The sequence below is a fragment of the Triticum urartu genome, chromosome 2 (assembly GCF_003073215.2).
Source record: "Triticum urartu cultivar G1812 chromosome 2, Tu2.1, whole genome shotgun sequence".
NCBI classification, from domain to species: domain Eukaryota; kingdom Viridiplantae; phylum Streptophyta; class Magnoliopsida; order Poales; family Poaceae; genus Triticum; species Triticum urartu.
In genome coordinates this window covers 305,643,131-305,715,219 of record NC_053023.1, presented here as the reverse complement: position 1 = coordinate 305,715,219, position 72,089 = coordinate 305,643,131, and positions in this window count along the sequence as shown.

The window sequence follows — 72,089 nt, the reverse complement described above, 5'->3', positions numbered from 1 at the left end:
ATATATGTATGTAGTGATAGAATTTACCTGTTCATTGCTCTACTGTGTTATATTGCCAGCATATTCCATGTGCTGACCCGTTTTCGGACTGCAACATGTCATGTTGCGGACTTTTCAGACGAAGAGTAAGGTGCGCTAGGTCGTTGTCGTGCACTCAGCTATGCCGTTGGAGTTGATGGACTCGCTTTATCTTCCATGCCTTCCACTGTTATCTTTCTAGATGGCCTTAAGCCATATTATTGTAATAAGTTCTCTTTTGAGTCATTTGATGTAATAAGTGTGTGATTGCACTCTGTTACAAATCCTTCAAGTACTGTGTGTGTCAGCATTACCGATCCAGGGATGAAACTTATGCACAGTGACTTGACCATCTGAGGTCGGGTCGCTACAAGATGGTATCAGAGCACACGCTGAATGTAGGACACGGCCACTAAAGATGAGCCATAGGTCACTCTTCTCTACTCATTTCTGACTTCTCTCCATTTTCTACTCTATAGGATGGTGGACACAAGGAATAAGTTTACATAGCCGGATGAAGACACTCCTTTTGGACGACACTTGAAGGAAGTCACTAGGTACCTGAACATTGGAATATCAAGCTTCACCGGGACCTACACCGCCACTTTAACAGAAGAGGAGTGATGGATGATTCGAGTTCAAGTTCCCGGAAGGACATTCACGCCAGTAACTGAGTCCATAGAGTTTTCCTTTGATGCACCAACCTGGAGCCTAGGAAAGAGCATGGAAGCCCACATCGCCATAGGACGCATCGGCGAAGTTTATCACAAGGATCTTAAGGATACTATCTACAAGATATGTGGGCGCCGAGATGAGCAATGGGAGATGATCAGCACCAGGAAGGACATGTCCATTGCAGCTTTCATCCAGGAGTTATAGCAACACATTTGTCGCTAGGAGAACCAAATGTGTGCAAGCATGATAGATTTGAAGAAGGCGATGACCAGGAACACGGAGCTAGAAGAGGAACTCAAGTCTACACGCGACGTATATGAGGAGGAAATCGCAATACTAGTGGAGATGAATGACGACCTGACAAGGAAGCTAGGAGTATTCATGGGAGACCCTGTGCCAGGAGGAGATGACGACCATCCCAAGGACTACATCATCATCGACGATGCCGACTCCGACCCCGGTGATGATGATTATGAAGACGAAGCTGGAGCAGATTTGATGAGTCTTCCACCGATTGAAATTTCTAGATGACCACCATATGATCAGTAGTATCCCCCCATGTAAATAGTATAGTCCGAGCACTGTAACGGTAGTTAGATCGATTGTATGCCCTTGTTTGAAATTGATTTGTTGTGATATGTTTGTGTTTGACTCATGTGCATATGGGTAGTGCTTTCTCACTAGACCTCTTTCTATTCTAATCTCTCCCCTCTAAACCCATCAGATGCCTCCGAGACGTGACCCTGGATTTGTCTTCCCACCGGAGCTCACTCAGTTGATCCAATAGCAGAATACACCGATGCAGTTGCTAGACCAGAACAACAACAACAACAACAACAACAACAACAACAACAACAACAACAACAACAACAACAAACAACAACAACAACAACAACAACAACAACAACAACAACAACAACAAAAACAACAACAACAACAACAAACAACAACAACAACAACAACAACCCACCGCCACCCCCTCTAGTTGACAACTTAGCCCGCTTTCTAAGGTTGCAGCCGCCGGTGTTTTCTAGTAGCACTGAGCTCATAGTTGCTGCTGATTGGCTACGCAGGATAGGAAGGGAGTTGACCACCGCAGGTTGCACAGATGCGGAGAAGGTGTGATTTGCCGCACACCAATTGGATGGACCTGCAGCCTCATGGTGGGAGAATTACACAGCCACTTTTCCTATAGCCAATGTCACATGGGAGCAGTTTTAGCAAGCATTTCGCACTGCTCATGTTTCAACTGGAGCTATGAGCATGAAGAAGCGTGAGTTTCACAACTTACGCCAGGGCAACCATACTGTGGGGCAGTACGTGGATGAGTTTAGCAAGTTAGCTCGTTATGCCCTAGATGACATGGTCACCGATGCCGCGAAACAGGAGAAGTTTATGGAAGGGCTGAATGATGAGATGAGTATGCAGTTAATGGTGGCAACATTTAACAACTACTAGGAGTTAGTAGATAAGGCTCTTATGATTGAAGGGAACCAGTAGTAGATTGAGAGCCACAAAAGGAAGAATGGACAAGGGAGGTACAATTCAGGAGCTCAGTAGAAACCTCGTTTCACCCCGAACTCGGGAGGATATACCCATAACCATGGAGGACATAACCACAATGGAGGAAGTTCGCATAACCACAGTGGCCCCAAGAATGGAAATGGGAATGGATCATGCAGTAATCAGAACTGCTCTAACCCAGCCACACCCGCCAAGAGGGATCTAAGTCATATTACTTGCTTCAAGTGAGGGAAGACTGGACATTACACCACCGAATGTCCTGAAGCAAAGAATGGAAATGGCAATGGAAGCTCTGGGAAGAAGCCCAACCCTTTCAACAAGGGACAAGTGAACCACGTGAACATGGAGGAGGTTGAAGAGCAGCCAGATGCAGTTATCGGTAAGTTTTTGGTTAAGTCATTTACCGCTCTCGTTCTTTTTGATACTGGTGCATCACATTCATACATTTCAAGGGGATTTGTGGACAAGTTTAAATTACCCACCTTAGCCCTTAGGACACCCTTGCTAGTAATCTCACCAGGAGTAGAGTATATGGCCAGCCGATGGTGTGAACGGTTACCCCTAAACATTGGCAGCCATGTTTACCCCTCGGACCTAATAATTCTGGAGTCACAAGGATTGGACGTAATACTAGGTATGGATTGGCTATCTAAGTATGGAGGAAACATTGATTGTGCTAGTAGATCAATTCTGCTCACCACCCCGGAGGGAAAAAGGATTAAGTATGTATCCAGGCATACACCAAAGAGGACTCACGTAAACTCCCTCACTGGCGTTGTTCAAGAGGAGGTACATGTAGTGAAGTATTACCAGGATGTATTTCCAGAGGAACTACCAGGCATGCCACTGGATCGAGACATTGAGTTTTTGATAGAGCTATTGCCAGGCACCGGACCAATATCGAAGAGACCATACCGGATGCCCGCAAATGATCTGGAGGATATTAAGAAACAGATTAAGGATTTATTGGAGAAAGGTTACATTCGACGAAGCTCGTCACCATGCGGAGCCCCAGTGCTCTTGGTTGAGACGAAGTATAAATCTCTGAGAATGGTGGTTGACTATCGTGCACTGAATGAAGTGACGATCAAGAACAAGTACCCACTGCCGATGATCAATGATTTGTTTGACCAGCTACAAGGAGCTAAAGTATTTTCCAAGATCGATCTACGATCAAGGTACCACCAGCTGAAGATCCGAGAACAGGATATACCTAGGACAGCTTTCACCACAAGGTACGGGATATATGAGTACACGGTTATGTCATTTGGATTAACTAACGCCCCTGCCTATTTCATGAGTATGATGAATAAGGTGTTCATGGAGTTTTTGGATAAGTTTGTCGTGGTGTTCATTGATGATATTCTGGTATACTCGAAGAATGAAGAGGAGCACAAGGAGCATTTGCATTTAGTTCTCGAGAAGCTCAGGGAACATCAGTTGTATGCCAAGTTTAGCAAATGTAGTTTTGGTTGAAGGAAGTTGGATTCCTTGGACATGTTATATTGGGAGAAGGTATAGCAGTAGACCCTACTAAGGTTCAGTCAGTCACTGAGTGGTTGGCACCCACTTCAGTTGGAGAGATCCGTAGTTTTCTGGGACTCGTAGGATATTATCGGAGATTCATTGAGAATTTCTCAAAGATTGCAAAGCCCATGACAGAGTTGTTGAAGAAGGACACCAAGTTCAAATGGACAAATGAATGTGAGGCAAGTTTTCAGGAGTTGAAGAAACGTTTGACTACAGCCCCAGTGTTGATTTTGCCAGATATACACAAGGATTTCCAAGTATTGCGACGCGGCTCGCTTAGGACTTGGAGGTGTACTTATGCAAGACGGAAGAGTTGTTTTTTATGCCTCACATCAGCTTCGACCGCATGATTTGAATTATGCCACGCATGATTTGGAGTTAGTAGCCTAGTACATGCACTCAAGACCTGGAGACATTTTCTTATTGGAAACCATTGTGATGTGTATACGGATCATGAGAGTTTGAAGTACATTTTTACGCAGAAGGAGCTGAATCTCACGCAAAGGAGATGGTTGGAGCTCATAAAGGATTACGATATGAAGTTGCACTATCATCTAGGCAAGGCCAATGTGATAGCAAACGCTTTGAGCCGAAAGAGTTATGTTAATACTCTCTTAACGGGAGGGTTACTAGAGGAGTTAGCCGAGGATCTCTGGGAACTTCGTTTGGAGATAGTTCCTAGAGGTTTTGTTGCGGGATTGGAGGTTCAGTCAACATTATTGGGAAAGATTTGAGAAGCTCGGAAGGATGACAAAGAAATTGCCGAAATAAAGGAGAAAATTAGCAAGGGAAAGGCCAAAGGTTTTCGTGAGATTGGGCACGACACCTTGTGATTTGAGAACCGTGTTTATGTACCCAATAATGTAGAGATCGGGAAGTTGATACTTCAGGAGGCACATGACTCGCCATACTCGATACACCCCTAAAACACCAAGATGTATTTGAATTTGAAGGAGCGTTTCTGGTGGACTGGTATGAAGAAGGATATTGCCGAGTAAGCAGCCGTATGTGATGTATGTCAGAGAGTGAAGGTAGAACATCAGAAGCCAGCAGGATTACTGCAGCCTATGCCGATACTCGAATGGAAGTGGGATAAGCTTGGCATGGATTTTATCACCGGATTACCCAGGACCCGATCGGGGTATGACTCTATCTGGGTAGTAGTTGATCGGTTGACCGAAGTGGCTCACTTTATCCCAGTGAAAACCACCTATACAAGTGCGAAGTTGGACAAGATATATATGACCAGGATCGTATGTCTGCATGGAGTTCCAAGGACTATCGTACCAGATAGAGGAACACAGTTTAGTTCAAAGTTTTGGCATCAGCTGCACCAGACCTTGGGGACTAGACTAGAGTTTAGTATGGCCTTTCATCCGCAGACAGATAGACAGACCGAGAGAGTCAATGAGATTCTGGAAGACATGTTGAGAGCTTGTGCGCTCGATTATGGATCTAGTTGGGATGACAATTTGCCTTACGCGGAGTTCTCATACAACAATAGCTACCAGGCCAGTTTAAAGATGGCACCTTTCGAAGCTTTGTATGGAAGGAGGTGCAGGACACCGTTGATGTGGGATGAAGTTGGAGACCGTCAGTTGTTTGGACCAGATTTAATTAAAGAGTCAGAAGAGAAGAGGAGGTACTTTACGAAATCGGAGGTAGAGCATATCTTCGTGTGTCACCTCTGCGAGGAGTTAAACGTTTTGGAGTTAAGGGAAAGTTAGCCCCGAGATTTGTAGGACCATACCAAGTTTTGGAATGTATGGGAGAAGTAGCCTACAAGTTGGAGTTACCCGAAGAACTGTCAGGAGTTCATGATGTATTTCACGTTTCCCAGTTGAAGAAGTATCATGTAGAGATGGTTGATATTCCTCTGAGAGATACAGTGCCCCTGGAAGCAATTCAGTTGGATAGTGATCTGACCTATGAGGAGAAACCTGTCAGGATTCTCGAGTTTTCCAGCCGAATCACACGCAGTAAGGTTATCAAGTTTTGCAAAGTTCAGTGGAGCCACCATACCGAGGATGGAGCCACCTGGGAACGAGAGGATGATCTACGGAAAGACCACCCACACCTATTTTCTAGCCAGCCTGAATCTCGAGGACGAGATTCATTTTAAGGGGGGTAGGTTTGTAACATCCCAAATTTTCAATTTGGAATGTTATACATAGGTCATTCAAGCATATCATATTTTATTGCATTTTTTTGTGATCCTCGAAAATTCTAAGCAACTCAAGGACCCACGGAGAGAGTTGGGGATTTCACCGTTTTCATATTTGAATTTTCTCAAATATCGAAACAAGGATCGTTTTGGTTTTATTATTTGTCTCTCCAAAAATATTTCATAATAAAATATATGAGAGGAGATAATATGACTTCTCCAAACTAAATGAAGTATTGGAGGAAAAATGTTAAAATCGAATACATAATTTTATTCGGATTTTATTGCTATTTTATTTGGTTTTGGTTTTATTATTTGTCTCTCCAAAAATATTTCATAATAAAATATATGAGAGGAGATAATATGACTTCTCCAAACTAAATGAAGTATTGGAGGAAAAATGTTAAAATCGAATACATAATTTTATTCGGATTTTATTGCTATTTTATTTGAATTAGAAAAATATGTATTTTTTCAAAATTGCATTCTTAGCCCAAATAAATGTTCACTTTGTCCGAAATATTATTAGAGGACCGTGAAAATTTATTTCAAGATTTTTTGGACTTCGTTTGGTATTTCTTTTATTTATTTTACTCTGTTCATTTAAAAAAACGCGCACCCACCAAACGGCACGTGTCCGACCCGGACACTGCCGCCAGGACTTTTTAAGGCGAGGCAGAGCCGCCACCACGCCAGAGCCGCCGCCGTTGACCGTGTTGACCGGTCGGTTTTTCTTTCGGTTGACCCCGTTTTTTAGGTTTCCGGTTTATTTTCTTAGATCGGTTTTTCGTCGGTTTATTTGCTTAGTGGACGTTCGTCCGATCGTTTGTTTTAAACGTTGTTCGTCGGTTAGGTTCAGACAGTGAACGTTCATTCATTAGTCTTTTATTTTTATTTTTTTCGGCCAGGGACCTATCCGCGATTATTTTTATCACAGATTAGCCCCTGATCTTCAGATCCTCGTAACTTTTTAACGTTTGTCCAAATCCAGTGAAACCAGTGCCAAAATCTTCGTCTCAAACCCCTCTTTCTGTTTAATCAACTTGAACAAGGTTTTTGACAAATTAAAATTTGGTTTCAAGCAGTTTTGTGTTCGACGTTCTTTTGACCGTAGTTTCTATTTCGTAGCTCTGATTCGATTGATTCTTTTTGCAGATCGAATCCCTTTCGTTGAGTTTTCAGATTCCATCTTCTTATTTGAATTTTACTCGTGCATCTTTGCTTAATTGCTTATGTATGTTATTGTTTGTTTGCGACAGAATTCTCGTAGTGCGCAGCGTGCTACTACGAGTCACTAGGTTTTGCGGATCATGAGCAAGGCAAGTAACACTTTGATCATACTCTTTTCTTACCCAGTTTTTATGCATTAGTTTCAACCCCCAAACATTGCATGAGTAGGATCTCTTAACATGTGGGTTTTGGGAAGTACATGATGAGGTAGAACCTAATGCCCTTTTATTATCAAACCCTTGGGAGTTACTTCTACGTTATGCTTATATCGCCATGCTATGCTCGTACACATGGATTGGGTTTGAGAGTATCCATGACAGATGTGAGATTGTTAATTAATGGTTAGCTTAAGGTGGCTACTTAAGCACACATCTGGGTGGATTGGTTGCGGGCACCTGGAGAATCCAGTGTTGTCCTAGGATATCCCGGAGTACCCGTGTGATCATCCTATGGTTCGCCACCCAGGCTCAACGGGATCATAAGATTATTCATGCTAGAAACTTCTGTGTGCATTCACAAGCTATTATGGGCTCTAGCATAGTGGAGTAAGTTGCATGACCTCTTCCAGTGGTAGGCTAGCATATGTAGGGGATGTAGGTTGGTACGGTCTACCCAGGGTTAGAGTTAATGCTTCTGAAAAACGGTGTCTTGGTCATCTGTTTCTCAAACATCATGTAGTGCAAGAAATCCAACGTGGAGTAAGTTGCATGACCTCTTCCAGTGGTAGGCTAGCATATGTAGGGGATGTAGGTTGGTACGGTCTACCCAGGGTTAGAGTTAATGCTTCTGAAAAACGGTGTCTTGGTCATCTGTTTCTCAAACATCATGTAGTGCAAGAAATCCAACGGAGGAGATTGAGTCTTGTGGACATCCTGAGTATCTGGATTAGTCGTGTCCCCGGTTATGGACATCTTGAGTATCCGGATCTTGGATTATCATATTGTTCTCATCGCACTATTACTTAATTTGTTGGGTTGTTAATTACTTTCTAATTGGGATTGAATTGGAGAACCTTCTCAATGTTCAACAACTACCATGATAGTTAAACAAAATATATTCCTTTTTTGTAGGGAAAAATTGGCCTTTCGCAAAAACATTATAACCATAGAGCCTCCACCAGCCATATATGCATGTAGTGATAGCATTTACCTGTTCATTGCTCTACTGTGTTATATTGCCAGCATATTCCATGTGCTGACCCATTTTCGGGATGCAACATGTCATGTTGCAGACTTTTCAGACGAAGAGTAAGGTGCGCTAGGTCATTGTCGTGCACTCAGCTATGTCGTTGGAGTTGATGGACTCACTTTATCTTCCAAGTCTTCCGCTGTTATCTTTTTAGATGGCCTTAAGCCATATTATTGTAATAAGTTCTCTTTTGAGACATTCGATGTAATAAGTGTGTGATTGCACTCTGTTATAAATCCTTCAAGTATTGTGTGTGTTAGCATTACCGATCAAGGGATGACACTCATGCACAGTGACTTGACCATCTGAGGTTGGGTCGCTACATGGTTCCTCCTCCATCTTTGCACTACCCTCGGATGGACGATGCGTGATTCTAGGAAAATTGCCCATGCGTTGCAACGGAATAAAATGAGAAAACAATGGGATACAAAGTCAGCTTCGCAGTAGGGTTTAGTGCTTTTATAGGAGACCACCATTGAGGTGGGCCGTTGGTAAGGAGGGACTTATCTTGGGCAAGCAGAGATTGCAATTGAGAAGGATGACCCGGGGGATGGCCAATGGCACGGTTGCAAGCAGTGGCAACGAAATTGTTAGCTAGTCATCAACCCAGGCAACAAGGTGCTAGAAATTTTCAAGACTATTATTTTTTTACTGAGTGAATTTATATGTATAGTAGTCATATGTATATGCACGTAATACTGACAAAGTAACAAACATATACAACATCCAAAAGATACATCGGTACCTGACGAAGTGACGATCTGATAATCAAAATGACAAACATATTGTTTCTCATACAGGTTACTGATCTATTAAGATCATCGTACAACAAAGAAAATTTGTGTACTAGATCATCTTGAGATGCAAAGAATAGATGCTAGCACCTGTTAGACCTAGAGACACCAGCATATCCATTTCCCAGTATCGCTACTTCATTTGTTTCTATTTGATGCCGATATTCACAAAACAGTTTCTTCCTGTGGTTAAGTGCTAAACAAAAAATTATCGTTCCATCTCATCAGTTGCAGCTTATTAACGACTCCTAGTATGAGAAACCAAATATCAAACTGGGCAGGAAAGCTGGTTAATATCATCAGTGGAATAGAGGTAACTCTACTACAGGCCCAAAAGACCAAATGGGCATTTGTTTTTTCTTTTGCAATCAATAGAAAAAATTATCACATGATATGTTAATCAAAGTGATATTATATTGAGGTCGACTGTTCAATCAAACATACAAAAAGGAGCAAAGGACAATCAGTTCTCACCGCTCTGTCCCTATCTACAACTCTGAATTACTGTGGGCAGTGAATAGTGTAATGAGACATGAACCGGTGCCCTAATTAGGTCTGGATTACTATAACATCGCAAGGATACCGTGGGTCAACCAAAAAGAATAGTCACATAATATTAATTGATGCTAATGCAAGCATGACTGCAGCCATATAACATAAATCAATTATCCTTGAGATATATGCACACGCAAGCTATCCAATATCATCTCGAGATCCAAGAATATATGCTAACATCTGTCAAAGATACTTGCCTATCTTGAGATGCAATAACATATGGTAACAACTTTTAGAGACCCCTATCTATCCATTTTCCCAGAAATGCTACTTCACTCGTTTTGATTCGATGCCGCTATTTACAAAGCAGTTCTTTGTATGGTCAAGTACTAAACAAACAAGAAAACAGGCGCTTATTCCTTATCATCAGTTGTCGCTGATTGACAGCTCCCTGTATCAGAAACAAAAATGTCAAACTGGGCAGGGAAGGTAGTTAATCCCATCAGTGACATATAGGTAATTGCTCCAGGGTCCAGAAGCTCAAATGCGGTTAGGTTTTCCTTTTACAATAAATATAGAAAATATCACAGGATGCATTTATGTACTGCTGAATACCGAAGCTTAAGCATTTCGTTTTGCCTTTTCCAAGCTAGTTGAAATCTACCAAATGCACTAAATTTTACCTTTATGCTGAAGCCAAGAAGATCGCTGATAATTGTAAAGCAGAAAAAACATATTTAGTAGATACTCATTTCATTTCTACTATATTGCTAGCAAGGCAATAGAACAAATTTATGTGTTAAAGCAAACTTAGAACATGTTCGCAAGAAAAGGAATGAATCAGGTGGGATCGAACGTGCCACAAATATCAAAGCCTTAACAGCTACTGTGCAATTGTTCTCTACCATATGAAAGGGCGAGTATTATTAGGTTGCGGTCATTACCAGTTTGGTTGATACCATCCAGTGCTTCATGATTTGTGTGCAGTTTTCTTAAAGAAATGCACAGAAAAAGCACTTTAAATAGAGGTACACAGTATTTATTTCAAAGCTCTTCATGGAAGTTCAAGCATTGTAGCAGTTAATGATTGAACAACTTGATGGCTTATTACACATCCAGGAAGATAACTTCATATGGCTCAATATAGGTGAATAACTAAGCAAGATAAACATGCATCTTGTATTTTGCTACAAATGTTCAAGCATGTAAATCTGTAAATGGATAGGCATTGGAGTAGTATCCTGAAATAGAGTAAAAATAACTTCTTATTTACAACTCTAGGATTTAATATATCACCCCTGTGAAGAACAACATCACCACGGTAACAAACAAACAAAGCGGATCTTATCAAACAGCTTTTGGAAATGTACACCGATGTTCGAGAAAAGCGTAGTTAAAACTTCAAAACTAAATATTGTGAGTTTTTTTTCAATAAAGAAACAACAATCTCGCTATAAGTTATCAGAACTCAGAACAATTGGACCAAGGAACTTCCAACAAATAATAAAACCAGCTACAATAGCAATCACGACCTTCACACCTAACTCTGCAATGTTGAGCAAGATTTTACCTCTGTGGTTTGCACCTCATCCTATATGTCCACAAGATCTCTCTTTATGCCGGTGACTTTAATGTCTGGAGACCCAGCAGTTGACATTGCACTCTCCAGGTGCTTCCGCTACTATGGTCCACGAGTGCGGCGTGGCACAGCTGATGTAGGAGAGGAGACGGGATGGAGGTGGGGAGCTGCTGCTTCTTTGATCCGGCGCTCGAGGGGAGAGGACAAGGGAGGACGGGGCTCTCCCTGCCGCACCCATCCTCACCTCCCTCTCTATTCACCGGAGCTCGACCCCGCCGCCCTCTTCCTCCACAGGAACGCCATGATCCGGGGCTTTGCAAGATAGCTTGTCCGCCAATATGGATGTACATTGAAATGACAAAAAATAGTAATTATGTTCTTACCTTGTGATTTATATTCCAAGTAGACTATAGATGACAAAAAAATCAAAGCTTCTATTCATACTCATTACTCAGTAAACTTGTCCTGTAACAAGTTACTATTGTGTCATTATAGAACTTGGTAGAGCTTAGTCACACTTGTATGGAAAATGATCAACCAGATGATCTGCAAGAGCAGACTACCTTATCAGTTCTAGTGCCTACATGACTCTCTTCCTTTGCTGCTGGTAACTTAATTATAACAGTAATTCAGCACACGAAACTCAACTCAATCAAGGTAATATGTATGCTCCCCTCCGAAATGCAACCTTAACTACTGGAACAAAAGAAAGAATAGCAGTTAGCTTGATGTATTAAATCCTGGTGAAAAAGAAGAAATAACAGTCAGCTCCATGTAAAACACAATTATTCTGCAGTAATAGAAATAGAAGTTACAGAAAGCTAACCAGTTATTCCTGCCCACTAAGCAAATCGGTAGCACTATCAACCATGAGCACTGCATTATTAGATACGGCTAAACTTAATGTATATATAGGGAAAAGCAAAGCTATTGTGTTTCCCTCTAGAGGTAGCAATCTGAGCCACATGCTCGTGTTGGGATATGGTCCACTTTCTTTCCCTCTAAACATTTTCATCATTTTGGTTGTGTGAAGTTTATTTCCTCTTTTAGATGAATCTGGACCACTTTCTCATGTGCATAGGCATTAGGCCCAGCCCGTAGCCTGGCATGCCTGCACTGTGTCAGTGTTCGGGCCGCCAAAGAGTTCCAGCCCACGAAAGGTTCTCAACATGCGATCGGTTCCTTGCGTAGGTAAGGTTCGTGCATTTTTTTATGGTTTATATTTTTGGCCGTGCTATGCTAAGTTTGTGGGCTGGGCTATTTCTGTCCCGTTTTCTCTCTCCCTCGCTCAGTCCTTCTCCACTCAAAACAAACCATCCCTCTCTCTGCCTCGTTCTCAATCTCGGATCTAGATGTTCTCAAAAAAAGAAATAAATCTTGATCTAGATCCCACCGCCCCAATCCTCTCCCTTCCATGGCCAGATGCCTTCCCTTCCCCGGCGAGCAGCTCCGCTCGACCCTCTTCCACCCCTTCTTCGGAGGTCGTGGGCATCACTGGTGGAGCTCATCCATCATGGGCCGTGCGACGACCACCGTCATCCTTCTCTGCCACCCCCCCCCACGCACACACACACACACACATCTTCTTAATTCGTTCAGATTCTACCATTATTTCTAATCTGCTTTCTTGATTATGCAGGTGCTAATATGTAATTCATGGATGTCCGAGGAATCACTCATTCGTCTCCCAGCCTTCTGTGCCATGTCGCCAAACTAAAGTGGATTTGCGAGAACAGTTCTTATTTCGTTTTCCCCGTCCTCTTCCACAAGGCCATATTTGTGGTTGAAGTTGATTTTATGGTTGCTCAAAGGTGAGATTGCTGTTACATTATTTTGATTTGTTGCGAGTTCTTCACCCTCCTACCCAACTTCCTCTTCTGCTCATGTGCATTGTTCGTGTTCTGGCAAGTGTGTTGTCCATCGTTTCATGTTTTTTAAATTTTGATGTTTACATCTCCATCGTTGTATGCAGTTCTGGAGCGAGCTGGATGGATTTTGAATTGGTTCCTTTCCATCATACATGGCTTGTGGTTCAAGTTTTAAGGTGTTATGTGCTACATGGATTAGCTGCCTCACCCTCTGAACTTTTCAGCTCGGGTGGCGGGGAAGACGCCCGCGCCAATGGCCGTGCGGAACTCACTGCCTGCGGCCACGCATCCACTTGCAACCGGGCTGTGGGCGAGCCTGCTGTCACAGTCCTCGGAGGTGCGTGAATTGGGGTGGCTGGCTTACTGGTTATCCATTCGCTTCAAGATTTTCTGTCATGTTTCCATATTTTTCATTTATGCTATTCTGACAATGATGAAACCTGCCAGATTTGTTAGCTTTACACTTCTCTGAAATTTTCAGAGTTACCCTTTCCCTGATGACAGATTTTCCAGTTTGTTTTAAATGACCATGAAGTGTCAATCTCTATATCTTTTAAACATGTGTTATCTGAATAAATGTTTGAGCACTGCATGTGCACTATGTTCTCTGAATAAATGAAATGTTCACCCTGCTCTTTGATTGTGTGGCTATTTAGTCATTGTCATGGTTTCAGATATATTGACTCGTCTTGTACCCTAATACAATGTTACCCTCCCCTGAATGTGGCAGTTTGTTGCCCAGCTTGTGCTGACCGAATGATAGTTATGTATCAAAATGAGATGAATAAGAATCCTTTTGTGTTTTCCCTGAGATATTGGTTCTGATTTCTAAAAAAACTGAAGTTACTAACTTGTGTTCAGGGTTCTGGCCACACTGGTCCCTACATGTGCACCCGCTGGGCGCGGCCTAGTCACCATCGTCCAAGCCCACCATCCCATACCGCATCATGTCAATAGGCAGGCTACAGAGGCAACATAATCGTCCTCCTGCAATGGCTTAGATACAAAAGCTCTAGAATCAATTTAACAATCACAAATATGTGATCAAGATTGTCCAAATCGCGATTTTGAATCAGATCGGAGCTCTGATGGTAGGATCGCAAATCATAGAATCTTCACTATCAGGATCGTAAAAACGTATATTGTATGAACTAAAATCGTAGAATCAGAGGGGTTAGTTTGGATCATAAAGTCGTAGAATCGTATAACAGAATCGCGATTCTGACAACCTTGTATGTGATTGTCTCCCAAGTCGACTGTTAAATTGATTCTAGAGGAGCACTATTAAATCACACATTTGTGGCGACGTCTTGCCTTGAGGAGCACTATTTAGCTGTCGGCTGGAGCTTCTGATGGTGAGTTCTTTGGCTATATGCACACTACTACCTGTACCAAAGTGAATACTTTTTGGAGTTGAGTTTCACCCACCCTTGGTTACTCTTGGCTATTATGTACTCCCTCTGTCCCATAATGTAAGACATTTTTTGACACTACAAAAAAAATTATTACATTATGGGACGGACGGAGTGCTTACGTTGTTTGAAACTTTTTTATACTATAAGAGCATGCAGCCGGATATAGCAAGTCTTGCGGACCATCAAAGGGACCTTCTATACCAGGGTGAGGCTCCGATGGGTACATTGCTCATGGTATAAAAGGTGCCCGATACAATAAAAAGAGTGCACACATACGATTGTGTAAGGTTTGGGCAATGGAAAATGAAGGTTCCCATGTCATTATGATAATACAGGGATACTAGACTAACGTGAGGGGTATAAGTTGCACGTTTCACTCATATTGTGTGGTCATAATTTGTGTTTCCTCCTATGCCAACTCTATAAATTTTTTATGAGTAAGTTTTACCACGTCAAGGGTTGGTGCCTAGATTGAATTATAGTTTGTCCATCCCTAGGACAAAAAATCATACACACATGCACAGAGAGAGAGGGGGGAAGGGGCAGGACGGGAATATACCAGTTTTTGGAGCAGCGACGGACTTTCAAAGGAGTGGCTCAAAAAGGATGGTGCCCCGATGGGCATAATGTTCATGATAAACGGTGTCTGGTCCAATGAAAAGAGTGCACACATACTATTGTGCAAAGTTCGTGCAGTGGAAAATGAAGGTTCCTGTGTCATTGTGACGATACAAGACCACCCTAAGGGCTGTAACTTGCATGTTTCAATTATGATTGTTCTTCATTGTTGTTGTTTCCTCTTAAGCGAGCTTAACTACATAAGTGTTGGCACCTTGACGCACACAAAGAACACACACACACACCGGTTGGGAGTATGGATTGTCCGGAGCACCGGCGGACCGTTAAAGGGGCCACCTATACCAGGGTGGTGCTCCGATAGGTACAACGCTCATGGTATAAAAGGTGCCCGATCCAATAAAAGGACTGCACACATACGATTGTGTAAGGTTTGGGCAATGGAAAATGAAGGTTCCCGTGTCATTATGACAATACGAGGATACTAGACTAATATGAGGGGTATAAGTTGCACGTTTTACTCATATTGTCTGGTGATAATTTGTGTTTCCTCCTATGCCAACTCTATAAACTTATGTTTTGAGCGAGTTTTACCACGTCAAGGGTTGGTGCCTAGATTGAATTATAGTTTGTCCATCCCTAGGACAAAACACAAACACAAACACACACACAGAGAGAGAGAGAGGGGGGGAGGGAGGGAGGACGGGAATATATGAATTGTTGGGAGCAATTGAGGACTTTCAAAGGAGCGACTAGAAAAGGATGATGCCCCAATGGGAAATGAAGGTTCATGTGTCATTATGATGATACAAGACCACCCCGAGGGGTGTAACTTGCATGTTTCAATTACGATTGTTGTTCATTGTTGTTGTTTCCTCTTAAGCGAGCTTAACTACGTAAGTGTTGGCACCTTGATGCACACAAAGAACACACACACACACACAGAGAGAGAGAGAGAGGTTGGGAGTATGGATTGTCCAGCGTGCCGACGGACCGTCAAAGGGACCTTCTATACCAGGGTGTTGCTCCGATGGGTACAACACTCATGGTATATAAGGTGCCTGATCCAATAAAAATAGTGCACACATACGTTTGTGTAAAGTTTGGGCAATGGAAAATGAAGGTTCCCATGTCATTGTGACAATACATGGATACTAGACTAACGTGAGGGGTATAAGTTGCATGTTTCACTCATACTGTCTGTCCATAATTTGTGTTTCCTCCTATGCAAACTCTATAAACTTATGTTTTGAGTGAGTTTTACCACGTCAAGGGTTGGTGCCTAGATTAAATTATAGTTTGTCCATCCCTAGGACAACACACACACACACGGGCGCGCACGCACACACAAAGAGAGAGAGAGAGAGAGAGAGAGAGGACATGAATATATGAATTGTCAGGAGCAATGGCAGACTTTCAAAGGAGCGATTCAAAAAGGGCGGTGGCCCAATAGGTATAAGGATCTTGGTGCCTACATTAAATTATAATCTGTACAACAAGAGACAGAGAGAGAGATACACGGAGAGAGAGGGGGAGGGAGGGAGGACGGGAGTATATGAATTGTCCGGAGCGCCGACGAAGAGCTAGATCTGACCATTATAGGAGCCGGGGGAGCACTGGAGAGGTTTGCTGCCTCTACCCGGAGCGCGTAGATAGCGGTGGCAAATAAGCATGCTCCGGCGGTGTGGTGCTCGTGATGTAATGAGAGTTGTATCGATGTTAGCAGTTTTAGTAATTTTTTACTACCTCAGTCCGAAAATACTTGTTGGAGAAATGGGTAAAAATGGAAGTATCTAGAACTAAAAGGCGTCTAGATACATCCATTTCTCCAACAAGTATTTCCGAATGGAGGGGGTATGCAATATTATATAAATCTCAAGTAAGCATCTATGTGAGATATTTTGAATCGGGTTTGGTGTACTAGTTTCAACCAAATATGCACCTAATGTTATGTTCATGTGCTAGTGAAATTAATGTTGAAAACTCCAAACTGGGAATAACATGAACATGACGCCTATCTTTTTTTGACAAACTTTCAACCTATTCATTTTTAAGCATGATAGTACAACGAACATGAAAAAGAAATACATCCAGATCCGTAGACCACCTAACGACGACTACAAGCACTGAAGTAAGCCAAATGCGCACCGCTATCATCGCCCTACCTCGCCGGAGCCGAGAAAAACTTGTTGTAGTAGACAATCAGGTAGTCATCATGCTAAGGCCCTATAGGACCAGGGCACTAGAACAACAACCTAGCATATATCAGAATGATCCAACCTGAAGACACATGAACGTAGACACACTACGACCAGATCTGAACAAACCCATCAGACACACCTCCACATGCCCACGGATGATGCTAGATGCACCACCGAGACGGGGGGAGGTGGGGAGAACCTTATTCTATCTTGAGGGAGCCACCGCCGTCTGGTCTTCCTGAGCAGGACACAAATCCTAACAAAACTAGAAGGAACATCTAAAAGCAGAGCCCTCGCACTGGCGAGGGCTCGGCTCCCCCGCGTCGCTATGGCTCTAAGACCACCGGAGACGAGGCAGACTGCCGGCGGTGTAGGCAGGAGGCAGAGAAACCCTAGGGTTTTTTGGGAGGGGGCGGGCGGAGGCGACTGTGTGCTGGTTCTCCTAACACGACGCCTATCAACGGGATCACCGTAATATATACATTTTCAATGTTGAAATTACTTTATACTTGCATTTTGGATGTGCACTATACTCACGCATATTTTTATTACAATTTTGATAAGAAAGAAGTACTTGATAAAAACAGAAAAATAAAAAAGTATTGGTCGCTCATCATATCTCCATCATTATTCTCTCTATATTCCTGTATCAGTTTCTATCTCGGTATATAGACACTCTGTAAATTATCTAGATATACTTAAACCATTAGGTCATGCGCTAGCTGGTAAGTTTATTTTGAACATCAAGTGGTCAAATCAATTTGACCAGCTTGCGAACAGAAAGGAATATGGCATACCCGTGACCACGGTCCAAACATTGGTAGGTCACGGCAGAGAAAAAGACACGCGATGTTGCAGTATGTCAACAATACCCGTGACCAAACCATCTTCTTACCGGAGCAGCCTGCACCAAAGAGAGAGACAGGCTTCTCCTTCACCAGAAGAATGACCACGGAGTGCACGACGAGGAATTCGTCAACCAGCAAATTGATCAGTTTTCATTCCGGTAGCCTTTTTTACTTATCTTCTTTGAATCTCTGGACTGACTTCAATCTTTGAATTTCTTACTATGGTGGATCGTCGTCGAGTCATGTCGATTCCACATAACTCCAATGAGACGTGCCTTAATCAAACAACCATCAGATATTTTATATTGCGGTATAATCTTAAAGCGTATGTGAATAATATATATTGTAGTTTTCTTACTGTACTGATTGGCATCCCATGGACGGATAGACCACCTCGTATTATATTGCAGGAACGAGCATTGAGACTTGTTTTACTGTCAGAGGAACATGGTTGTTGGGGTGGGGGGGAGCTGCTATGTATATCAAAAAATCAGCCGAGAAATTTAAGCAGTGCACTAAGCGCAGATGTTGCTTGAACTTTTCATAATAAATGAACAAAGAAACTAGTAGGAACCATGGTATGTAATGCAACTTGAAGCTGGCAGGTTTGCTTGTTGAAAATGCGGCAGATTTATTAGAGATATCATTTTTGGTTGCATTAGATGATTGCTTCCAGGCTCAAACTCAAACTCCTAGTTTTTCACGGGCAAGAATGCATTGATGTATTGCCCGTAATGTAAGGATGCATGTAGACTGTGGCAGAATTTATTGCCCGTAATGGAAGGATGCATTGTTGTATCCAGTTTGGTTGCAACATATGGCAATCTTCAGGCTCAAACAATAAAAAGTTCAGAACCGTAAGGAGTGGAGGGAGATGATGGACGGTCATTTTGCTAAAAAAGAAGGCCACGAATGGAACCTTTTGAAGATAGCAAAGCAACAAAACCTACTCCATAGCCTTGCTGAAACTGTTGCATGTGAGAGCCCCGATGTTGGAAAGTGGCTGCAAACGAACTCTGAATACACCTGACACTACAGGCCCTAGGTTGCTGTTTTTGTCCAAGCGCCAGTAAAGTAGAGGCACATGGCTTCCTCTTTGGACAGTGAGATCACCAATAATTCCAGAAATTGAAACCTTATCCATGACAAAGTTTGAATCTCCAGGAAATTGAAAGGTTCTGATAGCAATGTCTGTAGCTAGTGTTGATAGGAAAGCCGTGCTATATATATATATATATATATATATATATATATATATATATATATAGGGTCGCGCTATTCGTCATCCTGGGTGAGGAATAGTTATTCTTCACCCCCTCTATTTTACCATCAATGCACCGTAATTTTACGTTCCGTAAGTTTTGTCTTATTTTCGACGCAAAAAGGGACCGTAAAAAATATATAATCTCCGTAAAAAATATTTTATGTTACGTAAAATTACAAATGTAAAAACATAGTCTAAAATACACATAGACTGCAAATTTTCTTGTCTTATGACCTATATTTTTTTTCTTATGTCAAATTTTACATAGTGAATCAATAGGAATGTAACTATTTGAATTCGAAACGTAATTTAATTATGAAATGATCATAAGATTACCTTAGGTGAAGAATAACTTATTCGGCACCCTGGGTGATGAATAGTAACACTATATATATATAGGACAACACTATTCTAATCCCAGGATTAGAATAGTTATTTGGATCACGGCACGCTCTATAAGGCGCGCGGAGGTCTTCCTGAACTCACCCCGATATAATCCATCCAGCCCCGACCACACTAGCCTCAACCCACTCCCCGCGCGGCGGCACCAACCAAAGCCCCGCCGGCGCCGGCCTGCCCACATCTGCACCGCCGCCTGCATCCCGCCTAACGCCACCCCCAGCGAGCCACCACCCCTCCCTGTCCCGCACCCAAAAGCCCCAGCGACACGCGCCGCCGCGGCGCCGCCCACCACCAGTATCCCGCGCTGCCGTCGCCGACCACTAGGACCTCTCGCCGCCGCCCACCACCACCTGGATGTCCCCCTCTGCGCACGGATCCGGTCTTGCCCGAGCTCCCCCTGGGACGGATGAACACAGGGCAGAGGCACCTGTGCTGGGAGGAGCAGAATAGGGGCGCCGACACCAGGAATAGCAAGTCGTGCCTCACCCGGCCACCTCCTCGCTTCTCCCTCCGCCAGAGCGTGCCGACGCCCCGTATCCCACCGCCGGTGCCGCTCCTCAACTCTGGCGACGCCAAGAGCCTGCACCACCTTGGGTCTTTACCCACGCAGCCAGTGGCGGCTTCCTCTTCCTCCAGCCGCTCGCGCTCCTCCGTGGAGGACTCCCGTTGTCGCCTCTGCAACCCCTGCCTAAGCATCCATCGCACGTGACCTTCTCTGGCGTGTCTGATCGACCTTCCCATCGTCTCTTGCTTGAACGTCTGAATTGCTGCTGCTCCTCCATGTAAATCTGCTGCTAGATGAAGACCATGTAAATCTGAACGTTCTAAATCCGCTGCACTACTAGGGTTGCTCTATGTTGTGCCCTTTTGTTGGGTGAAGCTATTCTTATCTGCTAGCTTTGACATAGGCTGGTACATCATTTGGAGCTTGGAATCAATTTCATCATCAGGTGTGTACTTGGACTATCGACAGGTAGCTCTGATGTTTGTTTCTACAATATTGTTTGCAAGTCAGTAATGTTAGTATAAATGCTTCTCTGTTCTTCATCTTATAGTATGTTAAATAAACAAGTGGGTCTGCATCTGCATAAAAAAGAGAGTCCCTTTTTTATTTTGATTCGATAATTCATTTCATATGTTCTTAAAAAAGAATTATGCGTATCCAGTGATGTGAACAGTCACATCATTGCCAATAGAACGGTCACATCATCGCCAGCAGAGTAGTTAAAACATCCACTCATGGATACCACTATAGAATGAGTAGGTGAATTACTTCTTGTTAGTTAGAACTGATGTATTATGCTTCAGTCTATGTTCATCTTGAACTACTGCGCACTTGCATTCAGAGGAGTGAAACCAGATCATGTGGCTGTTTGATCAGCTGTTAATTCTTCATGGGCATATGCTCAATTACTAGCCAGTAGTAGTCCAGTTATGTCTGCACTTCATATACAACCGTTTATCTTATTTCCCTCGCCACTTTCAGGTTAAAAAAAGAGTTTTTGGTGGCTCAGTTCAACATATTCACTTGCACTGGAAATACAGGGGACTAGTGATTTTTGGAATTTGAGCTACAGAGAATTGAGATACTACTTTGTTTCTGGGATGATTGCGCACCTTTACTGAAAACTCGACCTGCATTACAAAAAGTAGGTACTAGAAAATGAATAAATTGATTTTGTCAGAGCAACTATGCAGAGCAAACTTTCATTTATTTTCCTAAATGACATGCTTTAATTTATCCTATCTTTCTTTACTAACATCATTACTTTTCCTTTCGTGGCAGCCCCCACACACCGCCACCCCATCCGCCGTCGCGACAAGCATCCCTGGGATTGCCACGACCTCGCACATGCCATGGGTGTGGCCCTAGATGAGATGCAGCTCCCCTTCGCCCGCCTCCATCTCCCCACCGTTGTCATGACACATGAGTTCAGATGTTAACTAGAATGCTAGAGACGGAATGCTAGAGACGGATTTCTTGGAGCAACAACAGGGGCACCGCTGGATGGCAGCAGCGTTCATGCAGCCACAGCAGAGTGCCAGGGAGTTGCAAAAATCCAGATCCTGGGTACTCCATGTGGCCCGTTGTAGTCCGGATTGGGGTGCAGGCGCCGTCCAAGTCCCAATTCCCTGATGATGACCCAACACCATCTCAGTCCAGCCCCATAGCACCAGGGAGGTCGAGGCCATCGCGAGCAGAAGTCCCCAGCAGAAGGTGAGGGTGACAAATTTTGTCTTATGTATTTGTTGTGTCTCTCCTTTTTCTACCAGTCAGTTCGGTGACATCTACCAGGAAGACTACTTCGTGAACCACATGAAGAGTGGTGTGCAGGGGAAACAAGAATTACGACCCCTCCATCCCATGCGAGCAGTATGAAAGACAGGGAAGTTCATCCTGGCAGACTATGTAGCTCAGTGTGTATGTTAAATGAAGGAAAAAGAAATAGCAGGTGTCCAGCAGGATCAGTGTGTGGCTCCCCTATAATTCTTCTCTCTGTGTGTGTGCACACGCGCTGCACATGAGGATAAGTACGAGGAAAAATAGAGGCGTCCGGGCCAGGACCTGGCGGAGTAGATTGGTCGGAGTAGTCGGGCATGGCCATGGCATCCGACCGCAGACAACGACGAATCCGCAACGTTGTAGCTTGCTGCCGCCAGGTGCGTGCATTCCGTTGGTGTGTCGCGTGAGTGGTCAGTGTGTGCGTTGTGCTAGTAGTATGTCCCATGAGTGGTGAGTGTGTGTGATGTGCTAGTAGTATGTGCTGATGTGCAGGGTGCATGCATGTATGAGTGCACATGCGTGTTGTCACACACGAACCCAAAAATGTTTCAGATTTTGTAGCCAACTCGTGTGCACCACAGCTGTTCGTTTTTATGACCCAAAAGGAGAATATTACATTTATACTAAGCAAGAAAAAATACAGAGACATTTTATCAGGTATTCTCCTGATTTAATGTTCATTTCTTTGTACTTATGCATGTATAGAACCAAGCCCATTTAATTTATATTTTTAAAAATTTCATTTATATCATAGAAAACATGAGGGTACATGAAAGAATACTACGGCATTCAATATGTTTTTAACGCAAAAACAATAAATTACAAAAAAGGATGAAGTTCAACCACTAAAAATAGGGGAGTCCAGGAATAAAAAAATGGGGTTAACAGAAACAAAAAGGGAATTTAACACAATCATGAGAAGTATGCGGTACAATATGTTTGGAAATTTAGAGATAGAATTGAGGGAAAAGTTTAATTTTTTAAAGTGGATTTTCCCTGTTTCGAAAAAAGCTAGAGGTTCAAATTTAAATAACGGAGAAGTTCAATATTTATTACAAAACCAAGAAGGTTAAAATAAAAGAACAGCGCAACTTAATGTTTATAAAAAACAGAGGTCAAAATTTTCAACAATCAGTTCAACAAAGTTTATAAAAAATGGGGTTTTTCGAGTATGTTTATAAAACCAGTGTTCAAATTTAAATAATTGAGCGCTTCGATGTATATTACATAACTGAGATTTTCCCTGTTACTAAAAGAATAGCCCAAAGAAGTTCGAATTAAAAATAGAGCAGTTAAAAAAATTAAATGCATTTTCCCTTTAAAAAACTAGAGGTTCAAATTTAAACAAGGGAGAAGATCAATATTTATTACAAAATCAAGAAGGTCAATTTAAAAAAAAGTGCAGTCCAACATGAAAACAACCGGAAGTTCTGCTACTACATAGTGTGTGTATCATATGAGAAAAAAGAGAAAAATGACAAAGTCTAAATTTTTTGTTGCTAGAAGTTCAGGTGCTCCGCCAGGAAAAGTTAAAAAAATTGTAGTGAGAAAGGTTCACCGTGTATGTACATGTTCAAAACCCAAAAAAATCAAGAAGTTCAAAAAAAATAACACAGAAGTTCAATGATTACAAAACATAGATTTTCCTCGTTATTAAAATAATAAAGTTGTTTCTTTTCCACAAATTTCATAAGCTACATGATTTGTGTAAATCAAACGAACAACTGATGAATTATGAATAAAAACACATGGTAGAAGTTTGATGTGAAAAAACAACCTGGGTTGCATTCCAGATGTGAATGGAAGAAAACAAAACTAAAATGCTAAAAAGTTTGCTGCAAGAAATTCACGTGCTCCTTCAATCTCAAATCAAAATTGCTTGCGCAAGAAGTTCATTATTCATTTACTTGCAAAAAGTCCAAAATATGAAAATAGAGCGGTTTGATATTTCAAAAATTACTTAAATTTTCCTTGCTATATAAAATCAAGAAGTTCAAATTAAATAATGGAGTAGTTCAATGTACACGAAAAACTCAAATTCTTTCTGTTTTTAGGAAAAATAAAAGCATGAAGTTCAATTTTAAGAAAATTGTTTGATGCTTATTTAGAAACCATATTTTTGTCTACGCATAAAACTAAAAAGTTCAAATTAAAATAGCAGAGAAGTTTGAAGTTTTGAAGACACTCATATTTTTTTCTTGTTACTAAAGAATAAAATGAAAAAATTCAAATTAAAATGAAAGGATATAACTAAAAAAGATGGAGAAGTTCGATGATTATAGAAAACACAGATTTTCCACATTCTTAAAGAATGGAAACAAGAAGTTCAAAAATAAAAAACAAGAAGTTCAACATTTAAAAGTAGAGCGCTTCAAAATTTCATAAAAAAGATTAAGAAATAAAATGAGGAAGTCCATATTAAAAAGATGGAGAAGTTCGATGATTATAGAAAACTCAGACTTTCCTCGTTAATAAAGAATGGAAACAAGAAGTTCAAAAATAAAAAAACAAGAAGTTCAACATTTAAAAATAGAGCGCTTCTTTCATAAAAAAAGATTAAGAAATAAAACCAGGAAGTCCGTATTAAAAAGATCGAGAAGTTCGATGATTATAGAAAACTCAGAATTTCCTCGTTATTAAAGAATGAAAACAAGAAGTTCAAAAAATAAAAAACAAGAAGTTCAACTTTTAAAAATAGAGCGCTTCAAAATTTCATAAAAAGGGATTAAGAAAATCAGATTAAAAATTCATAAAAAAATCTCAGATATTTTCACGTAACTGAGAGAAGTTCAGATTGATAACTGCCAGAAGTTCACATACTACATGGTGTGCATTTTGTATTAAAAAAAGAATAAAAAAGCAAAGTCTAAAAGTTTTGTTGTTATAAGTTCAAGTCCTCCATCGGATAAAGTTGAAAAAATTATTGTGAGAGAGGTTTGCACAAAAGATATATCATTTGTGTAACACGGACGAAATGAATGGGAAAATTTCAAATGAAAATATATCACAGAAGTTCAACGTGAAAACAGAAGGAAGTTCGACTACTATGTGAATGAATTTCAGATGAAAAAACTTTTAAAATCGTCGCGAGTATGAAAAAACGATCAACATGGGAAAGTTGCGTGTTTACATCAGCTTTCCACCAGTATATTCTTTGCTCAATTCAGATGAGTGTTCCGGTTGGTGGATGGAGAGCTACGGGCAAGAAAATCACGTGAAAAACAGAGTGAAGTTCAGGTACACGCACCGAGAAGTTCAGGTTCTTCACACGGTGCATTTTCGAATAATCTGTTTCGCGATAAAGGCAGAAAGAATGATCTCGCCATTTTCACAATTACTTGAAAACGGCTAGAAATTAGAGAAAACCATCAACATGAAAAAGTTTCGCATTTTTTATAGCTTTTCAACGGTATATTATTTGCCCCATTCCGATAAAGTTTGTGGAAATTACGGTAAAAATACGTTTTTAACCATTTTCAAAACTGACATAAAATCGTAATGAATTAGGAGAAACAATATATACAAAACAGTTTCGCATTTCTTCAAGCTTTGCAATGCCATATCATTTGCTGCATTTGGACGTACGGTTAAAAAATTAGCTCGAAAATACGAACTCGGTGGAACTTGTACCGTTTTCTAAATTACTTTTAAACCATTCAAAATTAGAAAAAACTTTTTACATAAAAAGGTAGCGCATTTTCATAAGCTTTCCAACGCCATATTATTTTCCTCAATTGGATTAGCCGTTTAGAAATGGCGTTGAAAATACGAACTGGGGTGTTCGGTTTGCGAAATTTTACGATTTTCCGAATTACTCTTTAACCGTAGGGAATTAGAGAAAACTTTCAAAATGTGGAAGGAGCGGTTTTGCAGCAGCTTTCCAACGCCATATTATTTGCGTCATTCCGATAAACGGTTTAAAAATGCGATCAAAAATACGATTCACATTTTTTATGTGAAGAAATAGCGGTTTTCAAAAGTGCTCTTAAACCGCTTACATTTTGCCAAAAATTTAACTTGGGTCATGATACTGATGTCCATAGCTATCCAACAGTATATCGCAAGCCCCATTTGGACACCTTTTAGCTGAAGTTCAACCTAGTACTCGGGGAAGGTCAGGCGCGTTACTCGGGAAGTTCATGTTGTGATCAAAATATATATATTCGCAACTACACGTGCGTGTTAGCAAGATCATTTGTGTGTCGCTTTGCGAGTTTTCATTCATTGTGAGAGAAACGGGAAAGAACTTCAAACAGTTCGGCCACAAGGTGCGGCCAGAGGCGTAGGCCTTGTTGGTATTTTAATTTCAAGAAATGCAAATAGAGTCCAAAAAATAATGAACATCATTGTGTCACTATCGCGTGCTCTCACGATCGCATGGAAGAAATTTGGTAAAGTTCGGCACAAGTTTTGGTGCTCGCACCTTCCATACCGAAGCATCTCACCAGAAGGATCATAGTTTCCAAAAGGAGATGCGGTACTTCAGACTACAAATCCTCAGTTACTAGCTACATTGTTCAGGCCCATTTCAGGTCGTTTGCTATGTTTAAGTCATTCTTTGCACTTACCTTGCATTGCATTTTAGTGCATATATGTAACGCCCACGATGCGGTTATATCTCCCACGTGTCGAAGCACGACTTAGAGGCATAACCGCATTGTAAGCAATGTCGCAAGAGGGGTAATCCTTACATCCCATGTACTGAATCGGAGAAGAGGTACATAGTTGGCTTACAATCACCACGTCACACAATAGCATAAATATATCATTACAATCATCCAGATACAATCATGGTCCGACTACAGAACCAAAATAAAGACAACCCCAAATGCATAATGTTCCCCGATCGCCCCAACTGGGCACCACTACTGATCGTCTGGAAAGGAAACGTAGTATCGGCCTGAGTCCTCAACGAACTCCCATTTGAGCTCAGTCGCATCTCCTGGAACGGTATCATCAGTCCCTGCATCTGGTTTTGGAGTAATCTGTGAGTCACGGGGACTCAGCAATCTCACACCCTCGCGATCAAGACTATTTAAGCTTATAGGTAGGGTAAAAGGGTCTGATGTGGAACTGCAGCAAGCACTAGCATATATGGTGGCTAACATACGCAAAAGAGAGCGAGAAGAGAAAGGCAAGGCACGGTCGAGAATCTATGATCAAGAAGTGATCCTAGAACAACCTACGTTCAAGCATAACACGAGACTGTGTTCTCTTCCCGGACTCCGCCGAAAAGAGACCATCATGGCCACACACTCTGTTGATTCATTTTAATTAAGTCAAGTTTCAGGTTTTCTACAACCGTACATTAACAAATTCCCATCTACCCATAACCGCAGGCACGGCTTTCGAAAGTTCAAATCCCTGCAGGGGTGTCCCAACTTAGCCCATCACAAGCTCTCACGGTCAACGAAGGATATTCCTTCTCCCAAGACAATCCAATCAGACTCGGAATCCCGGTTACAAGACATCTCGACAATGGTAAAACTAAACCAGCAAAGCCACTCGAATGTGCCAAAAAATCCCGATAGGAGCTGCACATATCTCGTTCTCAGGGCACACCGGATTGTCCAAGGTTCCGGTAGGCCAGCCCAGAGTTGCCCCTGGTGGCCACCAGCAGCTGACAGGTTGGACCAACACTCAGAGGAGCACTGGCCCGAGGGTTTAAAATAAAGATGACCCTTGAGTCCGTGAAACCCAAGGGAAAAGGCTAGGTGGCAAGTGGTAAAACTAATGTTGGGCCTTGGTAGAGGAGTTTTATTCAAGGTGAACAGTCAAGGGGTTCCCATTATAACCCAACCGTGTAAGGAACGCAAAATCAAGGAACATAACACCGGTATGACGGAAACTAAGGCGGAAAGAGTGGAACAAAACACCAGGCATAAGGCCGAGCCTTCCACCCTTTACCAAGTGTATAGATGCATTAGAGTAAACAAGATATAATAATGATATCCCAACAATAAACATGTTCCAACAAGGAACAAACTTCAATCTTCACCTGCACCTAGCAACGCTATAAGAGGGGTTGAGCAAGCGGTAACATAGCCAAACAACGGTTTGCTAGGACAAGGTGGGTTAGAGGTTTGACATGTTAATATGGTAGGCATGATAAGGCATGTTGTAGGCATAGCAAAAGAGCGAGCATCTAGCAAGCAAAGATAGAAGTGATTTCGAGGGTATGGTCATCTTGCCTGCAAAGTTCTCCGAGTTGATGTTAGCTTGATCCTCGTAAGCGTACTCAATGGGCTCATCGATCACGTACTCATCTCTCGGCTCTACCCAAAGCAAGAACACAAACAAAGGGAACCGCAATCAACCACGGCAATGCGCAAGCAACATGATGCAAAACATGGCATGATATGCGGGATGTAATATGCAATGCATAAGTAAGGTTCTGTGACGCCCCCGATTCAATCGTACACTAATCATACACGCAAACGTGTACGATCAAGATCAGGGACTCACGAGAAGATATCACAACACAACTCTACAAATAAAATAAGTCATACAAGCATCATATTACAAGCCAGGGGCCTCGAGGGCTCGAATACAAGAGCTCAATCATAGACGAGTCAGCGGAAGCAACAATATCTGAGTACAGACATAAGTTAAACAAGTTGCCTTAAGAAGGCTAGCACAAACTGGGATACAGATCGAAAGAGGTGCAGGCCTCCTGCCTGGGATCCTCCTAACTACTCCTGGTCCTCGTCAGCGGGCATCACGTAGTAGTAGGCACCTCCGGTGTAGTAGGAGTCGTCGTCGACGGTGGCGTCTGGATCCTGGGCTCCAACATCTGGTTGCGACAACCAGGAAGAAGGAAAAGGGGGAAAGGAGGGAGAAAGCAACCGTGAGTACTCATCCAAAGTACTCGCAAGCAAGGAGCTACACTACATATGTATGCATTGGTATTAACTGGAATAAGGCTATCATAGGTGCACTGAACTGCAGAATGCCGGAATAAGAGGGGGATAGCTAGTCCTTTCGATGACTACGCTTCTGGCAGCCTCCGTCTTGCAGCATGTAGAAGAGAGTAGACTGAAGTCCTCCAAGTAGCATCGCATAGCATAATCCTAACCGATGATCCTCCCCTCGTCGCCCTGTGAGAGAGCGATCACCGGTTGTATCTGGCACTTGGAAGGGTGTGTTTTATTAAGTATCCGGTTCTAGTTGTCATAAGGTCAAGGTACAACTCCAAGTCGTCCTGTTACCGAAGATCACGGCTATTCGAATAGATTAACTTCCCTGCAGGGGTGCACCACATTCCCCAACACGCTCGATCCCATTTGGCCGGACACACTTTCCTGGGTCATGCCCGGCCTCGGAAGATCAACACGTCGCAGCCCCACCTAGGCACAACAGAGAGGTCAGCACGCCGGTCTAAACCTATGCGCACAGGGGTCTGGGCCCATCGCCCTTAGCACACCTGCACGTTGCGTACGCGGCCGAAAGCAGACCTAGCCTAGTGGCGTTCCAGTCCAATCCGGCGCGCGCCACTCAGTCGCTGACATCACGAAGGCTTCGGCTGATACCACGACGCGGGATACCCATAACTACTCCCGCGTAGATGGTTAGTGCGTATAGACCAAATGGCCAGACTCAGATCAAATACCCAGATCTCGTTAAGCGTGTTAAGTATCCGCGAACGCCGACCAGGGCCAGGCCCACCTCTCACCTAGGTGGTCTGAACCTGCCCTGTTGCTCCGCCTCAAAGTAACAATCGGGGGCCGTCGGGAACCCAGGCCCACCTCTACCGGGATGGAGCCACCCTGCCCCTTCAGCCCCCATCTCCGAACAGTATCACAGGTAAGGTAACTGTGTAAAGTATATTGTATATGCCCGTGATCACCTCCCGAAGTGATCACGGCCCAGTAGTATAGCATGGCAGACGGACAAGAGTGTAGGGCCACTGATGGAACACTAGCATCCTATACTAAGCAGTAGGATAGCAGGTAATGGTAACAACAGTAGTAGCAAGGACAGGCTATGCATCAGGATAGGAATAACGGAAAGCAGTAACATGCTACACTACTCTAATGCAAGCAATATAGAGAGGAGTAGGCGATATCTGGTGATCAAAGGGGGGGCTTGCCTGGTTGCTCTGGCAAGAGAGAGGGGTCGTCAACTCCGTAGTCGTACTGGGTAGCAGCGGCGTCGGTCTCGGTGTCTAGCGAGAGAAGAGGGGGAAGAAATAAATATAATGCAAACAATGCATGACGATGCATGACATGACAAAGCGTGATGCTAGGTGTGCCCTAACGCGGTACGAGGTGGTACCGGTGAAGGGGGACATCCGGGAAATTATCCCCGGTGTTTCGCGTTTTCGGACAGACGAACCGGAGGGGGAAAGTTGCGTGTTCGCTATGCTAGGGATGCGTGGTGGATAAACGGGCTGCGTATCCGGATACGTCTCGTCGTTCTGAGCAACTTTCATGTACAAAGTTTTCCATCCGAGCTACGGTTTATTTTATATTAATTTTAAAAGATTTAAATCATTTTTAGGATTTATTTATTTAATTTAATCAACATTATCCAGAATAGTGTCTGCTGACGTCATCATGACGTCAGCATGACGTCAGTAGTTGACTTGGTCAACCTGACAGGTGGGTCCCGTTGTCATACTTTGTTTTAATTAACTAACAGTTAATTAGGTTAATTAGTGATTAGGTTAATCTAATTATAATTAATTAACTTAATTATTTCCTTAATTAAATAATTAATTTAATTATTATTATTTTAATTATTTTATTTTATTTTATTATTTAATTCTCTTTTTTTAAACGTTCTGTGGGGTGGGCCCCCTTTGTCATAGGCCCTGGGGGTCCGTAACAGGCGTGGTTAGCGGGCGCTAACGGCCGCGGCGCTCGTGCACCCGAAAGGGCAACAGGGGGCGCCGGCGGAGGCCGTAGCCCAGTGCGGCGGGGTGAGGCCGTGGCCTCGCGAGGCTCGGCCGGCCAGCCGCGGCAGGCGGAGGCGAGCGCAGGGGCGGCGCGCTGCGGGCCGTTGCGGGGCCGCGCGGCTGGAGCGGCAAGCGAGGAGCGCGCAGGAGGGAGCGGAGCAGGGCAGGGCGGCTGGACACGGGAGCGCTCCGTGAGCGGGCGCGCAGCCGGCGGGCAAGGGCGCGGGCGAGGCCACGCACGAGCGGGCGAGCGCGGGGCTGCAGCGGGGTTGTGCCGGGGCGCACGGGCGCGCGCGAGGTTGAGCGGGCGCGGCCGGGGCCTGGTGGCCGCGAGCGTGTGGTCGTGCGTGAGCACGCAGGAGGAAGCGGCAGCAGGCGAGCACTGCGGGTGAGCACGCGGAGGAGCACGACCGCGTCGACGGGGACGAGGGGGAGGAAGAGCCGGGGGCCTCACCGGTGTCTGTAGGGACTGGGGAGCGGGGTCGAGGTGGAGAGATGGGGGACGGTGCGGCGAAGAGGATGCAGGCCGTGGGGAGGTCCGCGAGGTAGGGCGGCGACGCAGCTTCGGGCGACGGATCGGCGGCGGCGTCGCGCGGTTTGTTCCCCCTCCGATCCAATCGGGAGAGAGGGGGGGAGGAGATATTTCGGGGGAGGAGTGGGGTGTCGGTGGGGGTTTCGAGGTCTCAACCGGGTGGGGATAAGGGAATGGGGGGGTGGCCGGTTGGGCCAGTTGGCCGGTCTGGCGAACAGCTGGGCCAGCCGGCCCAGTGGGGGGGGGTTCTTTTATATTATTTTTTGTTGTTTTCTGTCTTTGTATTTTCTTTTCTTTATTTATTTTATTTTCTGTTTCAATTCATTTTAAGTATTTAGGTCTTTTATAAAAACATGGATCCCACACCATAAATTCCTAGGCATTTATTTGCACACCCCGAACATTTTTGTTTTAAATTTTGAAAAGTTTTGATCCAACGCGATATTAAACAACAGTAACCGGGGTGACGTGGCACCGTTAACGTGGGCTCACTGTAGCATGATTATCCGGGCGTTACAAATCTCCTCCACTACAAGAAATCTCGTCCCGAGATTTAGGAGGTAGAAGGAAACAGTGCGGGGTATTCATCACGAAGACGATCCTCGCGTTCCCAGGTGGCTTCGTCTTCAGAGTGATTCGACCACTGGACCTTGAGGAACTTGATCGCCTTCTGACGTGTGCGGCATTCGGCTTGGTCGAGAATGCGGACCGGATGCTCTTTATAGGAGAGGTCCTATTGCAATTCAAGTGCTTCATGATCCACTTCTCGGATTGGGCCCTTGAAGCAGCGTCGGAGTTGTGACACGTGGAACACATCGTGAACCTGAGAAAGGTTCGGCGGAAGCTCCAGTTGATATGCTACCTTTCCACGCCTTTCGAGGATAGTGAAGGGACCGATAAAGCGAGGAGCTAGCTTGCCCTTGATCCCGAAGCGTTGAGCACCCTTCATTGGTGTAACTCGAAGATAAGCCTTTTCGCCAGGTTGATAGACCATGTCTTGGTGATGACGGTCATACTGACTTTTCTGACGTGACTGAGCAGTCTTGAGATTCTCGCGAATAATGCAAACTTGTTCTTCGGCCTGTTGGATAATATCCGGACCGAAGAGTGGACGCTCCCCAGTTTCTGACCAGTTTAGAGGGGTTCGACACTTTCGTCCATATAGCACTTCGAAGGGGGACATCTTCAGACTAGCTTGATAGCTATTATTATAAGAGAACTCGGCATATGGAAGAGATTCCTCCCATTTCTTGCCGAATGAGATTACACAAGCTCGAAGCATGTCTTCGAGAACTTGGTTGACACGTTCAACTTGCCCTTGTGACTGCGGATGAAACGCAGTACCGAAAGATAAGTGAGTCCCCATAGCTTCTTGGAAACTTGCCCAGAATCTTGAAGTGAATAAGCTGCCACGGTCCGAACTGATAACCAATGGAATACCGTGGAGTGAAACAATTCTGGACATGTAGAGAGCAGCAAGCTGACTAGCAGTGATTGTCTCTTTGACCGCCAGAAAATGGGCAACTTTGGAAAGCCGGTCAATGACGACAAGAATAGCATCATTACCTTTCTGCGATTTGGAAAATCCAGTGATGAAGTCCATTTCAACATGGTCCCATTTCCATTCAGGAATAGAGATAGGTTGCAGAGTTCCGGCAGGCCTTTGATGCTCTGCTTTGATTCGGCGACAAACGTCACACTCAGCAACATAACGAGCAATGTCCTGCTTCATATTAGACCACTAGAATCTCTGACGAATATCCTGGTACATCTTTGTACTACCAGGATGGATGGACAGAGGCGTATCATGAGCTTCTTGCATAACCCTTTTAGTCTTATCCAGGTTTTTCTTCGAACATGGTACCACTAGGCGGCCTTTGAAATACAAGGCGCCATCGTCGGCGATAGAGAAGAATGAGGGCTTTCCTTCTGCTAGATGGCGTTTAATCTTATGGACTTCAGAGTCATAACCTTGTATAGTCTTTATACCAGCTACGAGATCTGGTACGACAGCCAGGGTATTTAGAGAACCCTTAGTAACAACAAGAAGATTCATCTTGCGGAACTCCGAGGGAGGGGGAGCGAGTGCTCCAGGAGGAACAATATGGAGGTTCAGCTTTCTAAATTCTTCGACAAGCGAGGGCTGAACTTTATGAACCTGGAGGTGGTTGCAGTAAGACTTGCGGCTCAAGGCATCGGCCATTACATTAGCCTTGCCGGGGGTATAAGATATACCCACGTCAAAGTCTGCAACAGTCTCCATCCATCTTTGCTGACGTAGGTTCAAATCTGGCTGAGTAAACAGATACTTCAGACTTTGATGGTCGGTGAAGATCTCGCAACGATTACCGAGAAGGTAATGTCGCCACTGCTTCAGTGCATGAATGACAGCAGCAAGCTCGAGGTCGTGAACTGGGTAGTTTTCTTCGTGAGGGCGCAATTGACGAGAGGCATAAGCAATCACTCTGCGCTCTTGCATTAGGACACAGCCTAATCCTTGACGGGAAGCGTCGCAGTAAATGACGAAGTCCTTCTTAGTATCAGGTGGAGCAAGTACGGGGGCAGAAGTCAACTTGTCTTTGAGCGCCTGGAAACTTTCCTGACACTTGTCTGTCCAGTCGAACTTGACACCCTTATGCAACAGATTAGTCAGTGGCCTGGCAATCTTGGAGAAGTTCTCGACGAATCGACGACAATAGCTGGCGAGACCGAGAAAACTTCGGACTTGCTTGACGTTCTTCGGAGGAGTCCAATCGAGAATAGCCTGAACTCGTTCAGGGTTGACGGCAATACCATCCTTGGAGATGACATGCCCAAGATAGGTTACTTCGGGGAGCCAGAATTCACACTTGGAATACTTAGCATACAGTTGATGTTCTCGAAGCTTCTCCAGCACAAGACGCAAATGTCCAGCATGTTCTTCCTCGTTCTTGGAAAATACAAGGATATCGTCCAGATAAACCACGACGAACTTGTCGAGGTAATCCATGAATATATAATTCATCAGACGAGAGAAGGTGGCAGGAGCATTCGTCAAGCCGAATGACATGACAGTGTACTCGTATGACCCATATCGAGTCACGAAGGCGGTTTTTGGGATGTCCTCTTCACGAACACGAATCTAGTGGTAACCCAACCTCAAGTCGAGTTTGGAGAACACTGATGAGCCAGCCAGCTGATCATAAAGATCATTGATCCGAGGAAGAGGATATTTATTCTGAATGGTAGCTTGGTTTATAGGACGGTAGTCTTGGACTAATCGGTTTGTCCCATCCCTTTTCTTAACAAAGAGAGAAGGTGCTCCCCAAGGAGAGCAACTTGGGTGAATGAAACCTTTGACAAGAGATTTGTCGATTTCCTCCTTAAGCTCAATGAGTTCATGCGGCGGCATCTTATAGGGTCGTTTAGCTATAGGGGTGGTGCCGGGTTTCAAGTCGATGATGAATTCGACAGCTCTAGCAGGGGGAATCCCTGGAAGTTCTTCTGGGAAGACATCTTGGAATTCATGAACGACGGGAATGTTTTCAATGCCCTCGAGTGGTGCAGCGTTCAACGCATTCAAGGCATAAAGTCGTGCCTCGGCGTTCTGAACTAGATGAGCTTGGTAAGCTATTATTTCGTTAGAAGGGTGTAGCAGATGGACGACCTTAGTGGTGCAAACTATAGAAGCAGTATGCGCTTTCAACCAATCCATTCCCAGAATGAGGTCGATGTTAGACGACTTCAGGATAATGGGAGAGGCATAGAATTCCAGCCCTTCGATTTCCACGGGGGCATCGATGCCAACTAGTGAGGTTTGACATTGTCCCACGGGGGTTTTTACCAATACCGAAGTGTTCATCTCCTCACATTTAACGTCATGCTTGTATGCAAAATCTTCTGACATGAATGAATGCGATGCCCCTGAATCGAATAAAACAAATGTAGGTACTGAGTTTACGAGGAGTGTACCCATCACGGTAGCAGGCTGGTCTTGGGCTTCGTTCAGATCAACATGGTTGGCATGAATGTGACCATAAGTCTTGGCATTGTTGTTGCGGGGCTGGTTGTTTCCACGGCCAGTTGCTGGAAGGGCCAGTTGATTCTGTTTCTGGTTGCATTCCCTAGCACGGTGCCCTGGTTGTCCACACCTGAAGCACAAACCATTCTCGGGAGTAGGAACAGGAGCTTGGGGTGGTGGAGCTGGAAGCCTTGGCTGCCTAGTTGGAGCCGTAGGCAGACGAGGTGCAGCATAGGACTGCCTTGGGGCAGGTGCATTCGGCTGGTACATGCTGCTGGGAATCCATATCTTGCGCTTCTGCGAGGACGGGCCCGAAGATGAGCCCGTGTCACGGCTGCGCTTGTGAGAGCTCTGGTATTCCTGCAGACCAGTTTCGACATTGATGGCTTTGTTCACCAGAGTGGCGAAATCAGCAAAGTCATGCACTAGAAGTGCGAGTTTGATGTCAGCTTGAAGGCCATCCCGGAACTTCTCCTGTCTGCGTGCATCAGTTGCAATGTCCTCTTCAGCATAGCGGGACAAGTCCAGAAACTCCCGCTGATAAGCTTCCACAGTTTTGTTGCCTTGGGTGAGGTTGCGGAACTCACGCTTCTTCCGGTCCATAACTCCCTGAGGAATGAAGCGAGCACGGAAGGCAGCTTGGAAGTCTGGCCAGGTGATGATTGTTCCAGCTGGCAGAGTACGCCTGTGGCTATCCCACCATTGAGCTGCGGGTCCTTTCAGGAAGAAGGAAGCAAAGGTGACATAGCTGGCAGGGGCTACATCAGCAGACTCCATCTCATAGGTGATGTCACGGAGCTAGTCATCAGCATCCAGAGGCTGAGTTGAGCTGCGGTACACAGTTGGGTTCAGGCGCATGAAATCCTGCAGAGTTACTGGGGTTGGCTGCTGGTTCATATTGGGGCGAGGAAACTGAGCCATCATATTCTCCATGAACTGGCGATTCATCTCAAGCTGTTGGATCATACCAGTCATGTACTCAGGCGGTGGTGGGGCGTTGCCACCACGACCACGACCACCTGGTCTAACCATCCTGCTAATATATAACAGGGGTAGTTCAGTATTGAGAAATGTGCAAAGACGAGAATCATTCATGATGAAACATGCACAACGAAAGCAGCACGATAGATACTACATAGTAGTCGGCATATCTTACAAAAGAGATCATGCATGGAGTTCGTTACACAGAGTTTGGTACATAGACTAAGACATCATAGGCGGCACGCAGGCTCGCGGCGAATGCATCTAACACTAACAAGCAAGTCTACATCAGTCCCACACGGTACTGCGGAGGTAGCTGTAGCCTGAAAGCTGGTAGTGTGGCATCGGGTACACCACGTCGGCAACCTGGGGTCCGCGGGTAATCTGGTGCAGAACCTGACGCTCAAGTGGCAGAAGAGGACCAAGTGCGGGAGAGTAGCCTCCCACCTCTGGCCAACCGACACCCTGGGGCATCACGGTCCTGGCTGGGTAGATAGCAGAACGCGACAGCTCCCCAGATCCGACGAAGGGGTGCATCATCGTCAGAGCACGGTAGAGGTGCTGACGAGTGGTGTATAACTCGTGGCGAAGAGCTCGGTTAGCTCGGTCCAGCCCATCAGCATGCAGAACCAGGTTCTGATGGTAGAAGGGCTCTCAGGTAACAGTGGAGTAGGCAGCAGTGTAGTAACCCTCCGCACCAACATCGGATGCGATGGCAATGTGCCTGAAGGGGGAGGTGTCCAACTCCTGATACTCTCCACGAAGACGTGTCAGAGCAGCATAAGCAGCATCATGGACCGCCATATCGATAGTCACTCCAACACCATGAGCAGTGTGCAGCACGGTAGTGGAGTCATACTCCCGAGAGTAGAGGTGGACGATGGCACGGTACTGCTCCTGGTTGAAGTCCTGATACTCCTCATAGACGGTGTACTCAGGGTGCCAGCGATAACCCAGATAGGTCATCATCTCAACTAACACAGCAGGTGATCCTGAGGCACCAATGGCCGTCGTGTGGCGCATGACCTGCCTCGTGGGTTCCATCTGAAAACAAAGATGTTTTCATAGGAGTCAAATGACAATGTGGATAATGTTCAAGTACTACTCTAAAGAATAACTAGGACTTATCCAACTTTGGGGTGAACGTGGTCACGGGATCCTAGTGTTAGAGTTAGTAAAATCGTTTAACCCGAGTAGAAGAGAGTTCAGAGTCCCAGGGGTAAAGGTCGAGGAGTGAAAGATCCTAGTACCACCCGATGGCGACGTGGGCCCGTAAGGCACACAGCCAAGTTAGTAAAAGTTTTTGCAATGTCTAGACTCGACTTCGGCCAAGGAGTGTGGAAGGGGAATTCCTACAGGCAGTCGGCTCTGATACCAACTTGTGATGCCCCCGATTCAATCGTACACTAATCATACACGCAAATGTGTACGATCAAGATCAGGGACTCACGGGAAGATATCACAACACAACTCTACAAATAAAATAAGTCATACAAGCATCATATTACAAGCCAGGGGCCTCGAGGGCTCGAATACAAGAGCTCGATCATAGACTAGTCAGCGGAAGCAACAATATCTGAGTACAGACATAAGTTAAACAAGTTGCCTTAAGAAGGCTAGCACAAACTGGGATACAGATCGAAAGAGGTGCAGGCCTCCTGCCTGGGATCCTCCTAACTACTCCTGGTCCTCGTCAGCGGGCATCACGTAGTAGTAGGCACCTCCGGTGTAGTAGGAGTCGTCGTCGACGGTGGCGTCTGGATCCTGGGCTCCAACATCTGGTTGCGACAACTAGGAAGAAGGGAAAGGAGGAAAGGAGGGAGAAAGCAACCGTGAGTACTCATCCAAAGTACTCGCAAGCAAGGAGCTACACTACATATGTATGCATTGGTATTAACTGGAATAAGGCTATCATAGGTGCACTGAACTGCAGAATGCCGGAATAAGAGGGGGATAGCTAGTCCTTTCGATGACTACGCTTCTGGCAGCCTCCGTCTTGTAGCATGTAGAAGAGAGTAGACTGAAGTCCTCCAAGTAGCATCGCATAGCATAACCTAACCGATGATCCTCCCCTCGCCGCCCTGTGAGAGAGCGATCACCGGTTGTATCTGGCACTTGGAAGGATGTGTTTTATAAAGTATCCGGTTCTAGTTGTCATAAGGTCAAGGTACAACTCCAAGTCGTCCTGTTACCGAAGATCACGGCTATTCGAATAGATTAACTTCCCTGCAGGGGTGCACCACATTCCCCAACACGCTCGATCCCATTTGGCCGGACACACTTTCCTGGGTCATGCCCGGCCTCAGAAGATCAACACGTCACAGCCCCACCTAGGCACAACAGAGAGGTCAGCACGCCGGTCTAAACCTATGCGCACAGGGGTCTGGGCCCATCGCCCTTAGCACACCTGCACGTTGCGTACCCGGCCGAAAGCAGACCTAGCCTAGTGGCGTTCCAGTCCAATCCGGCGCGCGCCACTCAGTCGCTGACGTCACGAAGGCTTCGGCTGATACCACAACGCGGGGATACCCATAACTACTCCCGCGTAGATGGTTAGTGCGTATAGACCAAATGGCCAGACTCAGATCAAATACCCAGATCTCGTTAAGCGTGTTAAGTATCCGTGAACGTCGACCAGGGCCAGGCCCACCTCTCTCCTAGGTGGTCGGAACCTGCCCTGTCGCTCCGCCTCAAAGTAACAGTCGGGGGCCGTCAGGAACCCAGGCCCACCTCTACCGGGATGGAGCCACCTGCCCCTTCAGCCCCCATCTCCGAACAGTATCACAGGTAAGGTAACTGTGTAAAGTATATTGTATATGCCCGTGATCACCTCCCGAAGTGATCACGGCCCAGTAGTATAGCATGGCAGACGGACAAGAGTGTAGGGCCACTGATGGAACACTAGCATCCTATACTAAGTAGTAGGATAGCAGGTAAAGGTAACAACAGTAGTAGCAAGGACAGGCTATGCATCAGGATAGGAATAACGGAAAGCAGTAACATGCTACACTACTCTAATAGCAGTATAGAGAAGAGTAGGCGATATCTGGTGATCAAAGGGGGGGCTTGCCTGGTTGCTCAGACAAGAGAGAGGGGTCGTCAACTCCGTAGTCGTACTGGGTAGCAGCGGCGTCGGTCTCGGTGTCTAGCGAGAGAAGAGGGGGAAGAAAAAATAAATATAATGCAAACAAATGCATGACGATGCATGACATGACAAAGCGTGATGCTAGGTGTGCCCTAACGCGGTACGAGGTGGTACCGGTGAAGGGGGGAAACATCCGGGAAATTATCCCCGGTGTTTCGCGTTTTCGGACAGACGAACCGGAGGAAGAAAGTTGCGTGTTCGCGATGCTAGGGATGCGTGGTGGATAAACGGGCTGCGTATCCGGATACGTCTCATCGTTCTGAGCAACTTTCATGTACAAAGTTTTCCCATCCGAGCTACGGTTTATTTTATATTAATTTTAAAAGATTTAAATCATTTTTAGGATTTATTTAATTAATTTAATCAACATTATCCAGAATAGTGTCTGCTGACGTCATCATGACATCAGCATGACGTCAGTAGTTGACTTGGTCAACCTGACAGGTGGGTCCCGTTCGTCATACTTTGTTTTAATTAACTAACAGTTAATTAGGTTAATTAGTGATTAGGTTAATCTAATTATAATTAATTAACTTAATTATTTCCTTAATTAAATAATTAATTTAATTATTATTATTTTAATTATTTTATTTATTTTTATTATTAATTCTCTTTTTTTTAAACGTTCTGTGGGGTGGGCCCCCTTTGTCATAGGCCCCTGGGGGTCCGTAACAGGCGTGGTTAGCGGGCGCTAACGGCCGCGGGCGCTCGTGCACCCGAAAGGGGCAACAGGGGGCGCCGGCGGAGGCCGTAGCCCAGTGCGGCGGGGTGAGGCCGTGGCCTCGGCGAGGCTCGCCGGCCAGCCGCGGCAGGCGGAGGCGAGCGCAGGGGGCGGCGGCGCTGTGGGCCGTTGCGGGGCCGCGCGGCTGGAGCGGCAAGGCGAGGAGCAGCGCAGGAGGGAGCGGAGCAGGGCAGGGCGGCTGGGACACGGGAGCGCTCCGTGAGCGGGCGCGGCCAGCCGGCGGGCAAGGGCGCGGGTGAGGCCACGCACGAGCGGGCGAGCGCGGGGCTGCAGCGGGGTTGTGCCGGGGCGCACGGGCGCGCGCGAGGTTGAGCGGGCGCGGCCGGGGCCTGGTGGCCGCGAGCGTGTGGTCGTGCGTGAGCACGCAGGAGGAAGCGGCAGCAGGCGAGCACTGCGGGTGAGCACGCGGAGGAGCACGACCGCGTCGACGGGGACGAGGGGGAGGAAGAGGCCGGGGGCCTCACCGGGTGTCTGTAGGGACTGGGGGAGCGGGGGTCGAGGTGGAGAGATGGGGACGGTGCGGCGAAGAGGATGCAGGCCGGTGGGGAGGTCCGGCGAGGTGGAGGGCGGCGACGCAGCTTCGGGCGACGAGGATCGGCGGCGGCGTCGGCGCGGTTTGTTCCCCCTCCCGATCCAATCAGGAGAGAGGGGGGAGGGAGATATTTCGGGGGAGGAGTGGGGTGTCGGTGGGGGTTCGAGGTCTCACCGGGTGGGGGGATAAGGGAATGGGGGTGGCCGGTTGGGCCAGTTGGGCCGGTCTGGCGAACAGCTGGGCCAGCCGGCCCAGTGGGGGGGGGGGTTCTTTTATATATATATTTTTGTTTGTTTTCTATCTTTGTATTTTCTTTTCTTTATTTATTTTATTTTCTGTTTCAATTCATTTTAAGTATTTAGGTCTTTTATAAAAACATGGATCCCACACCATAAATTCCTAGGCATTTATTTGCACACCCCGAACATTTTTGTTTTAAATTTTGAAAAGTTTTGATCCAACGCGATATTAACAACAGTAACCGGGGTGACGTGGCACCGTTAACGTGGGCTCACTGTAGCATGATTATCCGGGCGTTACAGGTTCGGAAAGGAAAGATTGAACCTGGCCTCAACTTGGAAAACCAAGAGTGCCACTGGAAAGATGAGTTTCTTTCGGTCGAAATCGATATAAAGATCACCGAAATCGGATGCACGGTTTGCAAATGACAAGCAAAACAAATATGGCACCGATCTGCGATTAACAGCACGAGGCCATCTAAATGCATCAAGAACAACAAGCTACTGCACCCTAACATAGCAACAAAGCACATGGTAGTGATCCACTCAAGATGCTTGACAAAAGATGAACACTGAGCTACGGCTAATTCACTCAATAGCAGGTTCAAACAAGCATGGCAAAAGTGCAAAAGATATCAGGTTACAGACTTAGTGAAATTAACATGTCAGGAATTTAACATGAGGAAGCAATGTTTAGAGAAAGATAACAACATGCTACGGGAACATATCATGGCAAAGCAAGGCATGGCATGAAGCTACTTAAAGCATACAACAAAGATCCCTTACTGACCATAAGCCAAAAGGGATTAGAAAATACAATGGCAACCATGTGAACATAGCAACTTGCGTTAACAGATTCAGACTAGGCAGAAAACTGGAACATGGCAAAATAGATTCACGTAGGCATGTTTGCGACCTCGATGCACTCACCACAAGGCATTGCATGACAAACTAAGCATACATCCAGCAAGTAGACATGATAAACTAGCTAACCATGGCAAGAACACTCTCATAGCATGCATGGATAAACTATAACAACCTCGGCAAAATTGCTTAACATGTAAACAATCTGCCAGGAACATTTTATAGCAAAAGTAGAGCTCGATTGAGTCAAGCTAGGGTGCTCGATAATTGCCAACAAAGACATGGATGGATAGAGCACAACAATATCTCAAAATGATCCTTACTGAACATGCTCAAAAGAGGCATGGATCACCCTATAGCAACATGAATACATGGCATAAAAATATTATCAGGGAAAAGACAGAAGATTTCTAAGTCCCTGAAATCAACAACATCACGAGAGCTACTTTGCATGCTTGTGCTAGTCATCACAAAGATCACAAAAATACATGGCATACACCCCTGTAAAGATGGCATGGCATACTTCAAAACACATGTAGGGCTCAACATCATAGGAGGCACACATTAAACATGGCAAAAATGACAAATGTCCAAATCCTGATAAGAATCTAAAACTAACATTGCATAGCACACTTGCAACAGCATTTAGGGCATCAAGATGAACTCAAATGAACATGGTGCAATGGAATGAAATGAAGTACACATCAAGACGAACAATTTGATATGCTACACGCCCAAAACGGAGCCACGGATGCAAAGTTATGGCATGATGAAAAATGCTAAAAAGTACTGGGACTTAGGAGAAAAATTAGGTCAACCCTCAAGTTCCAGATCTGGATCGGGCATGGTCTCCGAGGTTCGTCGCCGTTCGCACCGGAGTCGACGAGGACGGCAGCCAGAGTCGTCGGGGACGCCAGAGGAGCGGGATCCGGCCGGAGAGCTCGCCGGGGCGGCGAGGGCGGCGGTGGCGCGGCAGGGCGGCGCGTGCGGAGGGAGCTGGGCGGCGCGGCGCACGGCGAAGGTGGCAGCGGCGGCCGGCGACGAGGTGGGCGAAGCGGCGCCGGCGCGGTTGCTGCGGCGTGGGGCGGCGCGGCGAAGGAGGAGGTCGGGCAGCGCGATGGGCCTCAGGGGCCCGCCTTGGGCTCGGCGGGCCGTCAGCGGAGGGAGGAGGCCGGGCGAATGGTGTGATGCCACATGGCGGCGGCGGCGCGGGTCGGACACGTCCGGCCGGCGATTTTCGTCCGGCGGCGCGAGGAGAGGGAGAGGGTTAGGGTTTGACCCGGGATTTGGACGGGGTGCACATATTTATAGGTAGAGGGAGCTAGGAGGCTCCAAATTGAGCACGGTTTGCGGCCACGCGATCATGATCGAACGACCGAGATGATGTAGGGGGTTTAGGTGGGTTTTGAGCCACTTTGGAGAGGTGTTGGGCTGCAACACACACGAGGCCTTTTCAGTTCCTCGGTTAACCGTTGGAGTATCAAACGAAGTCCAAATGGCACGAAACTTGACAGGCGGTCTACCGGTAGTAAACCAAGGCCACTTAGCAAGTCTCGGTCCAATCCGAGAACGTTTAACACCCGCACACGAAAAGAGGTAAAAGGGGACACCGGAGGACATAGGAGCGCCGGAATGCAAAACGGACAACGGGGAAAATGCTCGGATGCACGAGACGAACACGTATGCAAATGCGATGCACAGGATGACATGATATGAGATGCATGACAAAGACAAAAGCAACACGAAGACAAAACCCAACAACGAGGAATATCATAACTTAGTGCCAAAAATGGCAAGAGTTGGAATACAATTATGGCAGGTTACATACGGGGCGTTACAACACTCCACCACTACGAAAGGATCTCGTCCCGAGATCTAGGACTGGAAAAACTCCAAATATTCGGAACGGATGTGGTCCTCACGTTCCCATGTGGCTTCACGGTCGGAATGATGTCACCACTTCACTTTCGGGAATTTGATAGACTTGTTGCGAGTCTTGCGCTCAGTTTCTTCAAGAATAGCAACGGGATGCTCATGATAAGACAGGTCTTCTTGGAGATCAATCTCTTCGAAGTTGACGGTGCGGTCAGGAGTCTTGAAACACTTGCGGAGCTGAGACACGTGAAACACGTCGTGCACGTTTGCGAAGTTGGATGGAAGCTCAAGTTGATAGGCGAGATCGCCTCTTTTGCCAATGATCTTGAAAGGACCCACGTATCTAGGGGCAAGCTTCCCTTTGATACTGAAGCGACGAGTACCTTTCATTGGAGAGACGCGGAGGTAGACATGGTCTCCGTTCTCGAAAGACAAGTCACGATGCTTGCTATCATAGTAACTCTTCTGGCGCGATTGCGCAGCTTTGAGATTTTCACAAATGACTTTGCACATTTCTTCAGCCTCCGTGATCAACTCATTGCCAAGAAGTTGGCGTTCACCAGTCTCTGACCAGTTAAGAGGAGTACGGCACTTCCTGGCATAGAGAATCTCGAATGGGGCCTTGCCCGAACTCGCTTGGAAGCTGTTGTTGTAGGAGAACTCGGCATATGGAAGACAATCTTCCCACTTCATACCAAAAGAAATGACACATGCCCTGAGCATATCTTCAAGAATTTGATTGACTCGCTCGACTTAGCCACTGATTTGAGGATGAAAGGTTGTGCTGAAGTGAATGTTGGTGCCCATGGCCTTCTGAAAGGAATCCCAGAACTTAGAGGTGAAGATGCTTCCACGATCAGAAGGTATCAACTGCGGAATGCCGTGCAAGGAGACAATCCTGGAGGTATATAGCTCTGCCAACTGAGCTGCTGTGATAGATTCTTTGATAGGAAGAAAATGAGCCACTTTGGTGAGCTTGTCGATGACAACAAAGATAGCATCATTGCTACGCTTGGACTTGGGAAATCCAGTCACGAAATCCATCTCAATATGGTTAAACTTCCATTCTGGAATGGCAAGTGGTTGGAGGAGACCAGCTGGTCGTTGGTGTTCTGCTTTCACTCTTATGCAGACATCACATTCATTAACGAATTTAGCAATCTCACGCTTCATTCGAGCACCAATACGACTGCTTGAGGTCATGGTACATCTTTGTACTTCCAGGGTGGATAGAGAGGAGTGAATTGTGAGCCTCGTTCATAATGACTTTACGAAGGTCACCTTTAGGAACAACAATGTGATCCTCGAAGAATAGAGTATCCTTGTCATCAAGACGATAGCACTTGTACTTGGGTTGACTCTTGGCAATCCCAATCTTCACCTTCTTCACCATAGCATCAAGAAGTTGAGCCTCGCGAATCTGATCTTCCAAAGTAGGAGAGACTTGGAGGTTGGCAAGGAATCCTTGAGGAACAACTTGGAGATTAAGTTTGCGGAAAGCTTCACAAAGCTCTGGTTGGTAGGGCTTGAGAATCAAACTGTTGCAGTAAGCCTTCCTGCTCAATGCGTCAGCAATGACATTGGCCTTGCCTGGAGTGTATTCGATACTCGGATTATACTCTTGAATCATTTCGACCCAACGAATCTGCCTGAGGTTGAGGTTGTGCTGAGTGAAGATATACTTGAGACTCTTATGATCAGTGAAGATGTCCACTTTCCTTCCCAACAAGAGATGTCTCCATGTTAAAAGAGCATGGACAACTGCCGCCAACTCGAGGTCGTGAGTGGGGTAGTTCTTTTCGTTGGGCTTCAACTGTCGAGAGGTATAGGCCACAACTTTCTTCTCTTACATCAATACTGCACTGAGACCTTGAAGGGAAGCATCACAGAAAACCTCGAATGGTTTGGATTCATCAGGAGGAGTCAGAACTAGAGCTGTGACTAACTTCTCTTTTAGGGTGTTGAAAGCGATGTCACATTTAGGCGACCAGACATACTTCACATGCTTCTGGAGAAGGTTGGAAAGAGGCTTCGCGATCTTTGAGAAGTTCTCAACGAACCTTTGATAATAGCTTGCGAGCCCAAGGAAGCTGCGGAGTTGCTTCACATTCTGAGGCGGTTCCCGGTTCACAATTGCAGACACCTTCTCAGGATTAACAGCTATGCCCTTGGCGGAGATGATATGCCCAAGGTAGAGAACCTCATCAAGCCAAAACTCGCACTTTGAAAACTTCGCATAGAACTGATGTTCTCTGAGTTTATCCAGCACCAATCTCAAGTGTTTGGTATGATCCTCCTTGTTTTTGGAAAAGACCAAAATGTCGTCGAGATAGACCAAGACGAAGTCATTTGTGTAGGCGTTGAAGATGAAGTTCATCATGCGAGAGAATGTTGGAGGGGCGTTGACAAGGCCGAAAGACATGACAGTGTATTCGTATGAACCATAGCTTGTTCTGAATGCTATCTTGGGGATATCTTCTTCACGAATGTGAATCTGATGATAGCCCATACGTAGGTCAAGCTTGGAGAATACTTGAGCACCTTTGAGTTGTTCGAAAAGCTCATTGATGTTGGGAAGTGGGTACTTGTTCTTTATGGTCTTCTTGTTCAATGGACGATAGTCGACACAAAGTCAGTCCGTTCCATCCTTCTTCTTGACAAAAAGAACACCACGACCCCATGGAGAAGAACTTGGTCGGATGAGACCCATACGCTCTTGAATATCGAGTTGTTTCTCCAGCTCCTTCAACTCTTCAGGTCCAAGCTTGTAAGGACATTTGCAAACAGGTTCCGTGCCAGGCTCAAGATCGATGACGAATTCAACTAGCCGGTGAGGAGGCATTCCTAGAAGCTCTTCTGGAAAGACGTCTTGATATTCACAAATGACTGGAATATGAGAAATGGCATCCAACTCGCCCTTCTCATTGAGAGAAAACGGTCGAATGGTATCATCACAAGCGGCCAAGACGATTACATCCTCAGACGAATGTGTCAATTGAATCTGCCTGGCAGCACAATCAAGCTGAGCCTTGTGCTTAGAAAGACAATCCATTCCGAGAATAAGATCAATGTCCGAGTCACCAAGGACCATTGAAGAAGCCAGAAACTTATAGTCGCCCATCGTGATGGTAACATCCGGAACCATGGAGTTAGTGTTCATGCGTTTACCCGGAGAGACAACTGCTAATGGACTAGGCAAAACTTGGAAAGCCAACTCATGCTTAGATGCAAATGGTCTCGAGATGAAACAATGCGATGCACCAGTGTCAAAAAGAACTTTTGCAGGAGTAGAGTTAACTGGAAAGTTACCCATGATAACTTCTGACGAGTCCTCTGCCTGAGCTGCGTTCACCATGTTGACCTTTGCAAACTTGGGATTATGCTTGACCGCTGCAGTGCTAGCAGATCTCATAGGAGGAGGAGGAGGAGGAAGATGCCTCTGATTGAAGCATTTGTTGGCATAGTGACCCTTCTGCTAACACTTGTTGCACGCGACCTCTGAAAGCGGGCGGTGATACGGAGCACTTGATCTTGGAGCATGAGATGAAGTCTTGTTCTGAAAGCCTGGGTTGGGTGGGTGGGAAGATCCATTGCCACCTTTGCTCTTCTGCTGATAAGGCTGGCGAAATAGAGGAGGAGGCAACCAGAACTTTTGCTGCTTAGTTGCCACTTGAGTTGAGGAAGAAGGAGTTGCATCCCTGACTCGTTTCTTGGAAGCATCGCACTTGAGCTGAGCAGTCTCTTGTTTCAGTGCCATATTGTAGAACTCATCGTACTTCTACGGTTCAAAAAGCACGAGAGCTAGTTGTAGATCTTCTCTGAGGCCACCTCTGAACTGATAAATCATGCTCTTCTCGTCAGGGATGTCTTGCTTAGCGAAACGAGCGAGCTTCTGGAACATGATGTTATACTGGTAAACAGACAAGCTGCCTTGCTTCAGATTGTGGAACTCCTCGTGCTTGCTCTCAACAACACTCTGAGGAATGTGGTGAGCTTTGAAGTCTTGACGGAATTCATCCCAGGTAATCACACGACCTCCTCTGGAATCTTTGTATTGTTGATACCATTCTGCAGCTTGGTCTTTGAGTTGGAACGAAGCAAACTTGACAAAGTCCTCAGGCCTGACGTTGCTGCACTCGAAATGCTTGCAGATATCCATGAGCCAATCATCAGCGTCTGTTGCCTCGACACAGTTACTGAAGGTCTTTGGCTGGTTTGCGAGGAACTGGTTGAGTGTAGCAAACTGATTCTGATTGTTGCCATGGCCTTGATTTCCTTGGTTGCGCTCTTGCAAGAGTTGCATGATCAGCTGCATGTTGGCGTTGGTAGCGGTCATCACAGCTTGCCATGCCTCTGGAGGTGGAGGTGGTGGCGGCGGTTCAGGATTCTGATGCGTTGGAGGAGCCATCCTGAAGAGGGTGACATCCGTTAGCATCTTGACATACATATATTCAAGCTGTATCAAATGGATCAAAATTGCAACATATAGTCTTAACATCCGAACAAGAATGAACCAATGCATTCCAAATTAAATGGTCACACTTCCATAAATTGAGAAGCCACTTAGATAGAGGTAGAGGAATAAAACAACAAGGTACGGACAAGAACAAATACTTGGTGAGGATTACCCAATCACAAACCAAATATCTGCGGAAGAAATACTAGAGCTACATGAATTCCCACCTATGAAACTCCCGAAATTTTCCCGGTTATGCAATCAGGTGTTGGGGATACAGGGGAAGCATAATATCTCACCCAAAGCTAGCAAATCCTACATCCAGCTATATCCATCCTTCAACACATAACCAAGAAACCTTCGGAAATCATTTACCTCAACCTTCGAAAAGCATCCGTTATACGAGTTAGGCAATACTCCCGAACTCCCGCTCCAGTACTGGGTGGCGCCGAGGTTATCTCACCAACAACTGCATAAAAGAGATTTTCGATGTCGGCGAAACTCATGTGACAACAAGACCTCGGAGCTCAACTCCCCGGGACACTACCACAACCCCTAAATGTCAGGAGGCACCAAGAACAATGTTCTGGTCACAAAACCATCGAAACGATTCCAAGATACCCGCGTGATCCTAAAAACAATTTAGTGAAATTTGAGAAGAGAAGAGTCAAAACTCTACGTCAGGATGCCTTACCAGAGCGACGAAGGGACTGAGGAGTAAAAAGAATCCTACTCTCCGATATATATAAATCCTAAAAGACTCAAAAAAAAATTTCTAGACTCAACAACGCCGGCGATTCGATCAAGCAAGGGGGCTCCTAAGTCGGGGAAGACTCTGATTACCAACTTGTAACACCCACGATGCGGTTATATCTCCCACGTGTCGAAGCACGACTTAGAGGCATAACCGCATTGTAAGCAATGTCGCAAGAGGGGTAATCCTTACACATCCCATGTACTGAATCAGAAAAGAGGTACATAGTTGGCTTACAATCGCCACGTCACACAATAGCATAAATATATCATTACAATCATCCAGATATAATCAAGGTCTGACTACGGAACCAAAATAAGGACAACCCCAAATGCATAATGTCCCCGATCGCCCCAACTGGGCACCACTACTGATCGTCTGGAAAGGAAACGTAGTATCGGCCTGAGTCCTCATCGAACTCCCACTTGAGCTCAGTCGCATCTCCTGGAACGGTATCATCGGTCCCTGCATCTGGTTTTGGAGTAATCTGTGAGTCATGGGGACTCAGCAATCTCACACCCTCGCGATCAAGACTATTTAAGCTTTTAGGTAGGGTAAAAGGGTCTGATGTGGAGTTGCAGCAAGCACTACCATATATGGTGGCTAACATACGCAAAAGAGAGCGAGAAGAGAAAGGCAAGGCACGGTCGAGAATCTATGATCAAGAAGTGATCCTAGAACAACCTACGTTCAAGCATAACACGAGACCGTGTTCTCTTCCCGGACTCCGCCGAAAAGAGACCATCACGGCCACACACTCTGTTGATTCATTTTAATTAAGTTAAGTTTCAGGTTTTCTACAACCGGACATTAACAAATTCCCATCTGCCCATAACCGCAGGCACGGCTTTCGAAAGTTCAAATCCCTGCAGGGGTGTCCCAACTTAGCCCATCACAAGCTCTCACGGTCAACGAAGGATATTCCTTCTCCCAAGACAATCCGATCAGACTCGGAATCCCGGTTACAAGACATCTCGACAATGGTAAAACTAAACCAGCAAAGCCACCCGAATGTGCCGACAAATCCCGATAGGAGCTGCACATATCTCGTTCTCAGGGCACACCGGATTGTCCAAGGATCCAGTAGGCCGACCCAGAGTTGCCCCTGGTGGCCACCGGCAGCTGACAGGTTGGACCAACACTCAGAGGAGTACTGGCCCGGGGGTTTAGAATAAATATGACCTTTGAGTCCGCGAAACCCAAGGGAAAAGGCTAGGTGGCAAATGGTAAAACCAATGTTGGGCCTTGCTGGAGGAGTTTTATTCAAGGCAAACAGTCAAGGGGTTCCCATTATAACCCAACCATGTAAGGAACGCAAAATCAAGGAACATAACACCGGTATGACGGAAACTAGGGCGGCGAGAGTGGAACAAAACACCAGGCATAAGGCCGAGCCTTCCACCCTTTACCAAGTGTATAGATGCATAGAGTAAACAAGATATAATAATGATATCCAAACAATAAACATGTTCCAACAAGGAACAAACTTCAATCTTCACCTGCAACTAGCAACGCTATAAGAGGGGCTGAGCAAGTGGTAACATAGCCAAACAACGGTTTGCTAGGACAAGGTGGGTAAGAGGTTTGAGATGGCAATATGGTAGGCATGATAAGGCATGTGGTAGGTATCGTAGCATAGGCATAGCAAAAGAGCAAGCATCTAGCAAGCAAAGATAGAAGTGATTTCGAGGGTATGGTCATCTTGCCTGCAAAGTTCTCCGAGTTGACGTTAGCTTGAACCTCGTAAACGTACTCAACGGGATCCTCGATCACGTACTCATCTCCCGGCTCTACCCAAGCCAGAACAACAAGCAAAGGAAGACACAATCAACCACGTGCAATGCACAAATAACATGATGTGAAACAATGCATGACATGCGGGATGCGGTATGCGGAGCATATGCATGATTTGGAAAGGAATGATTGAACCTGTCCTTAACTTGGAAAACCAATAGTGCCACTGGAAAGATGAGTTGATTTCGGTCAAATTCGATATAAAGATCACCGGAATTGGATGCACGGTTTGCAAATGACAAGCAAAACAAATACGGCACCGATCTGCGATTAACAGCACGAGGCCATCTAAATGCATCTAGAACAACAAGCTACTACACCCTAACATAGCAACAAAGCACATGGCAGTGATCCACTCAAGATGCTTGACAAAAGATGAACACTGAGCTACGGCTAATTCACTCAATAGCAGGTTCAAACAAGCATGGCAAAAGTGCAAAAGATATCAGGTTACACACTTAGTGAAATTAACAACATGTCAGGAATTTAACATTGGGAAGCAATATTTAGAGCAAGATAACAACATGCTACAGGAACATATCCTGGCAAAACAAGGCATGGCATGAAGCTACTCAAAGCATATAACAAAAGTCCCTTACTGACCATAAGCCAAAAGGGGTTAGAAAATACAATGGCAACCATGTGAACATAGCAACTTTCGTTAACAGATTCAGACTTAGCAGTAAACTGGAACATGGCAAAATAGATTCACGTAGGCATGTTTGCGAGCTCGATGCACTCACCACAAGGCATTGCATGACAAACTAAGCATACACCTGGCAAGTAGACATGATAAACTAGCTAACCATGGCAAGAACACTCTCATAGCATGCATGGATAAACTATAACAACCTCGGCAAAATTGCTTAACATGTAAACAATCTGCCAGGAACATTTTATAGCAAAAGTAGAGCTCGATTGAGTCAAGCTAGCGTGCTCCATAATTGCCAACAAAGACATGGATGGATAGAGCACAACAATATCTCAAAATGATCCTTACTGAACATGCTCAAAAGAGGCATGGATCACTCTGTAGCAACATGAATACATGGCATAAAAAATATTATCAGGGAAAAGACAGAAGATTTCTAAGTCCCTGAAATCAGCAACATCACGAGAGCTACTTTGCATGCTTGTACTAGTCATCACAAAGATCACAAAAATACATGGCGTACACCCCTGTAAAGATGGCATGGCATACTTTAAAACACATGTAGGGCTCAAGATCATAGGAGGCACACATTAAACATGGCAAAAATGACAAATGTCCAAATCCTGATAAGAATCTGAAACTAACATTGCATAGCACACTTGCAACAGCATTTAGGGCATTAAGATGAACTCAAATGTACATGGTGCAATGGAATTAAATGAAGTACACATCGAGGCGAACAATTTGATATGCTACACGCCCAAAATGGAGCGACGGGTGCAAAGTTATGGCATGATGAAAATGCTAAAAAGTACTGGGACTTGTGAGAAAAATTAGGTCAACCCTCAAGTTCCAAATCTGGATCAGGCACGGTCTCCGAGGTTCGTCTCCGTTCACACCGGAATCGACGAGGATGGCGGCCGGAGTCATCGGGGACGCCGGAGGAGCGGGATCCGGCCGAAGAGCTCGCTGGGGCGGCGAGGGCGGCGGTGGCGTGGCAGGGTGGCGCGGGCGGAGGGAGCTGGCCGGCGCGGCGCATAGAGAAGGTGGCAGCGGCAGCCGGCGACGAGGTGGGCGAGGCGGCGTCGGCGCGGTTGCTGCGACGTGGGGCGGCGCGGCGAAGGAGGAGGCTGGGCAGCGCGATGGGCCTCGGGGGCCCGCCCTGGGCTCGGCGGGCCGGCGGCGGAGGGAGGTAGCCGGGCGAATGGCATGATGCCACGTGGTGGCGGCGGCGCGGGTCAGACACGTCCGGCCGGCAATTTTCGTCTAGCGGCGCGAGGAGAGGAGAGGGTTAGGGTTTGACCCAGGATTTGGAGAGGGTGCACATATTTATAGGTAGAGGGAGCTAGGAGGCTCCAAATTGAGCATGGTTTGCGGCACGCGATCGTGATCGAACGATCGAGATGATGGAGGGGTTTTAGGTGGGTTTTGGGCCACTTTTGAGAGGTGTTGGGCTGCAACACACACGAGGCCTTTTCGGTTCCTCGGTTAACCGTTGGAGTATCAAATGAAGTCCACGGCACGAAACTTGACAGGCGGTCTATCGGTAGTAAACCAAGGCTGCTTGGCAAGTCTCGGTCCAATCCGAGAACGTTTAACACCCGCACACGAAAAGAGGTAAAAGGGGACACCGGAGGACATAGGAGCGCCGGAATGCAAAACGCATAACGGGGAAAATGCTCGGATGCATGAGACGAACATGTATGCAAATGTGATGCACATGATGACATGATATGAGATGCATGACAAATACAAAAGCAACATGAAGACAAAACCCAACAACGAGGAATATCATAACTTAGTGCCGAAAATGGCAAGAGTTGGAATACAATTATGGCAGGTTACATACGGGGCGTTACAATATAATTAATTAAAGTCAAAAACCCTACTACAACTACATGTGGGTGTTTTAGTTAGGCTATATATACTTAGGCTACTCATAGTGGAGAGTGTCATATACTAGTATCATGCATATATATATGATACTAGTGTATGATACTACCTTTAATTAATTATAGCGCATAGTATAATACATAGAGTATAGTATCGGGTCATATTTATTGCCATGCATGACAAAAATTAGCATCGCATTTAACATGATACAGTATCTATCTATATGTTACTCTAACCCTCTCTATATATATTTAATTCTTTACCACATCAGCATACTTGCTATTTCCGAGTGCATGACATCGTCGGCTATGATACCACCACTATGGCCAGCCTTATATAGTGGGGAGTATCATATACTATATATAGTATCATGCATATGATACTAGTGTATGATACTATGTACGTACCTTCGTAGTGCATATATAGTATCATAGAGTAGTATATATCATAGATGACTGTATTTATGGCCATGCATGACACCAAGTAATATAGCATTTATTATACATGTTACGGTATCTACCTATGTTACTGCTTCTTTGCCACATCATCATATTTTCTATTCCCGAGTGCATGATACCGGCTATGATACCCCCACTATGGACACCCTAAGGCTGGTCATAATATGGGAGTATCAAGCAGTATCATGCATGCCAACTAGACTTTTTGGATGATGTGGCATACAGTTAAATAAGGAAAGAGAGGGTGTGTTGTAACACCCCGAATGTAATTTACCCTATATGTACTCCAACTATTGCCATTTCCGGTGCTAAGTTATTTTATTTCCTCGGGTTCGGGTTTTTGTCTACGCGTGTCATTGCCTTTGTCATTCATCTCATATCATGTCATCATGTGCATTGCATTTGAATACGTGTTTGTCTCATGCATCCGAGCATTTTCCCCGTTGTCCGTTTTGCATTCCGGCGCTCCTATCTCCTCCGGTGGTCCTTTCTACCTCTCTTCGTGTGTGGGGGTTAAACATTTCCGGATTGGACCGAGACTTGTCATGCGGCCTTGGTTTACTACCGGTAGACCGCCTGTCAAGTTTCGTGTCATTTGGACTTCGTTTGATACTCCAACGGTTAACCGAGGGACCGAAAAGGCCTCGTTTGTGTTGCAGCCCAACACCCTTCCAATTTGGCCCAAAACCCACCTAAACCCTCTCCATTATCTAAATCGTTCGATCACGATCGCGTGGCCGAAAACCGCACTCCATTTGGAGCTTCCTAGCTCCCTCTATGCCTATAAATAGATCTCCTTTCTAAATCCCGGATCCCCTCTTTTTCAAACCCTAAAAATCCGCTCCTCCGCCACCGGACATGTCCGCCACCTAGCCGGACACCTCGCGCCGCCGCCCCGAAGCCAGTGGTGTTGTGCCACGTGTCACCGCCGCCTCCACCCACTGCGCCGGCCCATGAGCCCACGGAAGGCCCTCCCGCGCCGCCAATCGGGCCCGCGCCCCGCCGCCTGCTCGCCGACCGCGCCGCCGCCCGGAGCTGCTTGCCGCACGCGCCGGCTCGCCACTCCGCCGCGTCGCCCCCACACCGACGCTCGCTGGCGACCGCCGCCTCTCCGCCTCGACGCTCTCCGCCGCCCTCGCCGCCCCTCGCCGCTCCGGCGACCCGCTCCGGCCAGATCCGGTGCCACCGGCCCCTCTCCCTTGACTCCGGCGTTGAACTCCGGCTGCCGCGCCTCCCAACTCCGGCGATCCTCGTTTTCCGTGCGATCCCGATCCAGATCTGGAAACTGAGAGGTTGACCTAATTTGCCTCTGTCTCAGTAATTTTTAGCCTTCTTCATCATGTCATAACTTTGCACCTGTAACTCTGTTTTGGGCGTGTAGCATATCAAAATGTTCGTCTCAGAGAGTACATCATTTCATCTCATTGCATCATTTTCATTTTAGCTCATCTTGATACCCGAAATGCTGTTGGAAGAGGGCTATGTGGTTAAATTGTCAGATCTGTTTCATCAAATAGCTATTTGTCATTTTTGCCATGCTTAATGTGTGCATGATATTCTCCTGAGCTCTACATGTGTTTTGTTATATGCCATGCCATATTTACAGAGGTGCTTACCATGTATTTTTGTGATATGTGTGGTGACTAGCACAAGCTTTCAAAGTAGTGCATTCGTAATGCTGATTTCAGGGACTTAGAATTTCTCTAAGTCCTTGATCTATTTTTGTCGGTATGCCATATGTTCATGTTGTTTCCTAGTGATCCGTGCCTCTTTTAAGGATGATCAGTAAGGATGATTTGTTAACATTGTGGTGATCTATCCATCCATGTCTTTGTTTGCAATTATGGAGCATCCTATCTTGAGTCAATCGAGCTCTACTTTTGCTATTTCGTGAATCCTGGCAGATTGTTGACTTGTTAGTGATTTTGCCGAGGATGTTGTTATTGATCCGTGCATGTTGTGTTGTTGTTATTGCCATGTCTAGCTTCTATGCCATGTAATCTTGATGGGTGTATGCTTAGTTTGTCATGCCATGCTCTGTAGTGAGTGCATCGAGCTCGTGAACATGCCTACTCGTTAAAAGATTTGCATGCTCCAGTTTTTCATAAAGTCTGTAACCTGATTATGTTTTTGCCATGTTCACATGCTTGCAATTGTATTTTTCGATCCCTTTTGGCTCAAGGTCACTAAGGGACTTTTGTTAAGTGCTTTGAGTAGTTTCATGTCATGCCTTGCTTTGCCATGTTAAGTTCATGTAGCATGTAGTTTTCATGCTCCAAAGTGTGCTACCTGATGTTAAATTCCAGACGTGTTAATTTCACAAAGTCTGAAACCTGTTATCATTTGCACTTTTGCCATGCTTGTTTGAACCTGTTAATGGATAAATTGGCCATATCTCAGTGTTCATCTTTTGCCAAGCATCATGAGTGGATCCCTGCCATGTATTTTGTTGTCATGTTTGAGTGCTGTAGCATATTTAACTTGATCCATTTAGATGGCTACTTGCTGTTTATCGCAGACCAGTGCCATATTTGTTTTGCTTGCCATTTCCAAACCGTGCATCCGATTCCGGTGATCTTTATATCGATTTCAACCGAAATCACCTCACCTTTCCAGTGGAACTCTTGGATTTCCAAGTTGAGGCCAGGTTCAATCATTCCTTGTCAAATCTTGCATATGCATCACATATCGCATCCCGCATAGCATACCATGTTTGCATCATGTTTGTTTGAGCTTTGCACGTGGTTGATTGTGTTCCTTTTGCTTGTTTGTCTTGTTTGGGTAGAACCGGGAGACGAGTTCTCTAACAAGGAGCCCGTTGAGTTTGCTTATGAGGATCAAGTCAACTCTGACAACTTTGCACGCAAGATGATCATACCCTCGAAATCACTTCTATCTTTGCTTGCTAGATGCTCGCTCTTTTGCTATGCCTATGCTACGATACCTACCACTTGCTTATCATGCCTCCCAAATTGCCATGTCAAACCTCTAACCCACCATGTCCTAGCAAACCGTTGATTGGCTATGTTACCGCTTTGCTCAGCCCCTCTTATAGCGTTGCTAGTTGCAGGTGAAGATTGGAGATCGTTCCTTGTTGGAACATTGTTTATTGTTGGGATATCCATATATTATCTTGTTATCTTAATGCACCTATATACTTGGTAAAGGGTGGAAGGCTCGGCCTTTTGCCTAGTGTTTTGTTCCACTCTTGCCGCCCTAGTTTCCGCCATATCGGTGTTATGTTCTCGGATTTTGCGTTCCTTATGCAGTTGGGTGATAATGGGAACCCCTTGACAGTTCGCCTTGAATAAAACTCCTCCAGCAATGCCCAACCTTGGTTTTACCATTTGCCACCTAGCCTCTTTTTCCCTTGGGTTTTCGGAGCCCGAGGGTCATATTATTTAAACCCCCCTGGGCCAGTGCTCCTCTGAGTGTTGGTCCGACTGAGCTGCCTGCGGGGCCACCTCGGGGAAACTTGAGGGTTGGTTTTACTCGTAGCTAGTCTCATCTGAGTGTGCCCTGAGAACGAGATATGTGCAGTTCCTATCGGGATTTGTCGGCACATTCGGGCGGTGTTGTTGGACTTGTTTTACCATTGTCGAGGATGTCTTGTAGAACCGGGATGCCGAGTCTGATCAGAATGTATCGGGAGAAGGAATATCCTTCGTTGACCGTGAGAGCTTGTGATGGACTAAGTTGGGACTCCCCTGCAGGGATTTGAACTTTCGAAAGTCATTCCCGCGGTTATGGGCAGATGGGAATTTGTTAATGTCCGGTTGTAGATAACATGAACCTTAACTTAATTAAAATGAATCAACCGCGTGCGTAACCGTGATGGTCTCTTCTCGGCGAAGTCCGGGAAGTGAACACGGTGTTGGAGTAATGTTTGACATAGGTTGTTTTAGGATCACTTCTTGATCATAGTTCTTTGTTCGTGCTTTGCCTCCTCTTCTCGCTCTCTTTTGCGAATAGGTTAGCCACCATATATGCTAGTCGCTTGCTGCAGCTCCACATATTTCCTTGCCTTACCTATAATCTTAAATAGTCTTGATCGCGAGGGTGCGAGATTGCTGAGTCCCCGTGACTCACATATTACTTCCAAACCAGATGCAGGGACCGATGATTCCGTTCCAGATGATGCGCTTGAGCTCAAGTGGGAGTTCGACGAAGACTCTCGCCGTTACTATGTGTCTTTCCCTGATGATCAGTAGTGGTGCCCAGTTGGGGCGATCGGGACCGTGTCGCGTGTTGGGGTTGATCTTTTATTTTGGTACCGTAGTCGGACCATGAGTGTATTGGATGATTGTAATGTTTTTCATGTATTTGTGTGACGTGGCGAGTGTAAGCCAACTATGTATCTTTTCCCCTATTATCTATTTACATGGGTTGTTGTGAAGATTACCTTACTTGCGACATTGCTTTCAATGCGGTTATGCCTCTAAGTCGTGGTTCGACACATAGGAGATATAGCCGCATCGAGGGCGTTACAAGTTGGTAATCAGAGCCTTCCCCGACCTTAGGAGCCCCCCTGCTTGATCGAATAGCTGGCGTTGTTGAGTCTAGAAAAATGTTTTGAGTCATTTAGGAATTATATATCGGAGAGTTAGGAATTCTTTTTACTCCCCAGTCCCTTCATCGCTCTGGTAAGGCATCCTAACGTAGAGTTTTGACTCTTCTCTTCTCAAATTTCACTAAAAAAAATTTAGGATCACGCGTGTATCTGGGAATCGTTCCGATCGATTTGTGACGAGAACATTGTTCTTGGTGCCTCCTGTCATTTAGGGGTTGTGGCAGTGTCCCGGGGAGTTGAGCTCCGAGGTGTTGTCGTCACAATTTTATCGTTGCAGTTCTGGAATACCTGAGTTTAGGTTCGCCGACATCGAAAATCTCTTTTATGAAGTTGTTGGTGAGATAACCTCGACGCCACCCAGTACTGGGGCGGGAGTTCGGGAGTATTGCCATAACTGGTATAACGGATGCTTTTCGAAGGTTGAGGTAGACGATTTCCGAAGTTTTTCTCGGTTATGTGTTGAAGGATGGATACAGCTGGATGTAGGATTTGCTAGATTTGGGTGAGATATTATGCTTCCCCTGTATCCCCAACACCTGATTGCATAACCGGAAAGGTTCGGAAGTTTCATAGGTGGGAATTCTTGTAGCTCTAGTTCTTCTTCCACGGATATTTGGTTTGAGATTGGGTGATCCTTACCGAGTATTCGTTCTTGTTCCGTACCTTGTGGTTGTTTTTTTTCTTCTACCTAAATTCTAAGTGGCTTCTCAATTTATGGATATGTGACCATTTCAATTGGAATGCATTTGTTCATTTTGTTCGGATGTGAAGACTATATGTTGCAATTTCAACCTGTTTGATTCGGCTTCAATATTTATCTGTCAATGTGCTAATGGATGTCAACCTCTTCAGGATGGCTCCTCCAGCGCGCACGACTCCGAATCCTGATCCGCCACCACCACCTCCAACTCCGGAGGCATGGCAAGCTGTGATGGCTGCTACCAATGCAAACACGTAGCTGATCATGCAACTTCTTCAAGAGCGCAACCAAGGGAACCAGGGCCAAGGCAACAATTAGAACCACTTTGCTACACTCAACCAATTCCTTGCTAACCAGCCAAAGACCTTCAGCAATTGTGTCGAGGCAACAGATGTTGATGATTGGCTCATGGACATATGCAAGCATTTAGAGTGCAGTAACGTCAGGCCTGAGGACTTTGTCAAGTTCGCTTCCTTCCAACTCAAAGACCAAGCTGCAGAATGGTTTCAGCAGTACAAAGATTCCAGAGGAGGCCGTGTGATTACCTGGGATGAATTCCATCAAGACTTCAAAGCTCATCATATTCCTCAGAGCGTGGTTGAAAACAAGCGTGAGGAATTCCGCAACCTGAAGCAAGGCTCTATGTCTGTCTACAAGTACAACAAGATGTTTCAGAAGCTCGCCCGTTTTGCTAAGCAAGACATCCCTGACGAGAAGAGCATGATATACCAGTTCAGGGGTGGTCTCAGAGAAGAAATCCAGCTAGCTCTTGTCCTCTTTGAGCCCAGGAGGTACGATGGGTTTTACAACATGGCAATGAAGCAAGAGACTGCTCAACTGAAGTGCGATGCTTCCAAGAAGCGAGTCAGAGATGCTACTCCTTCTTCCTCAACTCAAGTGGCTAAGCAGCAGAAGTATTGGCTTCCTCCTCCTCCGTTCCGTCAGCCTTATCAGTAGAAGAGCAAAGGTGGCAGTGGATCTTCCCACCCACCCAACCCTGGCTTTCAGAATAAGACTTTGTCTCAAGCTCCAAGATCGAGTGCTCCGTATCACTGTCCGCTTTTAGAGGTCACATGCAACAAGTGCCAACAGAAGGGTCACTATGCCAACAAATGCTTCAATCAGAGGCGTCTCCCTCCTCCTCCTCGTGTGAGATCGGCAAGTACAGTTGTGGTCAAGCATAACCCCAAGCACGCCAAGGTCAACTTGATGAATGCAGCTCAGGCAGAGGACTCGTCAGATGTCATCATGTGTAACCTTCCTGTTAACTATATTCCAGCTAAAGTACTTTTTGACTCTGGTGCATCGCATTCCTTCATTTCATTCCCATTTGCATCGGAGAACAATTTTGGTACTAAGGCATTACCTAGAGCATTGCAAGTTGTCTCTCCGGCTAAGCGTCTGAGTTCTAGCATGATGGTTCCGGATATTTCTATCATGATGGGTGACTTCAAGTTTCTGGCTTCTCCAATGGTCCTTGGTAACTCCGATATTGATCTTATTCTTGGAATGGACTGGCTTTCTAAGCACAAGGCTCGGCTTGATTGTGCTACCAGGCAGATTCAATTGACTCATTCGTCTGAGGATGTAATTGTCTTTGCCGCTCGGGATAATACCATCCGTTTGTTTTCTCTCAATGAGAAGGGTGAACTGGATGCCATCTCTCAAATTCCAGTCGTCTGCGAATATCAAGATGTCTTTCTAGAAGAGCTTCCAGGAATGCCTCCGCACCGGCCAGTTGAATTCGTCATCGATCTTGAGCCTAGCACAAAACCTGTTTGCAAACGTCCTTACAAGCTTGGACCTGAAGAGTTGAAGGAGCTGAAGAAGGAACTCGATATTCAAGAGCGAATGGGGCTCATCCGACCTAGTTCTTCTCCATGGGGTTGTGGAGTTCTTTTCATGAAGAAGAAGGATGGAACGGACCGACTTTGTGTTGACTACCGTCCATTGAACAAGAAGACTATAAAGAACAAGTACCCACTTCCCAACATCAATGAGCTGTTCGAACAACTCAAAGGTGCTCAAGTATTCTCCAAGCTTGATCTCCGTATGGGCTATCACCAGATTCGAATCCGTGAGCAAGATATTCCCAAGACGGCTTTCAGAACAAGCTATGGTTCATATGAATACACTGTCATGTCTTTTGGCCTCGTCAAAGCTCCGCCGACTTTCTCTCGCATGATGAACTTCATCTTTAACGCCTACACAAATGACTTTTTTTGGTCTACCTCGATGACATTTTGGTCTTTTCGAAGAACAAGGAAGATCATGCCAAGCACTTGCGTTTGGTGCTCGATAAGCTCAGGGAACATCAGTTCTACGCCAAGTTCTCAAAGTGTGAGTTTTGGCTCGATGAGGTTCTCTATCTTGGTCATATCATCTCTGCCAAGGGCATAGCGGTGAATCCTGAGAAGGTGTCTGCAATTGTGAATTGGGAACCACCTCAGAACATGAAGCAACTCCGCAGCTTCCTTGGTCTCGCAAGCTACTGTCGAAGGTTCGTTGAGAACTTTTCAAAGATCGCGAAGCCTCTTTCAAACCTTCTCTAGAAGCACGTCAAGTACGTTTGGTCTCCGGAATGTGACATCGCTTTCAACACTTTGAAAGAGAAATTGGGCACTGCTCCAGTTCTGACCCCTCCTGATGAATCCAAACCGTTCGAGGTCTTCTGCGATGCCTCTCTTCAAGGTATTGGTGCAGTGTTGATGCAAGAGAAGAAAGTTGTGGCTTATACCTCTCTCCGGTTGAAGCCCAACGAGAAGAACTACCCCACTCATGACCTCGAGTTGGCGGCAGTTGTGCATGCTCTTTTGACTTGGAGACATCTCTTATTGGGAAGAAAAGTGGACATCTTCACTGACCACAAGAGTCTCAAGTACATCTTCACTCAGCCCAATCTCAACCTCAGGCAGACTCGTTGGGTCGAAATGATTCAATAGTACAATCCGAGCATCGAGTATACTCCAGGCAAGGCCAATGTGATTGCTGACGCTTTGAGCAGGAAGGCTTACTGCAACAGTCTAATTATCAAGCCTTACCAACCCGAGCTTTGTGAAGCTTTCCGCAAACTCAATCTGCAAGTTGTTCCTCAAGGTTTCCTCGCCAACCTTCAAGGCTCTCCTACTTTGGAAGATCAGATTCGTGAGGCTAAACTTCTTGATGCTATGGTGAAGAAGGTGAAGATTGGGATTGCCAAGAGTCAACCCAAGTACAAGTGATATCGCCTTGATGACAAGGATACTCTCTTCTTCGAGGATCACATTGTTGTGCCTAAAGGTGACCTTCGTAAAGTCATTATGAACGAGGCTCACAATTCACTCCTCTCCATCCACCCTGGGAGTAAGAAGATGTATCAGGACCTCAAGCAGGCTTATTGGTGGACTCGAATGAAGTGCGAGATTGCTCAGTTCGTGAATGAATGTGATGTCTGCAGAAGAGTGAAGGCAGAACACCAACGACCAGCTGGTCTCCTCCAACCTCTTGCCATTCCAGAATGGAAGTTTGACCACATTGAGATGGACTTCGTGACTGGGTTTCCAAAGTCCAAGCGTGGCAATGATGCTATATTCATTGTCATCGACAAACTCACTAAAGTGGCTCACTTTCTGCCTATCAAAGAGTCTATCACTGCAGCTCAATTGGCGGAGCTGTATACCTCTCGGATTGTCTCTCTGCACGGCATTCCATAGTTGATCTCGTCAGACCGTGGCAGCATCTTTACCTCCAAGTTTTGGGATTCTTTTCAAAAGGCCATGGGCACCAACATCCGCTTCAGCACAGCTTTTCATCCTCAAAGTAGCGGTCAAGTCGAGCGTGTCAATCAGATTCTCGAAGATATGCTCAGGGCTTGCGTTATCTCTTTCGGTATGAAGTGGGCAGATTGTCTTCCATATGCCGAGTTTTCCTACAACAACAGTTTTCAAGCAAGTTCAGGCAACGCCCCATTTGAAATTCTCTATGGCAGGAAGTGTCGTACTCCTCTTAACTGGTCAGAGACCGGTGAACATCAACTTCTTGGAAATGACTTGATCACAGAGGTAGAGGAAATGTGCAAAGTCATTAGTGATAACCTCAAAGCAGCGCAATCGCGCCGGAAGAGCTACTATGATAGTAAGCATCGTGATTTGGCTTTCGAGATCGGAGACCATGTTTACCTCTGCGTCTCTCCAATGAAAGGTACTCGTCGCTTCGGTATCAAAGAGAAGCTTGCCCCTAGATACATGGGTCCTTTCAAGATCGTCAGCAAGAGAGGCGATCTCGCCTATCAACTCGAGCTTCCTCCCAACTTTGCAAACGTGCACGACGTGTTCCATGTCTCTCAGCTCCACAAGTGCTTCAAGACTCCTGACCGCACCGTCAACTTCGAAGATATTGATCTCCAAGAAGACCTCTCCTATCGTGAGCACCCAGTTGCTATTCTTGAAGAGACTGAACGCAAGACTCGCAATAAGTCAATCAAATTCCTCAAAGTCAAGTGGTCACACCATTCCGAGCGTGAAGCCACCTGGGAACGTGAGGATCACATCCGTTCTGAGTACCCGGCATTTTTCCAGTCCTAGATCTCGGGACGAGATCCTTTTGTAGTGGTGGAGTGTTGTAACACCCCGGATGTAATTTACCTTATATGTACTCCAACTATTGCCATTTCCGGCGCTAAGTTATTTTATTTCCTCGGGTTCGGGTTTTTGTCTCCGCGTGTTGTTGCCTTTGTCATGCATCTCATATCATGTCATCATGTGCATTGCATTTGCATACATGTTCATCTCATGCATCTGAGCATTTTCCCCGTTGTCCGTTTTGCATTCAGGCGCTCCTATCTCCTCCGGTGGTCCTTTCTACCTCTTTTCGTGTGTGGGGGTTAAACATTTCCGGATTGGACCGAGACTTGTCATGCGGCCTTGGTTTACTACCGGTAGACCGCCTGTCAAATTTCGTGTCATTTGGACTTCGTTTGATACTCCAACGGTTAACCAAGGGACCGAAAAGGCCTCGTTTGTGTTGCAGCCCAACACCCTTCCAATTTGGCCCAAAACCCACCTAAACCCTCTCCATCATCTAGAGCGCTCGATCACGATCGCGTGGCCGAAAACCGCACTCCATTTGGAGCTTCCTAGCTCCCTCTATGCCTATAAATAGATCCCCTTTCTAAATCCCGGATCCCCTCATTTTCAAACCCTAAAAATCCGCTCCTCCGCCGCCGGACATGTCCGCCACCTAGCCGGACACCTCGCGCCGCCGCCCCGAAGCCAGTGGCGTTGTGCCATGTGTCACCGCCGCCTCCACCCACTGCGCCGGCCCGTGAGCCCACGGAAGGCCCTCCCGCGCCGCCAATCAGGCCCGCGCCCCGTCGCCCGCGACCCGGCTCCCCGCCGCCTGCTCGCCGACCGCGCCGCCGCCCGGAGCTGCTTGCCGCCCGCGCCGTCTCGCCGCTCCGCCGCGTCACCCCCATGCCGACGCTCGCCGGCGACCGCCGCCTCTCCGCCTTAACGCACTCCGCCGCCCTCGCCGCCCCTCGCCGCTCCGGCGACCCGCTCCGGCCAGATCCGGTGCCACCGGCCCCTCTCCCTCGACTCCGGCGTTGAACTCCGGCTGCCGCGCCTCCCAACTCCGGCGATCCTCGTTTTCCGTGCGATCCCGATCCAGATCTGAAAACTGAGAGGTTGACCTAATTTGCCTCTGTCTCAGTAATTTTTAGCCTTCTTCATCATGTCATAACTTTGCACCTGTAACTCTGTTTTGGGTGTGTAGCATATCAAAATGTTCGTCTCATAGAGTACATCATTTCATCTCATTGCATCATTTTCATTTTAGCTCATCTTGATACCCGAAATGCTGTTGGAAGAGGGCTATGTGGTTAAATTGTCAGATCTGTTTCATCAAATAGCTATTTGTCATTTTTGCCATGCTTAATGTGTGCATGATATGCTCCTGAGCTCTACATGTGTTTTGTTATATGCCATGCCATCTTTACAGAGGTGCTTACCATGTATTTTTGTGATATGTGTGGTGACTAGCACAAGCTTTCAAAGTAGTGCATTCGTAATGCTGATTTCAGGGACTTAGAATTTCTCTAAGTCCTTGATCTGTTTTTGTCGGTATGCCATATGTTCATGTTGTTTCCTAGTGATCCGTGCCTCTTTTGAGGATGATCAGTAAGGATGATTTGTTAACATTGTGGTTCTCTATCCATCCATGTCTTTGTTTGCAATTATGGAGCACCCTAGCTTGAGTCAATCGAGCTCTACTTTTGCTATTTCATGAATCCTGGCAGATTGTTGACTTGTTAGTGATTTTGCCGAGGATGTTGTTATTGATCCGTGCATGTTGTGTTGTTGTTATTGCCATGTCTAGCTTCTATGCCATGTAATCTTGATGGGTGAATGCTTAGTTTGTCATGCCATGCTCTGTAGTGAGTGCATCGAGCTCGTGAACATGCCTACTCGTTAACAGATTTGCATGCTCCAGTTTTTCACAAAGTCTGTAACCTGATTATGTTTTTGCCATGTTCACATGCTTGCAATTGTATTTTTCGATCCTTTTTGGCTCAAGGTCACTAAGGGACTTTTGTTAAGTGCTTTGAGTAGCTTCATGTAATGCCTTAATTTGCCATGTTAAGTTCATGTAGCATGTAGTTTTCATGCTCCAAAGTGTGCTACCTTATGTTAAATTCCAGACGTGTTAATTTCACAAAGTCTGAAACCTGTTATCATTTGCACTTTTGCCATGCTTGTTTGAACCTGTTAATGGATGAATTGGACGTATCTCAGTGTTCATCTTTTGTCAAGCATCATGAGTGGATTCCTGCCATGTATTTTGTTGTCATGTTTGAGTGCTGTAGCATATTTAACTTGATGCATTTAGATGGCTACTTGCTGTTTATCACAGACCGGTGCCATATTTGTTTTGCTTGCCATTTCCAAACCGTGCATCCGATTCCGGTGATCTTTATATCGATTTCAAACGAAATCACCTCACCTTTCTAGTGGCACTCTTGGATTTGCATGTTGAGGCCAGGTTCAATCATTCCTTGTTAAATCTTGCATATGCATCACATATCGCATCCCGCATAGCATACCATGTTTGCATCATGTTTGTTTGAGCTTTGCATGTGGTTGATTGTGTTCCTTTTGCTTGTTTGTCTTGTTTGGGTAGAACCGGGAGACGAGTTCGCTAACGAGGAGCCCGTTGAGTTTGCTTACGAGGATCAAGTCAACTCTAACAACTTTGCAGGCAAGATGATCATACCCTCGAAATCACTTCTATCTTTGCTTAATGCTCGCTCTTTTGCTATGCCTATGCTACGATACCTACCACTTGCTTATCATGCCTCCTAAATTGCCATGTCAAACCTCTAACCCACCATTTCCTAGCAAACCGTTGATTGGCTATGTTACCGCTTTGCTTAGCCCCTCTTATAGCATTGCTAGTTGCAGGTGAAGATTGGAGATCGTTCCTTGTTGGAACATTGTTTATTGTTGGGATATCCCTATATTATCTTGTTATCTTAATGCACCTATATACTTGGTAAAGGGTGGAAGGCTCGGCCTTTTGCCTAGTGTTTTGTTCCACTCTTGCCGCCCTAGTTTCCGCCATATCAGTGTTATATTCCCGGATTTTGCGTTCCTTACGCCGTTGGGTGATAATGGGAACCCCTTGATAGTCTGCCTTGAATAAAACTCCTCCAGCAATGCCCAACCTTGGTTTTACCATTTGCCACCTAGCCTCTTTTTCCCTTGGGTTTCCGGAGCCCGAGGGTCATCTTATTTAAACCCCCCTGGGCCAGTGCTCCTCTCAGTGTTGGTCCGACTGAGCTGCCTGCGGGGCCACCTCGGGTAAACTTGAGGGTTGGTTTTACTCGTAGCTAGTCTCATCTGAGTGTGCCCTGGGAACGAGATATGTGCAGCTCCTATCGGGATTTGTCGGCACATTCAGGCGGTGTTGCTGGACTTGTTTTACCATTGTCGAGGATGTCTTGTAGAACCGGGATGCCGAGTCTGATCGGAATGTCTCGGGAGAAGGAATATCCTTCGTTGACCGTGAGAGCTTGTGATGGACTAAGTTGGGACTCCCCTGCAGGGATTTGAACTTTCGAAAGTCGCGCCCGCGGTTATGGGCAGATGGGAATTTGTTAATGTCCGGTTGTAGATAACATGAACCTTAACTTAACTAAAATGAATCAACCGCGTGCGTAACCGTGATGGTCTCTTCTCGGCGGAGTCCGGGAAGTGAACACGGTGTTGGAGTAATGTTTGACGTAGGTTGTTTTAGGATCACTTCTTGATCATAGTTCTTCGTTCGTGCTTTGCCTCCTCTTCTCGCTCTCTTTTGCGAACAGGTTAGCCACCATATATGGTAGTCGCTTGCTGCAGCTCCACATATTTCCTTGCCTTACCTATAATCTTAAATAGTCTTGATCGCGAGGGTGCGAGATTGCTGAGTCCCCGTGACTCACATATTACTTACAAACCAGATGCAGGGACCGATGATTCCATTCCAGATGATGCGTTTGAGCTGAAGTGGGAGTTCGACGAAGACTCTCGCCGTTACTATGTGGCTTTCCCTGATGATCAGTAGTGGTGCCCAGTTGGGGCGATCGGGACCGTGTCGCATGTTGGGGTTGATCTTTTATTTTGGTGCCATAGTCGGACCTTGAGTGTATTGGATGATTGTAATGTTTTTCATGTATTTGTGTGACGTGGCGAGTGTAAGCCAACTATGTATCTTTTCCCCTATTATCTATTTACATGGGTTGTTGTGAAGATTACCTTACTTGCGACATTGCTTTCAATGCGGTTATGCATCTAAGTCGTGCTTCGACACGTAGGAGATATAGCCGCATCGAGGGCGTTACAGTGTGGTATCATGTCATGATACTGTATCATATTAAATGTTGTACTACTTTGTGTCATGCATGGCAATTAATAAGGCAACCTAAGATACTAACTTATGATACTATGCATGCGCGCATTACGGAGGTATTACCGATCATATACTAGTATCATGCATATATACTCCCTCCTTTCCGGTTTATAGGCTTATCTCAAAATTTCAGTTTTTCCATTTTATAAGGCTCAATTTGGTTATTCCCCATCACATGTTCAGATTCCAAGGTGCATTAAATCATTGCATGCAAGTATTAAGAGAAAATTGACCAATGCATGTACTTTGTGCATGCATGTATTGCAATTAATACATTGGTAAACATAATTTTTTGAGGAAAACAAAAGCATTAATTGGGTGTTGTTGCAAACTACAAAAGGTATTCCACCACTTACTATCTACCTTGGTTAGTGAGATTTTTGAATTTAGCTCTATAAACCAGAAAGGAGGGAGTATGATGCTAGCTAGTCTATGATATACAAGCTACCTCACTAAGAGCATGGTTAATAATACAGCCAACGGTCAGCTATAAGAAGTTGCCATGTCATATACAGCCAACCTCTTAGCCGGCATGTACAATAATAAGTTTTAAATACGTACTAGTTTATCAATAGTTGGCCCACCTTACATCCTCACAAAGTGTATTGGGTCTCGTGTTGCAGTTGGCTCTACTAACCAAGAGCACGCTTCTCTTCTCTCTCCTCTTCTCTTTCCTCCAACTAATAAGCACATATATATTATTCTATTCCTTATAGCCTACTTATGTCACTCTATTGTACTTGCTCTAAGACTAGCCACAATGGAGAGTAACATACACATATCCCTAGACTATGTTACTACCTTTCATAGTGGGTAGTAACATAAGTATGGTAACATGGAAAGCCTCATTTATTAGGTTATAGATTCATATTGCATTGGGACATGTGATGTTGCAGTAACTAGCTAAGTTATTCAAACTACCTCTCTCCTCATTAACTCATTGCCACATAAGCAAATTTGTTGAGTTGGACTCGATGTTACTGCTGAAGTTACTCCCACTATGGCTAGTCTAATGCATAGTATCATAGAGTAGTATCATATGTAGTACTTTATTTATTGTCATGCATGACACATAGTAGCATAGCATTTATTATGATATGGTTTCATGATATCATACTTAACCCTCTCTTTCTTCATTTAATTCTATGACAGCTCATCAAAATTGCCTAGTTGGCATGCATGATACTAGCTATGATACCCCCTTACTATCAGCCTAGCAAAGAAGGTGTACAGATCATTTGTGTGTCGCTTTGTGAGTTTTCACCCGTTTGTTCGATAAGCGGGGAGAAGTTTCAAACATTTCGGCTGCGAGGTGCGGCCACTGGCATAGGCCTAGTTGGAATTTTAATTACAGGAAATTTTGATGGAGTTCGGGCATCATCAAAATCGATGTGCGCCCGTGGTGTGCTCTCACAACCCCGTGGACAAAACTGGTAAAGTTTGGCACAAGTTTTGATAACCGCTCCTTCCAAACCGGAGCATCTCACATGAAGGATCATGGTTTCCAAAAGGAGGCATGCAATTCAAACTCCTATGGCTGATGACTTCATTGTTTGGCCTCATAAAAATTTCCATGGTACGGAATCACCATTATACCACTAGTTTGATTTTCTGGCGCATCTCAGGTATCGTTAGCTATATTTAAGACATTTTTTGAGATTGACGTGCATTTTGTGCATAAAAATAAAATTATAATTGGAACTGCATGTGCTGTCAAAAGGGATGAGGATCGCCATTCGATCTGGGAGCATCCAATGGTGCAGACGTACGATCCGTGGGGTTTGGATTCTGGCTAATCAGAAAGCACGACTCAGATCGTGGGCGGGGTTTGGTCGGCACACGGCTTTCATCAACGAATCGTGTGCTATTCGCAAACTAGATTGCATATTTTTGTTCACACATACTGTAGTGAGATCAATTGAGTGTTCTACCTCTATGATATAATAATAATAATAATAATAATAATAATAATAATAATAATAAACAGTTCATATTCATTGCCTGAGCTGAGAGCATATCAAGGTCAACATATTAATGGTTCTTACATTAACATAAAACCGGGCATAACTCACAAATTCAGTACACGCGATAGTTCTAAATTGAAAGAATTATGTTGCAGGGTAGGCATAAAGACTAGTCTTACAGCTTAATTCCCATGTACATGGGGGAACTGGGATCATTACGTTGACCCCGAATGAACTTGGGTTTTATGATGATTTTACGGTTCTCTGTTACACGGGTGCGTGATCCCTTGGCTGACAACTCATCAAATTCATCATACTAATCCTCATCGGCAACATCATCGACACCCAGTACCCTTATCTTCCCATGCATCACTACATGGCAGTTCTTATGCAAGGGGTCTTCCACAAAGAAAATTTGGGTAGCATCGCTGGCAAGAATGAATGGGTCCGCGTGATATGCCATCGTTGTCATGTTAACACAGGTCTTCCTGTACCCATGAATCCTTACCTGGCCAAGAGGGATCCATGCGCACCTGAATAATGCCACCTTAACTTTCATATAGTCAAGCTCCCAAATCTCTTTGATGGTTCCATAGTATACCCTTTTATTAGCTTCACTTACATTCATGCATTCTATTCGAACAGAGTTGTTTTGATATGAGGTCTTCTGATCACGTTCCTCAGTGTAGAACGTGTATCCATTTATGTCATATGCTTGGTACGTCAACACCGTAGGTTATGGCTTTTGTGCCAACCACGTAGCAATGTCATCAATGGATCCTTGTGCCAAACGATTCTTCAGCCATTCGGCGTAGTTCTTAGTGTGCTCCTTAATCTCCACATCTAATGAAGGCACCATTGGTAAGAAGCTTTAGCATATCTTCGCCAAGCATTGTTTGGCATAAGTGATGAGAATTGGGTTGTTAAGCAGTACCATAAAATGGGCTTTCTCTGGCAATTCTCCGGGTGCAGCCATTTGCGTGCCAGCAAGGACTGGCTTACCTTTCAGCCTTCCCTCGTAGTGAGAGAGCGGCAAACCTATAGGTATTTGCTTCATGTATTCGGTGCAAAACTCAACCACCTCCTCCGCGGTATAACCTTGTAGGATGCTTGCATCTGGATGGTTTCGGTTCCAAAAAAAACCCTTCAGTATTCCCATGAACCGCTCAAAGGGATACATGTTGCGAAGAAACACAGGATGACAATACTTTATCTCATAGACAAGGTGCATAGTGAGATGGACTGTGACATCAAAGAATGACGGTGGGAAAAACATCTCTAGGTTGGACAATATTCTTGCAATATCATCTTGCATATGATCCAACTCTTCAGGATCTAGAACTTTCTGCCATAGTTGGTTGAAGAAATCACAGAGGGCAATGAGTGTGTTTCTTATATCTTTGTCCATCAGATTCCTGATGGCCACCGGGAGGATTTGTGTCAACATTACATGGCAATCATGTGACTTCATGTGTCCCAACTTCATTTTACCTGAGCTCACATCCACGAGACGTCCGATGTTTGCGCAGTAGGAAGAGGGTGTCTTAACTGACAACAAATAGGTGAAGAATTGTGTTGCTTCTTTTGTACTGAAATTCTAACTCTGGCGAGCTTTGATGGATTTGTCATCATCTTCTGCTTCACTCTTGCGTTTTGATTGATCACCAAGCATATCGAGCCATGAACCGTCACCATCCTTTCTTTTACCTTTAGTCTTGAGTAGATTACCAAGGATGCTTTCACATACGTTCTTCTCTATGTGCATGACATCGATGAAGTGACGTACACGTAGAATCTCCCAGTAAGGTAATTTCCAGAACACCGATTTCTTCTTAAACACTTGACCCTTGGGTGTTTGTTTCACCGTCAAAGGGTGGTTCTTGCCAATAACAACATTAATTTTTTTAGCCATGTTGTGGACCACCTCCCCTTCATAGGGTCTTGGGCCCACACCTGCCTCTGCCGTACCATCAAATTCAGCTTTCAGCTTTCATCTTTCGGTATGGGTGAGTTTTCCGTAAGAACCTATGATGACGCAAATACACGGTTTTGTGCGAGTTGGGAA